This window comes from Cajanus cajan, chromosome 3 (assembly GCF_000230855.2).
Source record: "Cajanus cajan strain Asha chromosome 3, NIPB_CcT2T_4, whole genome shotgun sequence".
NCBI classification, from domain to species: Eukaryota; Viridiplantae; Streptophyta; class Magnoliopsida; order Fabales; family Fabaceae; genus Cajanus; species Cajanus cajan.
Window position 1 is genome coordinate 23549411 of NC_138519.1, and position 72089 is coordinate 23621499.

Here is a 72089-nt window from a genome sequence, read left to right on the forward strand (position 1 = left end):
AATAAAAGAAATTATAATAGATAAAAAAAATACACATATGTATTTATCTATTTATTTTAAATATGGTAATTAAAAATTTTAAAAATATAATTTTAAGAATAAGGCAATGATAAGGGAATTTATAATATTGTATGAAGAATTTCAGAATATTACAATGCAACCTTTGCCCTCCACTTGGGCCTAAGCCTTTCTAACACCAAAAATAGGTTCAATAGCCACAAAAAATACGTCTAGGTTTTTGTTCCCACCCTAATCAAATACCTTAGCCCAAAAATAAAAACCTATGATCTAAAGCACCCCATAATACAAGGGTAAAATGGGAAATACAAAGAAAATAAACCATATGGTTAAAATACCCCAAAATACAAGGGTAAAATTGGAAATACAAGTAAAATAGATCCTATGTCTAAGATACCCCAAAATACATGGGTAAAAATGGAAAATCAAAGACAAGGGCAAAATAGGCATAAAAATAAATTCTAGGCTACCAAAGTTTAGGAGAGTGATTAGTGTATTTAAGCATGTCTTCTAAGGTTTTGACTTTCCTAACATCTTCGAATCTCCTAGCCATTGGCCTAATGATGGATCCCACATGAAGCTCCATGGATGGTCCTCCATCAAAGTTGGACTTAGGTTAGGTCAATGTAAAACACCTATTTTGAACAAAAAGTGTAACTCAAGCCTTTAACCATTATACTAATTTATGGTATGAGAAAATATCCACACAACTCCCATTATTCTTAGTTTTTTTTTATCTCTCTCAAAACGACCATAATGGAATAAAAAAAGAGCAAATATTAAGGTAAAAAGGTTACATGAAGGTGAAAAAAATATTGAAATTTGTGAAATAATGTTAGAAGTAGCTAAAAGAAAAAGAAGTTTATGGTGGCTTCAATGAACAAGGTAAAGGATGGTGAGATTTTTAAAATTCAGTGGGGGCACGAAGAAGACAAAAGAGACTAGTCTTAATGGCCATTAATTTATATGAAGCATATGGGACTCAAAAGGTAGTTTAAGGGTGAAAATGATCCCTTAGAATTGCATTAAAATCACCATAATTATTCTTGAAATATAAAGCTCACATGCCATGATTGAGTATGAAACTCTAGAATTACTCTCTAGATAAAAAAAGACATATGTCTTGTTAGCTGTAACACATTACACAATGGGTAGGTGAAGAGGTTTGGTCAAATTGTTATCACGTGATCAAGGTGACTCTTTGTCTCTTAAAGGACATATGCAAGTTGACCTCTATCAATAACCTAACAAGCATGCTTCAAAAGCATGATAGGTTGAAGATGACAATTGTTTCATATTAAACTATACAAGACTAATCCACTAAATTAGTCCACTTTTACTTAAAACATTATTGGTGTAACTATCAATGAAATAATAATCATGTCAAAGTCCATAACAAGTGATCCAATTGTAAGGAGAATTCAATACTCCTTGAAACAAAGAACTCTACATCAACTAAAAGTAAACTAATACTAACATGTTACTTCTAAATTGGTAAGAACATTTCAATAAAAGGCCTTGGCCCTTTACAATTTACCTAAAACCACTCCAAAACACTTAAAAATAATTCATCATTTGTGGTGTCAAGTGCATATTTATAATATTTATTGACACTTTGCTAATATTCTTGTTACATTGCATCACCTATTTTAGTTGTGTTTGAAGAAGAAAACTACCATGATAACACTTTAAGAGTGTGTTTAGATGAAAAATTTAAATAGAATAATTCAATTTATTTTTGGAAGAATTTCAAATGTCTTGAAGTAAATTTTTTTAGATGAATAATTTATAAAAAAAATTAAAATTCAAACATATGTGAAATTTCTTAAAATAGTATAATTTCAAATTATTTTAAAAAAAGTAAGAATTTAAAATTTTCCTACTTCCATATTCTATTCAGGGGTGAGTATGAAATTGAGACTCAATCTGAACTCGAAAAATTCGACAAAAAATATTACTTTTGATTGGATTCGGACGAGTCTTATGGGTAAAACAAGTTAAAATTTTGATTTTATACTAATTATATTGGGCGAGTTCTGTTTTTAATTTTTAAACCCACTAAAAGTTGAACCCGACTGAAAATTAGATAAAGTTCAGATTTTTATTATTTTTGTTTAACTAAACAACAATGGTCCAAGTTCAAAAGTTTTTTATTTTAAATATAATACAATTATCAATTTGTAACTTATTTTTCCCATTTTTCTCAAAACCTAGATGCTTCTTTTGTCTTCTCCTTCTTCATTCAACTTCTCAACAAACACTAGTCCATTTTTAGAGTTTTTTTTGTTCCTTTCTTTATTTTTATTTGCCATCTTTCGGCATCCATTTTGATTATAACTTGTGCGACTATGATTTCTTATGGGTTTTTTTCTCTAACTTTAGATTTCTTTTGCATGTAATGACTATAAATTTTGTTATATTTTATTTTTGCTTCTCTATTTTGTGAGTTTTCATCTACGAATCTACTTATACCATCTATTGTCACCTTCGTCCTATTTTTGTACACTATTTTGAAAATGTTTTGTACCATTTTGAGCTTCACCTTTATTAAGACAACTTGATATATAAAAAGCCTTAAACCCGATTGTATCTATCTGTTCAAATTTGAATCTATTTCAACCTAAATTGCCACAAATTGAAAGCTCAATCGATCGAACATGGGTCACATTTTTTCAAAGTTGATTTACAATGAGTTGGACATTTAACACTTAAACCTGACCGTACCCACTCATTGCCCACCCCTACTTCTCTCTTTCAAAGTCAACAGAAAAGATATCAATAATTTTTTTAATTATTGAGTATTCAAAATTATTAACTATTATTTAAATATTTTTTTTAAATTATTAAATATTTAAAAATTGATTAATATTTAATTTTATAAAATTAAATCTTAAAATTTTAATATATATATATATATTTTAAATTAATTTTATCATTAGTGAAAATTAAATTGTCCTATCAAAATTAAAAATTAAAAATTTAAATATTTGAATTGATTTATTCAAATAAAAAATTTTAAAATATAAAATTAAAATTAAAATAATTTAAATTTAAAAAAATTCAAATTCTTTAAAATTTTAAAATTCTTCTCCAGAACACACCATAATATTCTTTGTATTTTGAATAATTATATACGTCTGGCCACATATAATTAATTTTCACAATGTTTATACATGTGATATTTTTTCATAACCTTATGTATGTTATTTATTTTATTAATTTCCTTACGACTATTTAATTTATTTTCAAAAAAATACTTCAATGTGCATTAAGCTTCGAATAATTACCGGTATAAAACAAATCCTTGTTTTAGTTTTTAATATTTAGCAAAAAATAATATATTTTTAATTCTTCACTAAAATATAAAAAATATATTATCTTTTTAATAATTTCTAGGAACTAAAAAACCCACAAACTAAAATAATTTTATAACATCTTGTCAATAAAATTTAAAACATATATTTTTCTTAAAATATAGAGAGGTACAAATTGTTTCTTTTTCTCCTAATATATATAAAAATTAACTAAAAAAATTAAAGACATAACTTTTATAATAAATCTCCATATTATTACAACATATCTTAAATAAATGATATAATTTTTACATTTTTGAATAATATTTATTTATTTTAATATTTTAATTAATGTTATTATAATTTATATTTCAAAGGTTATACTATATAAATAATATTAATTAATAAGGTAATAAATAATATTATAACCCATTTTATTTTATTTAACTTAAAAAAGATATTTATTGTCACACCACACCGTTCCTCTTCTCCTAACCTTAAACCTTGACCTTTGTTGCGTGCGGTAACTACACCTCGCTCGCTCAATCACTCTAAACTGAACTGAGAATAATGAAATGAAGAGGTTAAACTTAAACCCTATCTTATCCCCCATTTGTGGAAGAAGCAAGCGTGGAGCGATGGGAATCCTCGCCTTGCCCTTAGTCATCTCCGTTCTCAAACCCCACACCGCCACTCTCCTCCGCCCCTCACACTCCCTCCTCCGCCACCGCAACCGCCACTTCACCACCGCCGTCTCCGCCGCCACCGCTCCTTCTTCTCACTCTCCTTCTCTCTCGCGCCACTCTTCTTCCGCTTCAACACATTCCGACACTCCTTCGCTTAACTCCTCCACCCTCACCTTCCAGCAAGCCATTCAGCGCCTTCAGGTTTTCGCAACAATCGAATTGCATTGCATTGCCCTCACTCACTCTCTCTCTCTCTCTTTGAATTTAAGAAAAATGTTCGTTTCTTTCTATATATATTGGAAATTGCAGGAATATTGGGCTTCCGTTGGATGTTCCGTAATGCAATGCAGCAACACAGAGGTAATTAAATTTATATCAATTTGTTACGTTGTTGTTCATTAATTCGATTCAATCATCTTATAGACTCATTGCTGTTGTTGTTATATTATTATTATTATTATTATTATAGTTCCTATGAACTATAGTGTAGAAACTTTTATACTGAATGAATCAGAAATCATGTTAGGTACCACGCTTAAGCTAGTTAGCATTCAAGTCATCGAACTTAACATACATAGCAATTTGTGATTGGATAATAGTGTATAAACTCTTAAGACTATCAGTGACTCAGAATGAGGATTATTTTCTGTTACTTTTTATATTATTATTGATTATTGATTATTGATGTTGTTGTTCTTATTATTATTGTATGCTTTTATTGTTTGACTTGATGAGTCTACATTCGGTTTTGAGCTTTGGATTGTGTTATTGAATCTTCTTTGATATATGTTTCAATTCGGATATTTTGAACAGGTTGGAGCTGGGACTATGAATCCTCTTACATATTTACGGGTTCTTGGTCCAGAACCATGGAATGTTGCGTAAGTATGTTTTAGATGTAAGTTATTGGTTTATGCATCAAAAACATCCATTTTTTATCAATCAAAGGATTTTACAGAAATGTTTTATTGGTAATTAATGAATTTAAGTTTTACCTCACTGAGAAAAGATACTAAAGTGCACATGTCCTTACCCCTCTGTATCAGTGCGCTTAATAGTTAATGAGTTCCATTGTTTTTAGTTGTTGTATTTTCTATTAAAAGGCTGTTTGTTTTCTTAGTGTTTTTTTTCTTTCTTGTAAGCTTATTTGAGTTGAGTGGATGCTATTTGTTCTTAATATTTGTACTTATTAATTTTTGTTATATTTACTTGGTAATGGTGAAAAGGAGTGTGAGGAGGGTTTTGGACCTGAAATTCATAGTTTTTTTTTTTGGTGGTGATAGGTATGTGGAACCTAGCATTCGCCCTGATGATAGTCGATATGGAGAAAACCCAAATAGGCTCCAAAGACACACTCAATTTCAGGTTGAGTTTGATATTATAATCAAATTCAGAATTTAAAGTTATTAGATTTTTCCTTGAATAACATGTGTTCATTTCTACCATTGAAGTCTTGGTTGCTCTCTGATCTCAGGTGATATTGAAGCCTGATCCTGGAAATTCACAGGATTTATATATCCGCAGCCTTTCTGCTTTAGGTAGTAACTGGCTCTGATTTTTTTAATCAACTAAAATAGATTGTATTCTTCTGTTCAACTGCTATTTTTGTTTTGACTTACAAGCATTAAGCATACAGATAGTGAACTTATATGAAAATAGAAGATAAATCTTATGAAAGAAGTAAGAAAACTTTCTCTTAAGGAAACTAAAGAAGCTTTGATTGGAATAAGTGCATATTCCTTTGCAACTGCTATGATTTTGGGTTGATGATCTGCAAGTTTATTTCAATTTCTTAAGCTTGTAGAGTGCACAGGCTCTAATTGTTCTTATCTCTGATATGCGTTTGCCTCTTTGGCCTCTTCAATGTTCATGATAAGTACTACTAAAGTTGACCCCCTATTTGCTTTTAAGGATTTATGTTGTAAGAGTTAGGACTGTTATAAGGAATAATTGGTTTGGGAGTTAGGGTGACATTTAGTGCGTGATGCTTTGTGTTTGGGGTTGGGGGTGGTTATTTATTGAGTAGTCTTAAATTACTGAATACTGAAGTAGGATACACCCTCGATAAGGGAAAAACCTTTGTTGTCTATGTCTTGTGCTGTAATTCTGGCTTAAGAACCATATTTTTTCAAGTAACAAATACATAATTCAGTGTGCTTACTCATGAGTTTAACACCTCCACTCTCTCTGAACCCGCCTAATGACTGACCTCTACTAGAAATATTGCTTGCAACCTTTCATTAACAAGTGACTTTAACCACCAACCAACAATATAAACAAGAAAGGTGAAACTGCCTCACTTCTTACTCCCCTTGAAATCAAGTTACTGGTATACCTTAACCATGGCAAATAAGGTGAAAGAGGTTTAGTTTTATTAGCTACTCAACATGACAAAACTGTATGGAATTTGTATAGTTCTTATTATACATTATTTTATTTATTTTCCGATTTTAAAACTCTGAACCTGAACTTGTGAAGTGCATATCTTTGTTAGGTATTGATGTTACTGCACATGATATAAGATTTGTGGAAGACAACTGGGAGAGTCCGGTAATATTTGTCCGTTTTGGTTTATAGATCTTTTAAAGCTGCCTACTGAAATGCAATTTAAATTATTATTATTATTTTTTTTTGTCTTTAAAATCTTATAAAATTTTGATCGCATCCATATGCTAATTGAAAATGTATATAGGTTCTTGGTGCTTGGGGTTTGGGCTGGGAAATCTGGATGGATGGCATGGAGATTACTCAATTCACCTACTTTCAGCAGGTATGTTTTGTTTCTCAGGGAGAAAGAGAATTATTATTTTTTAATGGTGACTAAAAATTATTAGAGAGAAGACATATCTTGCTTAACAGACATAGGGACTTTTAGTGTAAAAAGGAATGAAAACAGTTTTTTGACTTTTTCCTATTTACTATTGTTTTTCATCATGCAACCTTTAAAATGCTGCTCTTTTATTTAAAAAAGATGTGCCATTTACTTTCATGTTCTCGTCTCTTTCTCCGTCCAGGCTGGAAGTCTTCAGTTATCACCTGTATCTGTAGAAATTACTTATGGCCTTGAGCGTATCCTCATGTTACTGCAGGTATGTTGGCTAATTTTCTTTTTCTTCACTCAATCTCTGATCACACATTAAATAACTTACAAAAGTTTATAAATTTTGTGACAGGGGGTTGATCACTTCAAGAATATAAAATATTCTGATGGAATTACATATGGGGAGCTGTTCTTGGAGAATGAGTACTTGACTACTCTTACTACTGGTTTTGAATTGCATTTCATTTCATTTTTTTGCAGTGAAGTTGTTTGGTGTTACAATCAAGAATGTAGAGCTTTTCCTTTTATTTGTTTTATTCTATTTTATATTTGCTTTTATAACACATCAAGAATCTTTTAATTAGGGAAAAATGCTTATGGTCTGATGGCCATTCTCTTTCTTTATTCTTTAAATGAGAGGGGAATACAGAAAAGGACAAGGAAAGTTAGAAAGATAACTGAAATTCTGTAATGCAAGCAATTAGTTTCTTTCAACTAAGAGTTCATTTTTTGAACGGAGAGTTCTGTGAAGGACAAGACGTCCTTGCAAGACAATTTAAGTACTGGAAAAAGTAAAACAAAATTGAGTGCATTACTTCAAGAGACCTATAGTATAGAAATGGGAGAAGAGAGGAATGAAAATTATAACTAGAGGCCAAAAGGGAAAAAGGGTGAATCCTGCACTAATGGCCTGGGATATCTATATCAATTTCAGTGAAGATTGTAAGACAGATTTTTTTTTCTTCATATTATACTGGGAAAGGCATGGGGCCAGGTAGATTGCACTGGGAGTCGTAGGGCCAGGTAGGTAGATATTTGGATAGTTGAGGATGACCCAATGTCAAATCTATAATAGACTTTGATACCACCTTGAATTTAGGCCAGGTCTAACCCAAACTCAAAAGCTAGATAGACTTTAATACCATCTTGAAATTAGTCTAGGTCTAACTAAATCTCAAAATCTAGCTCATGAGGTGAGGATTATGGATTACCAAGCCTTTATAATTTGTGTTTTAGTAATATTGACTTTGTTGTTGATTAATGTTGATAATATTAACTAAATCTCAAAATCTAGCTCATGAGGTGAGGATTATGGATTACCAAGCCTTTATAATTTGTGTTTTAGTAATATTGACTTTGTTGTTGATTAATGTTGATAATATTTTGTTTTTCTATTCTAGGAAGGAAATGAGTGCATATTATTTGGAGCATGCTAGTGTTGATCATGTTCAAAAACATTTTGATTTCTTTGAGGAGGAAGCTCGTTCCTTACTTTCTTCAGGCCTTGCAATCCCTGCGTATGTTTATGACATTTTAATAATCTATTTATTGGATTTCATCCTCTTATTTGCTATTCAATATGCTTTGTGTTTCTTCTCTATCCCTGCTTCTGATGTATGTTTTACCACTACATGCTAGGTATGATCAGCTTCTGAAAACATCTCATGCTTTTAATATCTTAGACTCCAGAGGCTTTGTTGGAGTAACAGAGCGTGCTCGATATTTTGGTCGCATGCGTAGGTAATGCTTGATGCCTGACTTGTGACTTGAATAAAAGAAGGAGCTTTTGATGTAATTGCATCACTTTGGTTGTTTGATAAAGTCATAATCACAATTGAAAATCAATTCTTTGTCATGATGTTGTCCTGTGCAAATCTCTCAAATCAAAAAATGGATACATGGTAATATTTTCTCTCAGCACTAAATATTCATAAGACCATCTGTGGAATTCTTGTGCAATTGCTGATGCTATGCAATTCTGTTCTTGACGTTTTCTTGTTCAGTTGACTGGTGCAACGGATTTGGAAATTTAGGATTTGTGAAAATTAAGGGAGCGTTTGTTTTACATTATTTTCTATTCCCGAGAATATGATGGTGGGGATATTTATTCTCATGTTTGTTATAACTTATAAGGTTATGCAACAAGATTCCTGTATATCTTTTATTCCTAAGAAAATTACATTCCCATGATTCAAGGAGTTTTTATTCCCATGATGAAGGGGTGGGAAAGAAGTATTCATGGGAATATTGGAAGTTATTTTCTATGACACTTGTAATTTCCTTTTTTATTCAAATTATTTTAAATTTTAAAAATTTTCATAGGAATATTAAAATGAAACCAAACACCTTTTTAAATATTCTCAGGAATAATATTCCTGAAAATACAAAATGATATCTTGAAACAAACACTCATTAAGGCTTTTGTCTTGTCTCCAAAATTAGAAGCTTTGATTGGAAGAGAGTAATATTTTATTTCAGTATTGCTGTGATTTTTGGTCAATATTCGATAGAGGCAGGATCAAAACACGCTGTTATGATGAATCTGCTGTGTTATTTCTTATTTGGTTACTTATGATTGCATGACCAGTACTGGTGGATTTAAAGATGGAGAACTGATCCCAATTCCAATATTATTTCGATGTTTTATCATCCCATCCCATATTGCTCCTGAAAGAATACTCATTGTTAAAAAGATAAAGCCTGGACTATAAAATAATCGGTAACCCTAACAATTCAATTGTTGAATAAATAGACTTGTAATAACTTCTAGAAGAAAAACAAGTTTTTTATAGAACATTTTTTCTTTCATTCTTATTCATGTATTTGATTTCAACAAAAGAATGAGTCATTTACAAAATGCAAATTATGGCTTCACTGAACTGGAACAGAAAATAGGTAACACTGTATTTGAGAGACCTTGCACTCTCCTACACTCCCCCATTTGTCATCTTTCTGCCCTGCTTTTATATTTGTTCCATGGTAGTAAGTATCGTACGATTCATGATACGATATATGTGATTCGATACAATTCAAACAGCTGGAGATACAAATTGATGAGCGTATCATTTTGGTACTTGAATTGCACCACAAATCACTTGAATCGGATTGGATTTGCAAGAATTCTGACCTGGAGAAGAATCTCATGATTCTTGCATAGTTAAGTTCTGTGAGGCTGAAGGAGTTGCAACACCCTGACCCTCCTCCAAGGGTCAATGCACCTGGAGTGGTGTATTTTGCAGCCAAAATCCCAGAAAATGGTCCCCGAAGTGGGTGAATTCCACATCACTATGGTTCTGTCTATTATAAAATAAAAAATATTTAATTGATGTCATACTTCATTGATATTTATATTTCACTTACTGTTTAATATCTTTTTAATTTTTTTATGATAAATCATTATAAAACATAGTAATAAAATCCGTTATAGTTTTTCAATTACAAATATTTAATTAATATATAATTATTTAATGGCACAATATTTATTATAAATTTAATATTATTCTATTATAACAAATTTTATCTGAACTCATGCATTTCATGCTCTGAAACTTATGTTTTTTAGTTGTTGATCATGAATATATGTTTTAATATGTCTTTGTTAATTGTATATGCTATGCTTTATTATTGATCATGAATCATAGGATTCAAGATATGATTTGATTTGTGATTTATAAAATAGACTTTCGATTACACAATTTGTATTTTGATTCAACTACCTTGATTTGTTCAACTTACATGGTTTAGAGAGAAAGGAGAGAAGAGAAAAAGATAATGACCTTGAATTATGAATATGTTTTGATACAATGATCTTATTCAAAAGACTAAGGCACCAACCCTTATTCATGCTGATTAATAGACTCCTAATTCTACTTAGGAAACAAATCATGTTAATTAAAAAATGTGGAAACTAATCCTAGGAGATATTCTAGGATAAGAAATTAATATTAGGAGGTAATTTAAGATATTCCACAATAAATTAAAGATATTTTCCTAATTTTTTAACAATGTTTGTCCAGGTCAAAGTGTCCCTTGATTTCCCTTGTTTGCCTAGCTCACCAAAATCTTTTACAATAACTTTTCCCTATCTTTATCTCAACTCCCCTTGATAGTCTTTCTTGCAATCTGTTATGCGAACCATTCCCTCACAAGGAGAAGTGAATCCTCTGCTCTCCTTCCACCCCTTCCTAATACAAAACTTAGTAATAAGTGTCTTCCTAACAGATTTCTGCTACATTTGTACAAGTTGTACTATACCCAACATACTAGTTTAATACACTAGATGGTAGTGTAGCATTCATCAAGTTAGGGTATCACAGTACACCATAACTCCAATCTAGTGTTCCTTTGAGGATGTTTGGATGTTTTAGGGTTTTAATATGTACTGTTGATTACATTAGCTTGTTAGTTATTTTGTTATCCCTTATGTTTTTGTCTTGATTTTATGCATTTCATGGTGTTTTCCTTCATCTTGATTTTCTCCAGTTTAGCTCGCCAGTGTGCACAACTTTGGTTGAAGACAAGGGAGATGCTTGGCTTCCCCCTTGGTTCTATCTCTGAACCCAATCATTTTGTATTGCCAAAAGAAGTTTTGGAGGCTGCACGTGAGAAGGTTAGTTTGCATATGTGGGTCAGTCCAGTCACCTTATCCTCTGGGAAATTTTGATATTGCTAGTTGTGAATATGGTACACAGAACTGTCTTATGAGTCTCTTGGGTGGTTAGGTTGTTATAAAGTTAGTTACTGAGTTAGTTGCACAGCTATCACGAGCAGCTGTAAAATTCAATTTTCAAGTATTATCAATAACATAGTTCCTTTTCTTTCTAAATTGTGTATCACTCTCTGAATACATCAAGACTAGGTTTTGATGATTTTTTTGCTTTGGAAAACTGTTACTGTTTTTCATTATTAGAGTATAGAATTGTACTCTTCCTTTTACACTGAGCATTGTTGTTTTTTCTGTTTTTTAATTGTAACTGAAAGTGACACCAATTACTGTCACTTTTAGTACGCTAGTTAGCTTGTTACTTAAGCTAGTAGTTTGGTAGCTTCTCTCAAACTCGTCAGCAACTATATATAGTTGATCACATCTTGTAATTCAATAACACAAATTTTCAATCAATGATATTTCCATTTTCTCTAAAACTTTTCTAATATGGTATCAAGAGCAAGATTTGATCTTTGAACCATGGCCTCATTTTTTCCCCCTCCATCCCGTCCACCAAGATTGCAAATGTTAGCGATTATATTCTCCCACTTTGTTTATTAGAAACATGATTCAAAAAATTATCTCCTATGGTGTCAGCAAGTTGAACATGTAATCAAGGGACACCGATTGCATCATTATCTTGTCAATCCAATCCACAAATTCTTCCAAAATATCTCACTCTTGAAGATCAAGATGAAGATCGTGTCTTTGAACATACCTTGCTTGGGAACAAGAAGATCGACTTCTATTATCGTGCCTGTAATGGTCAATTTTGCGAAAAATGCTTACGTGTGTTATCAGATGCAGATTATCGTCGCAACTTTGGGACAAAATTCATGTGTTCTTTCATTCTCACACTTGTGCAAAAGTGAGACAATTGCAAACATAACTTTGCAATACATTGCTAAAAAATCACACTATCTTTGACTATGTTTCCATATTCAGGTGCTCATTGACATGGATGTCAATCTCTAGTGATAACTCGGATGTAAACTCGTTTTTGAGTAATCTCGGAGTAATCTCGGTAATCTCGCGAGATCACTTCCGATATTAAGAGATCACTTTTTTTTTTTTCCCACTTACACAAAACGCACGTTTTGTGTTTTGTGTGTGTTAGAATAACTTATTAGGGAAGCTGTTGTATTTAATATTATCTTCTTTTTGTATGTCTGATTAGCAGTCCTAGGCTCTTAGCCTTTTCAGCCTATATTGTATGTTTTTATATACTCAATCAAGTAATGAAGAAAGTGTGAAAAACACTTTTCCAAAACCTTCTTAACATTCAAGTTGGTATCAGAGCGGGTCTGATCCCGCTCTGTTGCTCACCGTCGTCCGTCGCCTCCGGCCACCGTCCGCCGCCGTCGGCCGGCGACCAAATTCTTCGACGAACGTAGGGTTTGGTGCGCCTCGTTGAGCGCGACCCAACCCTGCTGGTTTCGAGCACATCCAAGCCTCCACGCGCTCCCACGCTCCGCCCCAAGTGTCTGTCCGTCAAGCGCGTGTGTCTCACGCGCCGCCTTCTGGTCGCCGGAAGTCCGCCACGCCACCACCGTTGTGCTCGCCTGAGCTTTCTGGGTCTATTTCAGACCTCAGTTTAGTGTTCCAGTTGGTCGTTTGGGTCTCGGTCACTGTTCATCTTCTTCTCTTCGTCTTTATTTCCGATTTTCTTCTTCTCCCATGGCTTCTTCAGGTCCTGCTCTTGCTATTGCTGGTACACCTACCATTACTGCATAAAAGTTAAATGGGAAGAACTATCTCTCATGGGTTGCATCTGTGGAACTTTGGTTCCTTGGTCAAGGACACCATGACCACCTAGAAAAGGAAGACATTGAGGGGACTGATGATTTTAAAGCTCAGTGGAAGAAAGTTAATTTTCAGTTATGTGCTGTTTTGTGGCAATCTGTGGAACCCAATATACTGGGAACACTTAGAGCCTTTAAAACTTGTTGCTCTTTTTGGAAGAAGGCTCAAAGTATCTATGCTAATGACATTCAAAGGCTATATGATGCTGCACAAAAACTAGCCTCCTTGAGACAAACTAGTCATGATATGGTTACTCATGTGGCTGAAGCTCAAGCTACCGTGGAAGAACTAAAATTATTTCTTGATGTTGAGTCATTGGAAAGAATGAAGAAAAAACTTGATAGGCTATATATGGTGATGATTTTACGAACATTGCATTCAGACTTTAATCATGTTCGTGATCAACTCCTGACCGGTCATGAAATTCCCTCAATGGACAACTTAGTTACTAGACTACTTCGAGTTCCAACCGAAGCCAAGAGTGAAAATTCTACCGCCATTGTTGAAGCTTTTGCTATGGTCTCGTCCAAGGGAAGAGGTGGTCGTGGAAACCGAGGAAGAGGGGGTAGAAGTGGTCGTCCTCAATGTTCCTACTGCAAAAGGATGGGTCATACTCAAGAGAATTGTTACTCTCTTCATGGTTTTCCAGAAAAGATAGCAAATATGTCCAAGTCTGAACAATCAAAAAAGGTTGATAGGAAGATTCCTGAAAATGATTACCAAGAATATCTTCAATGGAAAGCTATGAGTCAAGCTCAATCTTCCTCTACTCCTACTATTTCTACAGCCTGTATTTCTCAATTAACTGCAAGTCAAAGTCCATGGATCATTGATTCAGGTGCCTCTGATCACATAGCTGGTAATGATTCTCTATTCTTGTCCATGTCCTCTCTTAAATCACCCCATCTTATTACCTTAGCAGATGGATCCAAAATTGCTCCCAAAGGAATTGGTCAAGTTTCACTTTCTCCCATGTTAAATTTAAAATCTGTTTTATTTGTCCCTAATTGTCCTTTCAATTTAATCTCTTTAAGTCAATTAACTAAATCCCTAAACTGTTCAGTAACCTTTAATGCTGAATCTTGTGTCATTCAGGAACGTGGTACGGGCAAGATGATTGGCATAGGACATGAATTTGGTGGTCTTTACTATTTTGGAATGCAACCATCAGTATCTTGTGTTGCTGTTTTGCCACCCAAGCTTTTGCATGATCGTTTGGGTCATCCAAGTTTGGCCAAGTTGAAACTCTTAGTTCCTAGTCTCAAAACATTGGAAGAGTTAGGTTGTGAGTCATGTCAACTAGGCAAACATGTTAGATCATCCTTTCCCAAACAAATTGAAAAAAGGTGTAACTCAGTTTTTACCACCATTCACTCTGACATATGGGGTCCAAGCCGTGTAACATCTTTTGGTTTCAGATATTTTGTAACCTTTATTGATGAATTTTCTCGTTGTACTTGGGTGTACTTAATGAAAGATCGTTATGAACTTTTGTCTATATTTGTTTCTTTTTTTAATGAAATTCAGAACCAATTTGGAAAAACAATCAAAATTTTTAGAAGTGATAATGCCAAAGAATATTTCTCCCTTGAATTATCTTCCTTTTTATCCTCACAAGGTGTTTTACATCAGTCTACATGTCCACACACACCCCAACAAAATGGAATAGCAGAAAGGAAAAATAGACACCTTGTAGAGACTGCACGCACCCTGATGCTCAATGCAAATGTTCCTGTACACAATGTTGTTAGTCATGTGGTGCATAATTTTGGGCTGAAAAGGAGTGAAGCAGATCATTCAGTGTTCTATTGTCACACTTCACCTGGAAGATGTGTTTATTTGATTGTTTATGTTGATGACATAGTGATTACAGGGAATGATGCAACTACAATCTCTCAATTGAAGAAACATTTGTTTAGTCATTTCCAGACCAAAGACCTTGGGCATCTGAGATATTTTTTGGGTATTGAGGTTGCCCAAACAAAGGAAGGCATTGTGATTTCACAAAGAAAATATGCTATTGATATCTTGAAGGAAACTGGCATGTTGGATTGCAAGCCCATTGATAGTCCTATGGATCCTAACCAAAAGTTGATGGCTGATCAAGGTGAACCGTTCACAGACCCAGAGAGATATTGAAGATTGGTTGGGAAGCTTATTTATCTCACAATCACAAGACCTGATCTTTCTTTTGCAGTAGGGATTGTTAGTCAATTCATGCAGGCCCCTCATATTGATCATTGGAATGCTGTTTTACGTATCCTTAGATATATCAAAAAGGCACCAGGACAAGGATTATTGTATGAGGACAAAGGAGACAGCCAAATTTCTGGCTATTGTGATGCTGATTGGGCTGGTTGTCCTATAAACCGACGCTCCACTACTGGCTACTGTGTGTTTCTAGGTGGAAATCTCATATCTTGGAAGAGTAAGAAGCAAAATGTTGTTGCTCGATCCAGTGCTGAGGCTGAATATCGTGCTATGGCCTTAATTACTTGTGAACTTATGTGGATCAAGCAACTTCTTCAAGAGTTAAAGTTTTGTGAAGGTCATCCAATGAAGTTGTATTGTGATAATCAAGCTGCACTCCACATTGCCTCCAATCCAGTATTTCATGAGAGAACTAATCATATAGAAGTTGACTGTCATTTTGTCAGAGAGAAGTTGCTATCTAAGGAAATTGTTACCAAATTTGTCACATCCAATGAACAACTTGCAGATGTTTTGACTAAATCATTGAGGGGGCCTCGCATTCAGTTTTTATGTTCCAAGCTTGGTGCATACAATCTGTATGCTTCAGCTTGAGGGGGAGTGTTAGAATAGCTTATTAGAGAAGCTGTTGTATTTAATATTATCTTCTTTTTGTATGTCTGATTAGCAGTCCTAGGCTCTTAGCCTTTTCAGCCTATATTGTATGTTTTTATATACTCAATCAAGTAATGAAGAAAGTGTGAAAAACACTTTTCCAAAACCATCTTAACATTCAAGTGTGTGTTAGGGCACTCATTTAGCCTCGTCTCCTCTCCTCTCCGTTTCCTCTCCTGGTCTTCTCTTCCTCCGTGCCTCGTCTCCTCCGCGGCTCCTCCTCCGTGCGCCTCCTTTCCTCTGCGGCTCCTCCTCCGCGTTTCCTCCTCTCCTCCGCGCGCGCCTCGCCTCCTTCGTGCACCTCGCCTCCTCTGCGCGCCTCCTCCGCGTTTCCTCCTCCGCGTGTCTCTTTCTCCTCCGCCTTTCCTCCTCCGCGCGTCTCTTTTTATTTTTCTATTTTTAAGAACTTGTGCTTTGTCATTTGTGTGAACTTTTGTTAAGAACTTGTGTTAAGAACATTTATTATTGATGTAATTTGCTATTTTACTCTTTAATAGGGGGTTAAAATATTCAATTATTATGTTATTTTTAATTATTTATTTATTTATTAAGTAATCTCTTACGAGTTTACGATACGAGTTTACGGAGCCTTCACGAGATTACGTAAACTCTCGAGATTGACAACCTTGCTCATTGATGCTCTTACCGCATTTGGTGATACTATATTTGTCCGTGAACATGTTGATGTTATTATTGAAGTTCTTTCAGAAGAACATGAATCCTCCATTGCCCTCATCAACAATAAAATTGAACCTTTCTCCATTTATGAGGTTCAAACTCTCCTTCTCGTGCATGAATCTTGTATTGGGAAATTCAACAAGAAGACTATTGCTTTTGTAAATGTTGTAGAAGCATCTTCGATTTCATCTTGTCAACCTAATTTTGGTCAAGTGAATCTAGCTAAGACATCTACACCACATCAGGGAGATTATACCGGTTTTAATCGTACTATTACTTCTTGCGGTGGTCTTGGAGGCCGTGGAGGATACTCTGGTATTCAATGCCAAGTCTTCCATAAGTATGGTCATGAAGTTTCTGTTTTTAACCATCCTTTTGAACAAAGCTATGTACCTTAGGTTTCTATGGATTTTTCATATCAGCAACTTATGATGCAACCTCTAGTGCAACCTATGTTTCCAAATTGGTATTCTCAACCATGGAATATCAATTACTATCAGCCTCAGGGACTTCCTATATTGCATAATCAGTATATCAGGCGATCAAATACTACTGGTCCCCCTCCAACAGCTAATTCTTCTCAATCACTTCAAGCTATGGTGACTATAGCAAATCCTTTTAGCATTGGGAGTCAATATCCTGATTCAGTTGCTTCACACCACATTACCAATGTTTCTCATAACATTCAACAAGTCCCTTTTGAAGAACCTGATTAAATACTTAAGGAAATGGCCAGGGTCTTACCATTCAATCTACTAGTGTTACCAAATTCTTTTCCTCCCTTTCTAATGTTCCTCATATTCTTTAAAATCTTTTGTACGACTCTTAAATAACCAAAAATCCTATAAGTTTGAGTCTGTTTTCCAAAGATAACTATGTTTTCTTTGAGTTTCATTCAACTTTTTCTGTGATTAAATTTTAGGCCACTAAGGAAGTACTTCAAAGAGGAACTGTGGGATCAGATGGCTTGTACCAGTTTCCTTCTTTGCTACAAGGGACACAATTCAATAAAGCCTGTAGACAATCTTACTGTTGGTTCTAATCTCATTGTTAATATTGCTTCTATGTCAGCTGTAGCCACATGACATTTTAGACTTGGACATCCTAGCATAGATGTTCAACATATTATTTTCGGACATTGTAATTTTCCACCAATTAATAAAAATTCTTTTGAATTTTGTTCCTCTTGTCTTGGCAAAGCGCATAGGCTTCCCTCTAATCTATTGACAACTGTTTACAATAAACTGCTTAATTTACTCGCATCTATGGGGTCTTGCTCCATTTAATTCTTTTGGAGGTTATTCATACTATGCTGCCTTTGTTGATGCTTGCACAAGGTCTACTTGGATATATTTTCTAAAACAGAAATCTGAAACTGTCAATATATTCAAACAATAGTGTAGACTATTCAGTTATAAGATGATTTACTTACCTCTTCGATGGTTTGTTGAAAGAGGCAAAGAGCAATAGTGAATGTGGTTGTTTCAATTAAATTATAATTAGAATGAGGAATAAAGAAAGTTGTGATGATATTGTTGGATATATTGACTAATGACATGACTAAAATAGCGTATATAAGTGGAGAGAGAAATCCTCATTGCATAAGGTAGTTTTTAGGGTTGAGTTGGACCAAAACTGAAATTCTAAGATGGTACTGCCTATCATAGCATTTGTTGTTGGACCTATTGGGCCACTTGTTATTGAGATGTTATTTGACCACCCATAGATGTCCAATTTTGTAAAGTTTACGTTCGAGATGTGTAATTCTCAGGTTGAAAGGTGTGTTGGAGATCTTACATTCACTAATGATATGACTAAAACAATGTAAATAAGTGGGGGAAACTCATTACATGAATTTGCTTTTAAGGTTGAGATAGGCCTAAATCCAAACTCTAAGAGATATCATCTAGAGTATTGAAGCAACATAAAGCAAAATTGTTCTTACATTAAGCTATGTCCAGAATAATAAATTTTAAAAGATAAATAGAAATGGCCTGTACTCACAAGATTCATGTTGTGAGTTTGGGTCTTATCAGAAATGTAGAAATATTCAATTTCTGAAATATCCAATAGCAATATTGTTACCATTTACAGGTTTCCTGCTTAAAGAACATTCCCATCTTGTATTTGATTTTACACTTTCTATTGCTGGATGTAGTTTATTTAATTATTAATTCAATACGAACTTGTGGACAGGATTTATGAGCTGTGCCTCCCTTATGTAAATATTGGCTGTAAGAATGATATGATTTATGGAGAAACTAAATCATGTTAATGTTTAGCTTGAGTATGAGTTTCTTTGTTGATTATTATTGATGAATTTATATATAAATTAGTGTTAAATTTTAGCTTTTCTTTGGTTATAGGTGCATGATCATTCAAGGGCATTTGTTCTTGAAATTGGGACCGAAGAGATGCCACCTCAAGATGTTGTTGATGCAAGCAAGCAAGTATGACTTAATTTCATCTTATTAATAAACATGAAAATTTTCACCTCCAATTTATCATTTGTGTGACTTAATTAAATTTATTATTACTAGTAATTTAGCCTATACAATGCACAAACATGTTTATTATATATGATATAATTAAAATTTATAATAAATTATGTATAAATAAATGCTATGTTTGAATATATATATATATTATATTTAAAATTAGTATACATAAATATTTTAAAATATATTAATTATATTTTAGATTATGATAAATAATTTGTATTGTAACAAAAAAATTATTTTTAGTTATTGATAATTTGTTTTAAAATATTAATATTTAATTTATAAATAATTATGATAAATAGAAATTGAATTAGTTAAAAGTTAAAAAAATCCTTACAGACTCTATCGTTGGAGAAAAGTCCTTAAAAGTACTCTTTTACAAGATAGATGCCTGTGTTTAATATATAAGGAGTGATTTTTCTATTATGATTTTTTAATGAATTGTTATTAGTATTCTCCATCATTGTTCAATATTGATTCTACTATGCTGGTTATTGTAGCTGAAAGATTTAGTGCTGCAACTACTTGAACGGCAAAGGTTAAAGCATGGTGAAGTGCAAGCTTTTGGCACCCCACGTAGATTAGTGGTGCGGGAATAAACTTTATCTTTGATATACAATTATTGTTTCTTGGTGTATTGCATTTTTGTAATAATTGTTTTTGAGATGAAGCTGTTATTTTCTTCATTCTTGTGGATTCTTCTTAATAGTTTCATGTTGGATTTCCTTACTTATCACAGGAAAAAGCAAGTAAAGAGAATAAAAGAACAAAATAAATAAAAGTGATGGGTTACCATTTATTACTTACCTACAAGTCTGGCATTGTGTTTTGACGAGTAAAAACAATTTACACTTGAAAAATTATTAAAACGAGAGATTTTGTCTCTTGCAATACACTCTACAGTCTACATTAAGTTATATTGGCTCTAATAGGATAAATGACATTAGACTTGTCATTAGTGTGGTTTTTTTTCCTTGTGTAAATACCTATTCCAACTTTTATGTGCTAACTTATCCCCCAACTGTTAAAGGTTTCTTTTTAATAAATCTATTCTGGAATTCAAAGCTGGAGGTCTTCATTTGTTTGGACTACAGTACATAATAGAATTAATGCATATGACATTACAGAAACATAGGCTTCAAACTGATGCAATATACAAAACCCATTACTTAATGTCAATATTATATTGTAGAGCATTTTAGATAATCTCTCAGGATTAGTTTCCATATTTCTTTTTAGTAATCAATAGCATGTAATTGTGCTGCTATAGTGGCATCGTGTTACAATGCAACCCCTTTTTGCTTCTATTTGGCCTGTAGCAGAGTTCAGTGTTGCAGTTGTTGCTGTTTGAATCATGGATGCTTCCACATGGAATTGTGGCCATCTTAACCATTATTCTTTCCATCTTTCCATGTATGAAACCCCCCTTTTGGCCCCACAAATGATGTTGTTTGATGCTGTTTTAGGGGGACAATATTGGGATCCCCCCGTTGTTTAATCAGAACACCCCTATTTTCCCGCACCTTCCTTTCAAAAGCTAAATAAGGTACTACTCTCATTGGTCTCTTTTCTCTTTGACATAAACCGTCTTACGCAGAGTTCTGAGCTGCGTTTCTGGTCAACCCACAATCTGTGGAACTCTTATGCCGCTCTATGTTCTCATCCTCCAAGGACTATTCATTAGTGTTGAAGATTGGACTGGACTGCAAAACTCTTGAACTGGTCTAGTATCCATCCAAATAAACCATAGAACTAGCCTTGAAAAGTACTGGTTATAGAGCTGGAAAACGGGTCAAAAATCAGTAAAAACTGGCCAAAACCCACTTCACAGCGGATCAGTGAAAAATACATAAAACAACATTGTTTTGACTTTTTTAAAAAATGAAAAATCTACCTAGGTTATTTGTCATTTTCTTTTTTATTCTAGGTGTTAACTTGTTATTGTTAATGAATATTGTTGATTCTGAAATCTAAATCATATATTCTTGCACTTTTCTTTCTTTTCTATAATCTAATTTTTTTATCTCCAAGAGAAATACATTTGACTATAAGTGTTCACATTATTTTTATGAATAATGTCTATAGGGTGTCTCTTTTCCCCGAAATTTGCAACGGGCTTAGCATTGTGTTTATGGCTTTATTGTGTTCTGCTCAAATCGATTTTAGGTGAATGGTTATCTCTCATATGCAGAGATTATACAGCTTTCTTGCATTTTTGATATTCTATTTTTTTTTTTCTTCTGTTTCTTGTCTTTTGGAGAATGCATTATCCTTAATTCCTCATCCTTGTTGTTCCTACCCTCTTTAAGTCTTATGGTTTTCTGTAAAAAAAAAAGTGAAGAATTTGCATTTGTTTATATGCAGGATTAATGGATAGAATCATAAATTCAACAGTTAAAATTTATGAGTTGTTATTCCAATACATACATCATAAAATATTCAATATTCAGAATTATTCATATTTGAATTGACAGTAATCATATATTTTTCCTGTTGTGAATTCCACAGATTGCTGTTGAAAATCTTTGCACAAAACAAGCAGAAAAGGAGGTTGAAGTTCGAGGTCCTCCTGTTTCAAAAGCATTTGATCATGAAGGAAATCCAACGAAGGTTTTGCTATGCTCTAGACTTTTTATCCTTAGTTGAGATTCAAGAAATGCCTCCTAATTTTTATTTTACTTTTTTTGTGTCAGGCGATTGAAGGTTTTTCTCGTAGATACTCTGTTCCACTTGACCTGGTATACAGAAAGGTTGATGGTGAGTATCCAGATGCAAAACACTTGTTGACTGGGGTAGTGGTATAGGAGTATAGTTTTACTCTATTACTTTCTTCTAATATACAAAAGTAGTATAGTATTTATTTTCCTGTACAGTAGTAGCTTAGTTTGTAACTGACAGCTGTCGCTGTCATATCTAACTAATCTGTATTAGTTAGAGTCTGTTTGTAGCTTCTATTAGAAGCTTTGCACTTGATCAATAAATAGTTAAATACCTAGTGTAAATATGACATCGGTGGGTTGAATTCATTTTTAACAAACACAAATATCTTCTCTCTCTTTTTCACTGAACTTTAATATGATTTCTATCTGAGTCTATCCTAGTTCCACTAAAAGAAAGGGTTACTCATCATTTATCTATGCACCAAACTCAATAGTGTTGGGTGTGATGTGTATTGAGAAAAATCTAAGTTCCATATTGACTATAGATAAGGTCAAGATAGAGTATATAAGTGGGGGACAATTCTCACCTTACAAGCTGATTTTGTAAGGTTGAGTAAGGCCCAAACCCACATTGGCTTATTGTCCTTTTCATTAAATCTTTATACAGAAAAATTGACTTGACACATTTTCAGATGCTGCTTTGTAGAAAGGAAATTTAAACTTACACCATTTGAATGTTCAACTTGATTTTCAAGCACTGCAATTTAATTTGTGCAACTCTTCAGTTTTCCTGCAACTATGCCTCAGTACCATAAGCTCAATCCTTTAGTAGGCACTTAAATGCAGTTTCCTGATGTTGCAGGGAAAACAGAGTATGTTTATGCCCGTATAAAGGAGTCATCAAGACATGCTCTGGAGGTTCTCTATTCTTTAGTTTCACATCCTTTTTTATGCTTGTTTATATGTTTTGTTAAAAGCGAGTATAATATTGCAAATATGAGTGTCTGTTTCTTTAAGGTATATGTTTAAACCTTTTAATTCTAGACCAAATAAATATGTCAATATACTAAATTACTAATACATATTTTAATATGACTTATAAAAGCTCTAGAATCAACTCAGATCTTCCTCTAATGAAATGAGTCTAATCTATTATGCTACTCTGTATTCAGGGCGCATTTGTACAATATCCACATAATTGACTATGCCAATTCCATAATGGATTATGTGGCTTTGCTATACTTCTAACATGACCCAATGGATTATTTGCCAACCATAGTTAATCATGGTCATCTCACGTACACAAATAACACGTCAGATAATGGATTAGGATCCTATCATTGATGATTATGGTGGCCTCCAAGGCACAAAAATATCATATAACATGCCACCATAATGGATTATTGTCCTACCATAGTTGATTATGGTAATCTTCAGTACATAGATAACATGCCATATAATGGATTATAAATCCACCATAGTTGATTTTGGTCACCTCCAATACACAAACAGTTATGAGATGGGTTGAGGTGTGAAGAGAGATGGAGAGCTCGTTGGGATGAGAGGAAGCACAATAGTCACATGAGCAAATAGGTTGAGAAAGAGAGTCACAGGCAGCAAAGTAGTGCTTTGTCTCAATGGGGTTATTTGTCATAAAAATTTGAGGTGTGTTATTTCCCCTCAAATCCTCACAATTTAAAGGGTAAGAAGTTCGGTGTGGGACCCATGTAATAATCTCCTTAATTCCACCCAAATCCACTTTACTAATCAGGAATTTTTTTAGAGAATGACAGCTCAGCTGCTTTGATGAACAAGTGGTGCTTATGTCTAGTTAGTTACTTATATTAAACTTGGAAGCTTGATTTTGATAGAGTCCCCTTTATCAAAATACATTTTATGATATCTAATTTTTAGCAAAAAATACCTAATTTTGTGTACTTTTTTCTATAGTAGTTAGTATTAGATGCATTGTGCGATTCATATCTCGATACGCAACAGAAAACATCCCTCATGATATGAATCGCATGCTATATCATTTTGAAGCATGAAGCGGAGTATGTATCGCTTGAATCGGTTGATTCGCAATTCTGAAACTGTCTTGCACGGTTCAAAATGTGCAAGTCATAGTAAAATAATTGGTCAGGTTTGTGACACTTTTTTGTAAAATAGCATTTTTCCCTCTTTTATTTTTAATTTCTTTTTACAAAATAGGGGAAATCATCGAAAATCAGTTTTGCATTTGCATCTCTTTGATTTCAACCGCCCTCAATTTTTTAACTGCCCAATTTTTCCTTTATATTTGAAGAATAGAACATGGTGTATATGCATGGTCTCTTGTCTTCTCACTTAAATGTAACTTGAATCAGACCCAATAAGCAGTGTGCAATTTTAGCTTTTTCGGTGGACCTGGTATGTAAAGGAAATATTTAATTCAAATATTAAATTTTAAGCAGACCATGAGTTTTACTTTAAAAAATTAATATTCTCTTCTATCCTTTTTCCTATATCTTGCTTTTTCTTCTTCTTTTGTTTTCTTTCACTTCTAACCTTTAATCTTTTACAATTTTACGTGTTATTTGTTACTTCTTTTGTTGTGTCTTATTTTTTATTTATTAAAATACTAAATTTTTATTGATAGTGTATCTTACAATTCATATTACGATGCGATTCACGATTCAGAAATTAGTTCTTCCAATTCACGATTCGAATCTTGATTTGATAACCATGCTTTTTCCCCCCTTCATATTATATCATTTGTAGTATGGTTAATCATTACAAATGTTTCTCGCACATGCTAATTCACTTGATAGAGTTATAGACATAGGGACAAGTTCTGCCTATGGTTTCATTATATGATACAAGAGTTTTGGAATGTGAATTCTACACTCTGTCATTTAGGCTTTGTTTGGGGGAGAGGAAGGAGTAGAAGAGAATAAGTGAGAATTGATTTATAGGAATTAGGTAAGAAATTGAATGAAATAGAATGGAATTTGTAGTTGTTTGATAGAGTGGAATTAAGTAACAAATAGAGTGAATTTGGTATTTACAATTACTATTTTACCCTCACTTTATAATATAGTTAGAATTAATATTTTTTGTTTTATGTAATTTTACACATTTTCCAAAATCCACAAGAATCCCCTCAATAGAGAGGATAAAAAATGATGTGGGACTCACAATTCTACTTAAATACCCTCTACCAAACACAAATGTTTTTTTTCAAATGCAATCTAATCCATCCCCCTCCCTATTAAATCACTTCCACCAAACATAGGCTTAGGATTTATTTCTCTATGCTTCTTACACTCTAAGAAAGATGTTATTGCTACTGAGTATTGATTTGTTCTGCTCTTGTTAGGTTTTGTCTGAAGATTTACCTGCTACTATTGCTAAAATTTCATTTCCAAAGACAATGCGTTGGAATTCTCAGGTATGCTGGAATTTTAAGTGGGTTTCTGTAGGGAACATGACTTTATCAGCAGAGATTATAAACATTGAAACATAGATAGCTATTGTTGTTAACTAACTCTCCCAAGTTATTGGGTGAAGATATTTGAATAACATTTATTATTATTGTTAAGATATTCTAAGATATAGTTTAGATATATTAGTTTATCTTAATCCCTAAACTTTAGGGATTGTTTCTGATACTTGTCTATTTATTTGATTGTACCCATCAATTCAAAGTAATAAGAAATTATTCATATTCAAGTTGGTACTAGAGCACTCTGGTCCAGGAACCCTAATCCAGCCGCCAACATCTAGGTTTTTAGAGTTTTGTCCGTGGTTGCCGGAGTTGACACCGCCTGCACATTCAGAGGTTGCCGATCGGCCTCTCTGTTGCGAGCCACCGTCAGTCGCTGTCTCACGCGCTCTCACGCGCGGTTCTTGTTGAGGAAGCTCCCTGGCACGTGGGGTTCACGTGCCACCCTCCAGGCCTCCGTTTGCAACGCGGTTCACTCTGTTGGACTCGCCGACCCTCCCTCATCTCGTTTTGACCCTTTTCAGGTTGTGGGTCACACTCTAGGTGGTCTGTTGGTGGTCGTTTGGTTGCGGCTTCGGAGTTCCGTGGTCGTTTGGTTGTTGTCTCGAAGTTCCGTGGTTGTTTGGTTGCTTTCCCGGAGTTTCGTGGTCGTTTGGTTGTTACCTTGGAGTTCCGTGGTTGATTGTTTGCTGTTTCTGTGGTTTTTTGATTGAGTTTTTCTTTTGCTGTTTTTCTCCTTTTTCTCTTCATGGCAGAGATTCCCAAGGAGAATCCAAAAATTGAATCTTCCAAAAGGGGGTTGGTCTCCTTTGCCTTTTCTGGATCACCTACTATTACATTTGAAAAGCTTAATGGTAAAAATTATTTGGATTGGTCCAATGCGATTGAAATGTGGTTTTTAGGTCAGGGTCTCTATGATCATCTTACTAAAAGGGCATCCGAAGTTGATAAAGAGGTGAGAGATGAATGGAAACGGACAGATTATCAACTTGTATCTTTATTGTGGCAGTCCATTGAGCCTAAATTAATGGTGCACTTTCGTCCGTACAAGACATGCTATGATATTTGGAAGAGGGCTCGAAATGTCTATGCCAATGATATCCAAAGATTATGAGTCTGTTCATGGTCTAGCAACCCTTTGTATGGTTGATAATGATTTGTTGACGTATTTGAATCGTGCTCAATCCACTATTGATGAACTCAAGCTAATGTTGGTTAGTGATGATCCTCAACAAATATTAAACAAACTTGATAATATGTTTATGGTGTTTATCCTTCAAGGACTTGACAAAGATTACGGGTCTGTTCGAGATCAAATCTTGACAAATCCTTCCATTCCTACAGTAGAAGAACTCATAGATCGATTGATTCGGTCCCTTCATCAGAGTAGATCCTCACATAGAATCTAAGTCCTCTACTTTTATCTCTAGTACAACTGATCGTGGAAGTTAAGGGCGTGGTCGAGGTCGTGGTCGTGGTAAAGGGGGTAGAGGAAACCTCCATTGTACCTACTGTCAGAGAGATGGACATACACGAGACAGGTGTTATTCCTTGCATGGCTTTCCGAGCAAGACAACTAATGTGGCTCAATCTCCAACTTCGGCTCTAGAGCCCAAGATTGAATCTGAGGGCAATCATCCAATCTCATTCTCTACCGATGATTACAAAGAGTATCTTCAACTGAAGGCAGCGCAACAAGCCTCTTTCTCTGTCACTCTTGCTCACACTAGTAATTCAACCGTCTGTCTCTCTCATTCTACGTCTATTGGACCTTGGGTTTTGGACTCTGGTGCTTCTGATCACCTAACTGGTAATGTCTCCCTTTTTCCTAGCTTATCATCACCTAAAACTCCACATCATATCACTCTTGCAGATGGGTCAAAAGTCCAAGCCCCTAGTATTGGCCAAATATGACCTATCCCTTCACTACCATTAAAATTTGTTTTACTAGTTCCTGGATGTCCCTTTAATTTGATTTCTATAAGTAAGTTGACTTGGTCACTAAATTGTGCCATAACCTTCACTGCTGATTCTTTCTTGATACAGGACCGGAGTACGGGACAGACGATTGGAGTTGGATGTGAATCACATGGTCTCTACTACCTTCAGCCTTTTACCTTTACCATATGTGCATCTGTTGAGTCTCTTAGTTTAATTCATCGTCGCCTGGGTCATCCAAGCTTGAATAAATTAAAGAAAATGGTACCTCATCTCTCACGCTTGGAATTCTTAGAGTGAGTCATGTCAATTAGGGAAGCATGTTAGAACTTCTTTTCCTAATAGTATTAATAGTCGAGCTGTGTCTCCTTTTGATGTCATTCATTCTGATGTTTGGGGCCCTAGTCGGGTTCCTTCTCTTTTAGGGCATAGGTATTACGTCACCTTTATTGATGATTTTTCTAGATGTACTTGGATATTTTTAATGAAAAATCGTTATGAGTTATTCAATATTTTTCAAAGTTTCTATTCGGAGATCAAAACTTGATTTGGCAAAGTAATTCGGATTTTACGAAGTGACAATGCTAAAGAATATTTTTCAGATTGCTTCAAATCATTTATGACTTCCCATGACATTCTACATCAATCTAGTTGCCCTCATACACCTCAACAAAATGGTGTAGCTGAGCGAAAACATAGGCATATTATGGACACTGCTCGTACTCTTTTATTGAATGCCAATGCACCCCCAAAGTTATGGGGAGATGTTGTACTTACTGCAGGGTATTTAATAAATCGAATGCCATCCTTTGTCTTGAATGATCAAGTACCTCATTCCCTATTATCCTCGTGTCTTTGGTTGTACTTGTTTTGTCCATGATCTTTTGTTAGGACATGCTAAGTTGTCTGCTCGGGCTATCAAATGTGTGTTCTTAGGATACTCCCATGTTCAAAAGGGGTACCGCTATTACTCTCCTGCTACGCATCGGTTTTACACTAGTGCAAATGTCACTTTCTTTGAAAATACACCATATTTCGTTACTACAAATGTCTCTTTGGTTGACTCAGATCTCCTTTCTCTAGTATTGCCTATTCCTCATTTTGACCCCGGTGTGCCTTCTACACCTACTACTTTAGAGGCACCAGAGATTCCTCCCACACCACCAGGGTTTGATCGTCCTCTACACTGATTTGGGATAACCAATGAGCGTCCGTCACATACTGCTGTTCCTCTCGATACTTCTACAATTTAGCCATGTGATTCTGCCCCTGCTCTAGTCTCCTCACCTACTCTGGCCCTACCTACTTCAGTTGACTTGCCCATTGCTCTTTGTAAAGGTAGTCGTTCTATTGGTAATCCTTATCCTATTTATAACTTCCTTTCATATCATTGTTTGTCTCCTACCTATTATGCTTTTGTCTCTGCTATTTCTTCTATTACCATTCCCAAGACAGGGCAGGAAGCATTAAACCATCCAGGATGGCGACAAGCAATGATTGATGAGATGACAGCTTTAGACTCAAACCACACTTTGGTACTTGTCCCACCTCCGCTTGAAAAATATGTTGATGGTTGTCGGTGGGTCTTTAATGTTAAAGTGGGCCCTGATGGACAGGTGGATAGATTGAAAGCCCGTCTTGTGGCTAAGGGATACACGAAAGTATATGGTTTGGACTACAGTGACACTTTCTCTCCAGTTGCGAAAATGGCCTCGATTCGTCTCTTCTTAGCCATGGCTGCTATGAGGCATTGGCCTTTGTTTCAATTAGACATCAAGAATGCCTTCTTACATGGTGATCTAGAGGAAGAAATTTATAGGGAGCAACCTCCTGGGTTTGTTGCTAAAGGGGGATCTGGTCTTCTGTGTAAATTACAAAAGTCCTTGTATGGCCTCAAATAATCACCTCGCGCTTGGTTTGGTTAGTCTAGCAAAGTTATACAGGAATTTGGAATGATCCGCTGCGAGGCAGACCACTCTATCTTCTTTAAACGCTCACTGACACATGGATTTGTCTATCTTGTTTATGTAGATGATATTGTGATTTCAGGTGATGATCAGGAGGCATCAAGGCTCTGAAGCAGCACTTATTTAAACACTTTCAAACTAAATATTTAGGCCCCCTGCGTTATTTCCTAGGGATTGAGGTCGCTCAGTCAAAGTCCGGTATTGCGATTTCTCAGAGAAAATATGTCCTTGATATTCTAGAGGAAATCGGACTTACAGATTGTAAGCCAGTTGACACTCCCATGGATCCCAATGTGAAGCTTATGCCTAATCAAGGGGAGCCTTATCCTGACCCAGGAAGATATCGGAGATTAGTAGGAAAATTGAATTATCTCACCATGACCAGGCTTGATATATCCTTTCCTGTTAGTGTTGTAAGTCAGTTTCTTAACTCTCCCTGTGAGAGTCATTGGCATGCAGTTGTTCGGATCCTTAGATACATCAAGAGATCACTAGGAAAGGGACTTGTTTACAATAATAGAGGACATATAGACATTGTTGGATATTCAGATGCAGATTGGGCAGGCGATGCAAGTGATAGACGGTCAACATCAGGCTATTGTGTCTTCATGGGTGGTAATCTTGTCTCATGGAAGAGTAAAAAGCAAAGTGTTGTTGCACGATCAAGTACAGAAGCAGAATACCGTGCTATGGCTCACACCACATGTGAGCTCCTGTGGCTAAAATTTCTTAATTCAAGAGTTGCAGTTTTGCAAGGTTAGACATATGGAACTAGTTTGTGATAACCAGTCAGCTTTATACCTCTCCTCTAATCCAGTTTTTCATGAGAGAACAAAGCACATAGAGGTTGACTGTCATTTCATCAAAGAAAAGATCCTCTTCGATATCATCGGCCTCCTCAGTTTGTTCCAAGGATCAACTTGCAGATATCTTTACTAAATCTTTACGAGGTCCTAGGATAACATATATATGTAACAAGCTAGATGCATATGATGTATATGCTCCAACTTGAGGGGGAGTGTTAAGATATTCTAAGATATAGTTTAGATATATTAGTTTATCTTTTCCTAATTTATAGTTTATCTTAATCCCTAAACTTCAGGGATTGTTTCTGATACTTGTCTATTTATTTGATTGTACCCATCAATTCAGAATAATAAGAAATTATTCATATTCAAGTATTATATCTCACTCTCTCTCATGCAATAGCCCTTTGTGCTTGAAACATGGACATTGCACATGCCCACCATACCTGGTACTGAAATTTGACATATATACTAAGAAGAATGTGGAAACAAAGATCGCATGATTATAGAGGCTTTGATACCATATCACAAACCAACACTCCTAAAAGCCTAAGTAGTTAGGTGAAGAGACATAGGAATGTTTTTAATATTATATTTCTAACATAGTGATTTGTATTGCAATTACAGTACAGCTGTAGTATAGCTAAATAGTATACTAATAATAGGGTGTTGCTAATGAGTGCCCTAAGGGTATTGGTTAAAAAGCATTGAATGCTCTCAATTACTAAACAGAACAAGTACTGAATAATTTATGTGTTTTCAATATAATAAATGTTTTCTTTTTCATTAAATATTTTATATTTTTGTTTCCTTAACTTGTGTTTAATGTCATTCTTTAGTATGTGCCAGTTGACATAAAATAGTCGTACTAGAAGCAGGAAAAGATAGTGAATGTTCTGACCGTTTTTGAATGAAAGGAAGCTGAATACTGTCATTGTTTCTCAATTTTATTTGGAAGACTCCTTAAAGAAACATTGGAAAATGCAACTAGCTTTGCTGCATGAAGTTATAAATAAATGAAATGCTATCATGTGTCTTTATTTTGTAGTAAAGGAAATAGCTGGAAACATAAAATTAACATTTTTTCATACTTTTTAATATATAGGTGATGTTTAGCAGGCCTATCCGTTGGATTTTGGCCCTGCATGGAGATGTAGTAGTTCCATTTATGTTTGCTGGGGTGACGAGGTAATTTATTATATTCAGATATTATCTCTATTTTGCCCTCTCTTAAAGCATACGTTTATAGTTGACTTTGTGCTTTTTAGACACCATTTCAACAGAACTTCATGAGTAGTATGCTTACCTTAACTGTTTCCATGTTTCTTGAAGAGATTTTACAAGTTAAATACTGCTGGCAGATCCCTAATTGAAAAGGTGGTTAGTGTGAGTTAGCTGGTTTGAACAGTTGGTTAGAGAGGAAGATAGATGATTGAATATAAAATAATATGAAGAAAAGTAATAAAGATCGGTTGTGGATTTTGGAGTGCAAATTGAGAGGCAGAGTTCAGGTCTTTTGGATGCCCGGGGGGATGGGGAGAGAAGCATACTTTTGTATCATTCTTGATTTCTATGCCATATCTCCTTGGTATTGATCAGAAGCTATTAATTGCAATAAAGATTGTTCTTATTTCTGTTTTTGACTGAGCTACTTAACGAGTACTGTATACTTTTCTATAGAAATTGCAGGAATTGTGTCTGCTTCCTCACACAAACTGGTTCATTTATAGCCAAGAGGGATACGATAATTAGGGAAACTAGGGAAATAACAAAAAGATAAAAATCCCTTAATATCAACCCTAAAGATAAGCTATACATAGTTACTCTATTTACAGATATCTAATCATATTTTTTTACATTTTCTTTGAACTTATCCTCCCTCAGTATTTTTATTTTATAAAAGAAGGCTTATCAGAAGCAGGAATATCATAGGGATTACGGAGTGAGGCATAAGATTTCTTACTAAACAGCCAAAAGTAAAAAAAAAAACATATCAAAGAATAAAACTAGGGAAATAATATCTTGGCCACTTATTCCAAGGCCTAGCTGACTCCCAATTATATAAGTTCTTTTTGGTTTATAGGTTTCCTTTTTATTACCTGATGAGTGAGAATAAAATTACCATGTTTGTTTATATTATGCAGTGGAAACTTGTCTTGTGGTCTCCGAAATACTTCTTCAGCTGTCGTCCAGGTATGTGCCTGAAGCTATTTATTTTGACAACAGCAAATTAGGCTTGTTTTCTTTAGCATTCTCATTTTTATATTATGGTTTTTAATTTGATATGCACTAGAAACAACATATATCTTTGAAAAATCTGTCCATGCCTGCCTGTCTGTCTGTCTGTCTGTCTGTCAATTTTTTTTTGTTTTTTTTTTTTGGTGTAGATTATTAAAATGTATCTGTAGATTATTAATTTACAACGGAAAATCTTCAATAGACCCAAGGCATAAAAAGGTATACTCAACCTTGTTAGAAAAATGACTGATGTATAATCGTGCCTATCACATGCAAGAAACATGTTGCTTCAGATAATTAATCATTTTCAGAAAATTGAGTTCTTAATAACGGATTATAGGGAGATGTAAATCACAAGATTTAAGCTTTGGGGTATGAAATTTTAGAGTACATCAGGTGTTATTTGTGCTAGAATCTGCCCCTAAATCTAAAGCTACATGGATTTTTTTTCCATATGGCCATAAGACCATTATCCAGTGATTATGGTACAGAATAAAGTGTTAAAAAGAGCATAAGTGCTATAGAGATGACAATTGTGTTGGATGAGTGATATTACAAGAAAAGTTAGGGTGGTACTTCCTAAGGTTATAATAGATATATAGAGAGGAGTTGTGTGTGTGTGTGTGAGAGAGAGAGAGAGAGAGAATATTTCTGAAATGGAAAATATGTATTCAAACCGACTGAATAGACAGAGTACATGTAGTTTATATAGAGAGACAACAGCTTCTAACAGAAGCTGTTGGTGTATGACATTAACAGCTATTGGGCCTTTAACAGGAATAATGAAAGTGACTAACAGCACTAACGGACTAGGAATGCAACAGAAAATAATAAAACAGAAAAATGTAAGGTCCTACACTACTGCTGTACATATAAGTAAAGAGTAAAATGAATACTCAAATAGGTTAAGATGCTAGAATCATGCTTGAGATGATTTGGACTTGTGAGAAGACCAATAGAAGCTATAGATAGAAGGGTTGAACAAATGGAGGATAGCCTAATCATTTGAGTAGAGTAAGACCAAAAAAAGCTCCAAGTGAAACCATATAAAAAGATTTTGATTTAAGTAGCCTCTCTGAAGAATTGGCTTTTGATAGAACAAAATGGCACCTTTTGATTCATGTAATTTGGTTGTTGTGGTAGTTCGTTTTTTGCAGTTCTTGGTTTACAATTTGCTTTAACCAAACTATTTCCTCTTTGCAAATTAGTTTTCGGTGATTCTAGTCATGCTTATTGGTGCCTGTGATTTTTTTTTGTACCTTGTGTTGGACTGTTGGGATGATCTGCATATGCTTGAGAAACAAAAGTTTATTTACATTAGTGTCTCTTGGTTTTCATTTTCTGATATAACAGACGCCATACTTTCATTTTTCTTTAATCTGTATTGTTTCCTTGTCCTTTTCTTTGTTAAGAAGGATCTCTTGTCGTCATTTCTTCTTGCACCAAAAAAATAAAGTGCTATTTTTAATTGCAGGTTGATGGTGCAGAATCTTATTCAGTTGCAATGAAAGACGTGGGAATCAATGTTTCAGTCGAGGTACAAATGGATAAGTCATTGATATAAAAAATACATACTTACATATAATTAGTATATCTAAATAATTAGATCCGTACTTTTGGCAGGATCGTAAGAAAATTATTTTTGAGCAATCTAATGCATTAGCAGAAAGTGTAAATGGCCAAATTCTTATTCCAAAAGGTTTGCTTGATGAGGTAAGATTTGTTTGTTCCTTTTGTTCTACATTGTTATATATGTACATTTCTAATAATTTCCTTTTATATTTAATTTTAGGTTGTAAATCTTGTTGAGGCACCTTTTCCTGTGCTTGGAAAGTTTAAAGAAACCTTCTTAGATCTTCCAAAAGATCTTTTGACTATGGTGAGCACTTCACTTAAGTTGCTTTTGCCTTTTCACTTTTGCTGGGTATCCTTGTCACTTTTGATTATTAAGCTAGTTTAAATGATAATTTCATCTCGGATAGTGTTTTCATGAATTTGTTCAAGTTGATGCTGTCTGCATTTTTATTTTTTTTATTTTTTGAACTGATGTTGCAGTATACAAAATTTGCTTGTCTTTTTAATATTTAAATTGTGCGAGTGCCCTCTTTTTTTTTTTTTTTTATAGAAATAAATCCATTAAGAAAGTAAAGTGAAGTCAAATAATATAAGACATCCTCTCAAGAAAATACAATATAAACACTCAAACTAATATTAAATCATGTAACAAGGCATGCCAGTCTCCCTGCATATTTAACACAGAAGGACCTCTAAACAGTCCATTAGGTTGGGACAAGCCAAGAAAGTAACGTTGTCCCAAATGTTTTCTAGAGATGACGAAGTGCCCATTCTAGCACCTATTTCTAGCTCAAGACTACAGAGATGAGAGAACACCAATGATAGCACTGCCACTGAATTTTAGCTTTTTTACAAAAGCCGGGAACCTCTAAGGGAGAGTTTGGTGCATGGAAGTTTTTTTTTCCATGTTTGGAAATCATGATTTATGGAATTATATTTCTTAGGAATGATTAAAAGTTAAAACCCATTTGGTTGGTCATAAATTTTTTGAGAATATTTATAGATGTTACCTAAGAATCAATTTTTTTTACTGTATTAAATAAACAAATAAAGTTAATGTGATATTTTTTACTGCAATGAAACTTTCTTTTTGATTTGGGAATGTTAGATTCCCATGTACCCTCATTGGAACAATTTTGCTGGAAACCTATGTAAAAACATTCCTAGTAAACAATGCTTCTTAGGAATGCTATTTTTTAAATAAAAAATCAAATATGGGAAACTAACATTCTTAACTTTTGATTACTGAGAAAGTTAAAGCTTTTTGTGTACCAAATGCCTTCTAAATGTAATAAGGAGATTTGGGGAAATTGGATATGTCCTTGGGGAAGACCCAATTCTCTTCGAAAATCTCAAACAGCTTGTTTCAGAGAAAATTTGCTACAGAAAAGAATGATTACAGAACAAGGCCATTACAGACCTGTTAGGAGGATGGCAGTTAGGGCTTGCAATTTTGTAGAATGTGATTATTGTCAATCCTATTTTTAGTAGTCCAGACAAAAGATTTGACTTAAGGAGGGATTTGGCTTTACAAATGTGTTAATTTGTATGGAAACTATGTTAGAGAACATTCAGGAACTGAAAACACTACTGCTTTTAAAACCAGGCCAATCATTGAACCTGTGAAGGTACGATTCACAATTTATTGGTCTAATCATTGTTGAAATAGTGATAATTAGATATATTTTTCAAGTTACCTAGATACACGGTATAGCCAGGTTCGATGCATCATAGAAACTAGTAGTATTGTAATTATTCTCTTGTAATTTGTGTTGGCTTAATTATCTTTGTAATACTATTTAAAGGAGAATTGCAGGAATTGTGTTAATATCCACACATATTCTATTTTATTTATAGATTGCAATCAAGGAAATCAGGAAAGACAATCAAGAAAAGGATCTGTAATCCCTAATTTTTAGCTTTGCATATTTTTCATATCTTCAACACTATTGAATATAAATAAATCCATTCTTCTGGGTGGAATACTCACTGAAGCATGTTCAAAAAATAGTTGTTTCTCTCTTCTAACATAATATATTTAGTAATGTAATAATATAAAATCATAAACCAATTTAGGTAAAACATAAATTAAATAAAAGGATAGTTTAATTGAAAATTAACTAAATATTATTAAAAATGTAATTAACTTTAATACAATGTAGGATGTAATAAAGAATATGCATGAAATTAGTCAAATTACCAAGGAAAGTGGGCAGCGTGGTGATTACTGATGAAGGCTAAATGCAACATTCTGAGGAGCATGGTTTAACTCATGGGGGATGAGGTTTTGAATTTTGTGATATAATTTGAACCCATCATTAGTAAAACCATGACTAGTCCAGTAGTCCCAGTTGCACCAATTTAGTGGTTTATTGCACCAGTTTTCAGATGACTACTGTGATATATATGGGTTGATAGATCAATATAATTGGGTCATATTAGATTGAAAAAATAAAAGTAACCAGAAGCTTTAATGTGCCTGATGATTAGTCTTTTGTCTTTGGAATAGTTTTTTCCATCACTGTTGTGTTATTTTGGTAGCTGCTAGTTACTTCACTTGTGTACTAGTAGCCCAATGCGAGAATTGAGTAGTCCACAAGTTAATAATCAGCCTCTGGTTAACATAAATGAAAACCTAAAGGATAATATTAACTTCAGAAATGCTGGCCAAGCTGAAGGCCTACATAGACAGCTAAATTCCTGGTGTTAAGACCCTAATCAAAATACCTGTGACTGAAAGCCAAACTAGTGACATTTGTGAGTCTTCTTGACTTAATTTCCTCTTGATTGTACTGGTTGGATGGGTCATTATGAATTGAAAAGAATAGAAATGCCTCCAGGTTCTGAATATTGAAAATAGAAGCTAACCATTGTGCACCATACCTGCAGGTTATGCAAAAGCACCAAAAGTATTTTGCTGTATGTGATGCTAATGGGCAATTGTTGCCTTATTTTGTTGCCGTAAGTACTTTCCATTAGTCTTCTAGAATAACTACATGTTTTGAAATTTTATTTGTTAAATGATGAGATTTTTTCAGGTTGCAAATGGAACAATTGATGAGACTACAGTGAGGAAAGGAAATGAAGCTGTGCTCAGGTATTCTTATCTCAACTTTTTATCATGTTATATATAGTTTATTGAAAGAGAGGTGCTATGATACCTAGGCTCTCTTCTTGGGTATTAATGAGTTGTCAAACATTTTTTTAGTTTTTGGTTATATTTAATGACTTCTGTCAAAAAAAAAAAAAAAAAACTCTCCATAATGTTTAGGCTACATGTGAAGATACATTACTTTAAATGGTTTATCTTTCTAACACAATGCGCGTTAAGCTTAAGCTTGATGCTCAGAAATACACAATCCTCACTCTAATTTGGGCTGAAATTAAGCTTCATTTAGAAGAACGAGAACAAGAAGGATCAATTCTATCCCATTTTAAGGACCAACCAACCCAAAAGCTTAAGCTAATAAGCTGACCTTTGAATTGTTTTATATATTTAGTTAACTCAAAATATATATTGTGAGAACAAACAAACACAAAATAATTGAAACAAGGTATTACCTGGGTAAAATGGGTATTGGAGTAAGCCTTTATTAAAAGTTACACAATTTTGCTTTTTTACTTTGTTTATTTGAAATGTGTTATTGATGAAATATAAAATCATTCATTTTTCCCTCTCCTAACAGCTTAATTTTTTAGGATAGTTGGTTTATGACATGATATTGGAGCCTCTATAGTTCAGTTCTTCCCACCTTGCGTTCTTACTGCTAATAAGTTAACTTTCAGCACAAGGTAGGTTGGCCTGTGCATTATCTACATTCTATGCCCCAGGCCCAAAGGCTATTGTGATAGGGCACACTAGAGATGTAACATAAAACCTTTCATGTGTTCTCAACTAACAATTTAAGCTTCTGGTGTGACACCCTCTACCCCAACATTAATACACAATAAATGTAAACAATAATTTTTTTTTTCTTTCTTTTTGAGTAAATAAAATCTTTCATAGTTGACAACTTCTTTCATGGATAAAATAATTGTCTCAATTATCATAAGGTAGAAGATTCACATTCGTAACTCATAAATCATAAAAAGGTCAACACGTAAGTATCAAAACTCAAGAAATCATATAAAGGAAAATATAGATTAATTCCAGCAAAGGTGGCAGTGCCTCCTAGTTAGGAATTAATTTATAACTTTTAAATCATGTAATAAAATAGTATGACAAAGATGTATTTTGGTCTTTTCTCAAGAACGTTCAAAATTACAAAAGAAGAGAAAATTAAAGCTTTTAAAAACAATAACATCCCAAAAATAAGCCTAGCTATGCCCGATGTCACATCCTATCAGAGCATGCCCAACTGAAGCCTTAAGCCTCTTCACCAACATCCTCATGATGCTGATCTCCTGCAACATAATTTAAACATATACAAGAACAAGGGAGTGAGAAACAACTCACTCAGTTTTAGGTGAAGAAATAAAGGTTAGATAGCACACACACGCACAACAAATATAAGTCACATGTAAATAATACACATAAATAATCAATATCACATATATACTCATTTATCATGTAATGATATCATGGACTCGACTCATAAATGCATGCATGTGGCGCCATAAGGAAGTTTCACATATCATCACTGGTGACCCTAAGGTACACCTGGTTACATCATTGGTGACCCTAAGGTACACCTGGTTACATCACTAGTGACCCTAAGGTACACCTTGTTAGCATCACTGGTGATCCTAAGGTACACCTTGTTAGCATCACTGGCGACCCTAAGGTACACCTTGTTAGCATGTTACATCACTAGTGACCTTAAGGTACACCTTGTTAGCATCACTGGTGACCCTAAGGTACACCTTGTTAGCATCACTGGTGACCCTAAGGTACACCTTGTTAGCATGTTACATCACTGGTGACCCTAAGGTACACCTTGTTAGCATGTTACATCACTGGTGACCCTAAGGTACACCTTATTAGCATCACTGGTATGCGGCCTCAGCGGCACACCTGGAGTAATATATGCATATGATGCATGTCATACAGTCATTATTTCATTGACTCAACATTTGACTTATTACAGAATTTCATTTAATACATCATATCATCATTTTTCATATTCTTATAATCACAGCTTGTATCAATAGTCCATTCTTAGGTCTCATGTCATTTGTCCATATTTCACATGGTCATGTCATAAATACTCCTCATAAGGTACGCATAGGAATTCACAGAGATCCACAGAAAGCATTCTTATTCATATTAAAACTCAATTATTTTTTTAACATTAATTTCATATTCATTATTACTTTCAACAAGGAACAAAGTAGAGCAAACAGAAAGTAAACAGAACAACAAGCAAGGGATTGGGGGCCAATCCGACAATCAAACTATCCAACAATTATCCTCACACCCCCGAGCGAGGTTTCTCACTCCTCCCCTTACCTGGATAAGCGGAGTTGAAACTAGAGCAGAACCTCCTCTTCTGGATTTCCTCTTCCTTTCTCTCTCTCTTTCTTTCTCTTTCTCTTTCTTTCTCTCTCTTTCTTTCTCTTTCTCTCTCTTTCTTTCTTTCTCTCTCTAAGATTTTACCTTCTTAGTCAGTATAAATTCTTCACCCCTCCTGCCTCCTATTTATAGGCAACCAGGGGTTCCCGGAACGGCCCGTAGTGAATCTAGAACGGCCCGTTCCGGAGCCTTCAAATATACGTAAATTTTTTAACTTGAACGTCCCGTTCTAAAAGCAGAACGGCCCGTTTCCAAAATGCATAACGGCCCGTTCCAAAATCAGAACGGCCCGTTCTGAAGTTCATTTTACACACATTGACCTTTATTGGAACGGCCCGTTTCTAACTAAACTTTTTAGGCACTTTTAGAATCTCGGAATGGCCCGTTTCCCTTTGGGAACGTCCCGTTCTGGGAAAACCAAAATGGGTCTTTTTACATATTTGGAACGGCCCGTTCTGCCACTTCAAAAGCAGTTTATTTCCATTGTTTGGAATGGCCCGTTCCACTTTTGGAATAGCCCGTTCCAGCCTAAAAAAATGAATTTTATATAAAAATTTTCATAAATAATTTTAAATTATTAAAAACCTTTACAATATTCTATAAAACCCTTTAACTAACTAAAATAACTATAAGAAAAGTAATCTTCATAAATAGATAATAATTGATATTGTAATAGTAAAAATTCCGGGGTGTTACAATTCTCCCCTCCTTTTAAAATTTTCGTCCCCGAAATTTACCTGAAAACAGAAATGGATAAGCTTCTCGCATCTTGCTTTCTAATTCCCATGTAGCACTCACTACCTTATTGATGTACAACTCTATCAATCTCTCCAAGAAATGTGTAATGTTTATAAGTACAAGGTGAGCAAACTCGGTAAGCCTATCCATAAAATCAAATTTCTTAAGAATATCATACATAACTACAACTAAGTCCATAGATACAAAATCTTATTTTCAAATTAGGACGTCTAAAGGTTGCAATAAATTTGAAAGTTCTTGGTGTTCTGCCCTAGTTTTCTAACATACTAAGCAAGCATACACAAATTCCTCCACTTCCCTCTTCATCTTAGGCCACCAAAACATTTTCTTAAGGTCTTGGTACATCTTAGTGGCTCCTGGATGGATACTAAGGATACTCTTATGACCTTCTAGGATTCCTCTCTTAAGCTCTGGCACACTAGGAATGCACAACCTATCCTTAAATTTCAACACTCCATCCACTCCAATTATAAACTCACTTTTCACACCTTGATTCAACTTTTCTACTTGACTCAATAAGAAAAGGATCTACCTTTTGACCTTCTTTAATCTCATCTATCAAGCTATTAGGCACTCTCAAAGCTCCCAACTTAATACTCTTAAGGTCAACTTACACCTTAAGTTCATATCCCTAAACTCCTCAATCATATGCAATTCCCTAATCATCAAAGAAGACATTCTCAAAGATTTTCTACTTAAAGGTTTAGCTACAACATTAGCCTTACCGAGGTGATAATTCAATTGGAAGTCATAATCTTTAAGAAATTCTAACCATCTCCTCTACTTCTCTTTTCACCTTAGACCATCACGCTTCCGCTGTGCCACTCTGATACATTTTAGTAACTCTTACATAAATGCTAAGAGTACTCTTTATGTCCTTTCTCTAAGATCATCTTCCTTAATTCGAGTTTACTAGGCACATAGATTCTATCCTTGAACCCCAAAACACCATCAACTTCCACTTGAAAAAGGCTATTTATATTCCTACCAATCTTTTTTTCACTTGGGTCACTAAAAAAAAAGATCTAACTCCTGGGTCCTCTAATCTCATCCATTAATCTATTAGTCCTTTAAACATATTCAATTCAATGTTTCTAAGGGTGAGCTCACACATCACGCTTAAGTTTCTAACATCCTCAATCGAATCCAACCTTTATATCATCAAAAATGATAGATGAATGCTCATCCTACTCAGGGCATTTGTCACTATATTAATTTTACTTTTATAACCCTCTCCACGGATTAGACGCCTAAGTGTAAGTTCACTATGTACTCATACTCGGTCTTCAAGTCTTACCACTTCATTTATACCCCGGGCAACCTCTTATTCACTACCTTGTCCTATAGCCTCATGCCTTGCCACCAAAATAAATCGACTAATTATGCTTATCCAATCCCCTTCAACAATCTACTCGTTACTCGAGTCATACCTAGTTTCCCACTACTAGGAGTAATTTCACAAGTCAAACTTAATTTTCTAATTTGAGCCAAAAGATACATCTCTTTAACCATAAAGAAAGATAAATATAGAGGTTTCTTATTCAAAGCATCGACCACTATTTTAGATTTACCTAGATAACAACTAAGATTAAAATCCTAATCCTTACAATTTCCAACTATCTCTTCTGTTTCATATTCAACTCCTTCGGATCAAACAGATATTTACGATCCTTATGATCACTAAATACCTCAAACTTAGAATTATACTAGTAATGTCTCCAAAATCTCAAGCGTAACTATTACAACCTCTAATTCAAGGTCACGGGTAAGGTAATTTCTCTCATGAATTTTCCATTACCTAGATGCTTAAAAACATAACTTACTACCTTTTTCTTGCATCAATAATCCACTCAAACCTGTCTTCAAAGCATTACTATATACCACATAAGACTTACTAGAATCTGATAATATTAACATTAGTCAATTTTTTTCCTTAAGAGTTTGGAAAATACTCTCACACTTACTATTCCTTAAAAGCAACTATCTCTTCCTGATCAATCCAGTCAAAGGTAAGGTTATCTAAGAAATTTCCTCAATAAATCTCCTATAATAATAAGTTAATTCAAGAAAACTCATATCCCCACTAACTGACTTTGGTATCTCTCACTTAAACACAACTTCTACCACAGATAGATCTACATTATATCTCCACTAGAAATTACAAGACCTAGAAAGTTCACCTCATACAATAGAAATTCATACTTAGATAACTTGGCGTAAGGCTGTCTTGGATATATCTTCACCCTTAATTCTAATATGATGATATCAGATCCTAAGGTCAATCTCACTAAACACACAACCTTCATTAATTCATCCCTAAAGTCATCTATCCACATATCAACATACATGCATATCAAGTCATATTAGAATGCCTACTTTAAACCTTCATATATACCATCCATAAGCATGTACATGAACAACCTTTACCACATAGCATCATACAACCTTAAACAACCTCTCAATCCACATGAAAACATCCCAAAACATCTTAACAAAGTCAATTATTATCCTTGCATTGCCTACTAACCCGAAAACATTATTATACAGCCTAACTTCTCCTCGCAACAACTATCAAAGAAAACAACACATAGAGTTCTACTCATCCACGTGATCTCAACCTATCACCAAAGAAAGCTAAATGAATAAGCTACAACCATGGTAGTAAGTATCGGATGTATCGCGATTCGTATTGTACGATACGATACGATTTCGAGCTTCCGTGATACGAATCGCAAGTTGTCTCGTTTTTAATTAAGAATCGCATGTGAATCGTGCGTATCGTTGCGTGAATCGGAAAAATCGCGATTCTGGACAAAATCGCACGATTTCGAAACAGCGGGTCACGCCTCGAAACTAGATCGAGTCACGCGCGACCTGATTCTGGAAACCCTAAAAAAAATGCAGAAAAGAGAGGGAAAGTGCCGATCCTTCACCGATCTGTCTTCTTCTCCGACGAATCTCCGTCGATCTGTCTTCTCTGACAGCGACTGTGTCTCCTCCGGCGGTGACTCTGTCATCTCCGGCATATGCAACCTGTCTTCTTCAAAGAAAAGTTGGGCCAAATGGGCCCAAATTTTATTTTATCTTTTGATTTGGCCTTCACTATTTTGTTTTAAGAAGGTAACTTCTCTTTATTATTAATTATTATTATAATTCAGATAATATTTAAAGTAATAAAAAATTTAATATAAAACCTTAAATATTTTGTTTTCTTAATTTTTTTATTATTTTGTTTAACTACTATAAATTTTAATTATTGAAATTATTTAATGTATAAATTAAGTTATATTTCTATTTTTCTATGTATATTATTAATTATATGTATTATAAATTATTTAATATTTATATATATATGTAAAAATAAATAAATTAGAACATGTTTATTATTATTAACTATATATTAATGTATGATTTTATTTTTTATATTTGTTTATATATATATATATATATATATATTTTTTTTTTTTTATTGATCATGAATCTTACGATTCACGATACGATTCGATTCACGATTCAAAATATAAGCTTTCCGATACACTATTTGTATCCCGATTCAACTACCATGGCTACAACTCTTAGGGAGACATGGGATTTTAAAAGGATCATCTTCTTAGCTAAAAATTCAAAAATCACCACAAATATATTCAACGCTTACAACTAGACCTTTGATCACCAAAGTAGCTATAACTGGGGTGCAAACATCCCCTACACAATAACGCATCAACATCTAGGCCACAAAATACCTCAATCCTTCCAAACTTACTCCTTTCCACAAATTCATATCAAAGTTTCCCACTACAAACCAAACAACTCACATATTCAGTACAAAAGACTAAGAAAATAAAATTCACATGCAACCATCAAACTCTAGAAATCATCAACACTTCAATCTCTCCTTAAGAATACTAAAACTCCAATTCTCAACATACATCATCCTTGGATTCAATCGCGACAACTGTAGCTTTCAAAAATTTCACCAATCGTAAACTCTTAATACACTAAAAAAAAATCAATGTCTTACCAAAATCTAAGGCCTCATAGTCCCTACAATATTAGCACAATATCTCGTCTACTACTCGCACATATGCTTGCAACACAAGCGATATCACTCAGCCACTACTTCTTACATAAGCAAGAAGTATCAAACAAATAAGCAATCATAATAATGAAGAAGAGCGGTCATAATGGTATTAGCTACAACTATCATGACTATCATTCCTCTAATTACAAAATAACTTAACAATATCAAACTCTACAATATCAGCACAAGGAGAACATCATCATCATTATCAAAGCAAAGCGTCATCAAAGTATACAACAAACAAAATACTGTCAGAGTACACAACAGAATCACGATAAGTACATAACTCACGGCCGATTGGATCGACCTGCTCTGATACCACTAAATGTGACACCCTCTACCCCAACATTAATACACAATAAATGTAAACAATAATTTTTTTTCTTTTTCTTTTTGAGTAAATAAAATCTTTCATAGTTGACAACCTCTTTCATGGATAAAATAATTGTCTCAATTATCATAAGGTAGAAGATTCACATTCGTAACTCAAATCATAAAAAAGTCAACATGTGAGTATCAAAACTGAAGAAATCATATAAAGGAAAATATAGATTAATTCTAGCAAAGGTGGCAGTGCCTCCTAGTTAGGAATTAATTTATCACTTTTAAATCATGTAATAAAATAGTATGACAAAGATGTACATTTTGGTCTTTTGTCAAGAACGTTCAAAATTACAAAAAAAGAGAAAATTAAAGCTTTTAAAAACAATAACATCCCAAAAATAAGCCTAGCTATGCCCGATGTCACATCCTATCAGAACATGCCCAACTGAAGCCTTAAGCCTCATCACCAACATCTTCATGATGCTGATCTCCTACAACATAATTTAAACATATACAAGAACAACAAGGGAGTGAGAAACATCTCACTCAGTTTTAGGTGAAGAAATAAAGGTTAGATAGCACACACACGCACAAGGGAGTGAGAAACATCTCGACTCATAAATGCATGCATGTAGCGCCATAAGGAAGTTTCACATATCATCACTGGTGACCCTAAGGTACACCTGGTTACATCACTGGTGACCCTAAGGTACACCTTGTTAGCAGGTTACATCACTGGTGACCCTAAGGTACACCTTGTTAGCATCATTGGTGACCCTAAGGTACACCTTGTTAGCATGTTACATCACTGGTGACCCTAAGGTACACCTTGTTAGCATCACTGGCGACCCTAAGGTACACCTTGTTAGCATGTTACATCACTGGTGACCCTAAGGTACATCTTGGTAGCATGTTACATCACTAGTGACCCTAAGGTACACCTTGTTAACATCACTGGTATGCGGTCTCAGCGGCACACCTGGAGTAATATATGCATATGATGCATGTCATACAGTCATTATTTCATTGACTCAACATTTGACTTATTACAGAATTTCATTTAATACATCATATCATCATTTTTCATATTCTTATAATCATAGCTTGTCTCAATAGTCCATTCTTAGGTCTCATGTCATTTGTCCATATTTCACATGGTCATGTCATAAATACTCCTCATAAGGTACGCACAGGAATTCACAGAGATCCACAGAAAGCATTCTTATTCATATTAAAACTCATTTATTTTTTTAACATTAATTTCATATTCATTATTACTTCCAACAAGGAACAAAGTAGAGCAAACAGAAAGTAAAACAGAACAACAAGCAAGGGATTGGGGGCCAATCCGACAATCAAATTATCCAACAATTATTCTCACACCCCCGAGCGAGGTTTCTCACTCCCCCCTTACCTGGATAAGCGGAATTGAAACTAGAGCAGAACCTCCTCCTCTGGATTTCCTCTTCCTTTCTCTCTCTCTTTCTCTTTCTCTCTCTTTCTCTCTCTTTCTTTCTCTCTCTTTCTTTCTCTTTCCCTCTCGTTCTTTCTCTTTCTCTCTCTAAGATTTTACCTTCTTAGTCAGTATAAATTTTTCACCCCTCCTGCCTCCTATTTATAGGCAACCAGGGGTTCCCGGAATGGCCCGTACTGAATCCAGAACGGCCCGTTCCGGAGCCTTCAAATATACGTAAATTTTTTAACTGGAACGTCCCGTTCTGAAGTTCATTTTACACACATTGACCTTTATTGGAACGGCCCGTTTCTAACTAAACTTTTTAGGCACTTTTAGAATCTCGGAACGGTCCGTTTCCCTTTGGAACGTCCCGTTCTGGGAAAACAAAAATGGGTCTTTTTACATATTTGGAACGGCCCGTTCCACTTTTGGAACGGCCCGTTCTGCCACTTCAAAAGCAGTTTATTTCCATTGTTTGGAACGGCCCGTTCCACTTTTGGAACAGCCCGTTCCAGCCTAAAAAAATGAATTTTATATAAAATTTTTCATAAATAATTTTAAATTATTAAAAACCTTTACAATATTCTATAAAACCCTTTAACTAACTAAAATAACTATAAGAAAAATAATCTTCATAAATAGATAATAATTGATATTGTAATAGTAAAAATTCTGGGGTGTTACATCTGGAATAGTTGGTTTATGACAAAGTGAATCTTCAGAGATAATGGGATATAACCTAACTGTCATGCCCATTGGATCCAGTGCTCTTTTAAAATGGATGGAGGAAAGGAGAGTGCTATTGTTTCTTAAATTCTCAAGAATAAAATTAACATATTTGCACAATTTAATGTGTTCATTTCATGTTTGTAATTTTATGATTCTAATTGCAGGGCTCGCTATGAAGATGCTAAGTTCTTTTATGAGATGGACACTCGTAAAAGGTTTTCAGAATTCCGAAAGCAACTGAAAAATATTCTCTTTCATGTAAGTTGCAAATTAAACTTTTAGTTTAGCTAGGTACTTGCATGAAAAACACCTACCAACCAGAATATATATTTTAAAAAAGTATTTTGAATAGTTGAATGAATGGCCTTTTAGTTTACTAGTTTATTTTCTTCTAAATCAGGTTAAATAATTTCTCAAAATTTCATTATGGATGTTGAGAAGAGAATAAGGGAAAAGTTAGAGACTTATGGTACCTTGTTTATTTTGATAACATGGAATGGAACAGGAGAAGCTTGGAACCATGCTGGATAAGATGACTCGTGTTGAAAACATGGTTACTAAGCTAAGTTGCACCCTAGATATCAATGAAGATGTGCAACAAATTATTCAGGATGCTGCCTCCCTAGCTATGTCTGATCTTGCAACTGCAGTTGTCACTGAATTTACCTCACTTTCAGGAATTATGGGGCGTCACTATGCCCTTAGAGATGGATACTCAGAGCAGGTTGTTTAATTTTTGGTTGGCTATTATTTGGTGATCTAAAAAATCATTTGTTGCCCTTGCAATCTTTAATACTTCAATGCATCTATTTGGTTACTGGCTAGTCGCTACTTAATTTGTGTACATAATTTTTCTTTTCTTTGTCACTTTTTATCTTGCAGATTGCAGAGGCCTTGCATGAGATTACACTTCCTAGATTTTCTGGGGACATGCTTCCCGAAAGTGATGCTGGCATAGTTTTGGCAATTGCTGATAGGTTAAACTGATGCCAGAATATAAATATCTATCCTGTTTATTTTAGTGATAATTCAGATTTACAGTGATTGAGATTTGCAGGGAGAGTTGGTTAGATGTGTTCTCCTTCTAACCAATCTGATTACAATTTAAATTCAAAAATAAAAAAGATAAGATAGGAAAGATAAAATATTAAGTATAAAAAGATAAGATCGGTAAAAAAAAAAATCTATCTTAAAGGTTATAAAATTAATTTATTCTAAAATATACTGACAACTTTGACTATAGTAGTTTCCTTCATCATGATCCTGTAATTAGCAAAAGAATCACCTATGCTATATTGCTATTGCATCCCTCCCAGAGTCCCCTTTTGTCTAATTCCTTGGTTTTCTTATTTCTACTAAAGAACTTTCTTTCATTGCAATGTGAAATGAGTTTATAGTACAACTTGTTATAAAAGTAGCATATCTTCTGACTGATTTTGACAACACAGCTTACAAGATATGATATTTGTCTGCAGATTAGATAGCCTGGTTGGTTTATTTTCTGCTGGTTGTCAACCTAGTTCGACAAATGATCCATTTGGTCTGCGAAGAATCTCATATGGTCTTGTAAGTATAATTCTTTGTCTAATTTTCATTCATTTTCTTTTCTATTTTTCCCCTAGAAACATAATTACAAATTCTGGAAAGAATTGCTTGCACTCAAAGAGATGCACTATATACTCCAGGTGCAACTATTGGTGGAAAAGAATAAAAATCTAAATTTTAGGAAGGCCCTGGAACTAGCTGCAGATGTCCAGCCCATTAAAGTAGATCCTCATGTAATAGATGATGTAAGATGAAAGTCTTTCATAAATTTCAATGTCTGCTTGCTTCTGGTGATTGAAATCTGATGATCAGATTTTTCCCTTTAGGTACATCAATTTGTTACTCGAAGATTAGAGCAATTTTTGGTATGTATTATGTTCGTGATATTTAGTTCTTCTCTTGATTACAATTATACTTTTCATAGTCATCTTTTTAGTCAAAGAATTTTCTTTGTTTCTTTAAAGCCAACTTTTTAGCCAAATTAACTTTTAAAAACATAAGGTCAATGGCTTGAAGATATACTTCAACTATTTTACACATTGTTCTTCGTTAGCAAAATAGGGTATGGTTGGGAGGGGGGGTTAATGTTTGATTTTGATTATTTTTTGGGGAAAATCTTTTTTTTTCCAAAATATAGACCATATTTACCTCTTGAATTGTTTCTCATTTAGAAAACGAATGACTTTACACTTATACTAATTACCAGATTAAGAATGTGTATTTGGGTCTAACTCAACTTTACCAAATTGGCTTGTAAGGGCAGGGTTATTCCCACTTATGTTACAGATGAGTAATTGCTCTTGATACTGTGTTGAAGATAAAGATGAGAGAAAAATCAATATTATTGATGTCTTTTGCCACTTCGCATGATGTAAGCAACTTATTTTATATAGTTGCTTTAAGTGTACAAGACACACTACTTTCAATAGAAAGAGTACAATGTACGCTACACACTACAAGAGTACAGAGCAAGCCAAATAACATCCCAATAGAGATCTATGCTAAACTCCTTGATTGTGAGAGTGACTTGGACATATGTCACTGACTGTAATCAACAAAAAAAAGAGTAAAAACAATGCTCCAATATAATCTATCTTGATTTTATCTCTAGTTGATCTTAAAAAGTGGGTTGGAGCCTAACTCAACTCTACAAAACTGACTTGTAAAGTGAGAGTTGTGTTCTACTTATAAATACTTAATTTGTCTTATCTTTAGTCGATGTGGGACTTGAGTGAGTTTTTTTTCCAGTACACCTCACATCCAGTACTATTAGACTTGGTATGTGGATAAATGGTGGATGAACCCTTTTAATGATCTAGGATAAGTGAGACTTAGATTTTTCCTAATACACTCCCTTGTGTTTAGCATTATGGGACTTGGTATGTGGATTAATAGTGGGTGATCCTTTTAAAATGGGTCTAGATGGCTCTGATACCATCTTAAATAGTGGGTTAGGGTTTAACTTAACATTACAAAATCGTCTTGTAAGGTGAGAATTGTCACCTACTTGTATACTCATCAATTGTCTTATCTTGATGTAGAACTTAAATTTTTCCTAATAGTCAATAGCGGTTGTTGCGGCCGCAATCGCGGCGCGTCGGAGCGGAGCGGCTCTGTGCCACTTCAAAAAGTTTGTTGCGGAGCGCTTTGAAGGAGCGGTCGGAGCGGCCGCGAAAGCGGCAGAGCGTGGCGGCGCGATCGTGGGTGGGCGACGAAACTTCTCTTCTTTTTCCGGCGGATCTCCGTCGATCTGTCTTCTCCGACAGCGGCGCTGTCTTCTCCAACAGCGGCTCTGTCTTCTCTGACAGCAACTGTCTTCTCCGATGGTGGCTCTGTCTTCTCCAGCATCTACAGTCTTGTATTCTTCTAAGAGGGAAGCAGTGGCGATGGTTGCTTGAGTCTCATGATTAGAAGGTGGAAAAATAATTAGGGTTGGGCCAAATGGGCCAAATGGGCCAAGTTTTATTTTATCTTTTGATTTGATTAAGGGCCTTTTACTTCACTATTTTATTTAGAAAGTAACTTCTCTTTATTATTAATTCAGATAATATTTTAAGTAATAAAAAATTTAATATAAGACCTTAAATATTTTGTTTTCTTAATTTTTTTTATTTTGTTTAACTATTATAAGTTTTTATTATTAAAAATATTTAATGTATAAATTAAGTTATGTTTCTATTTTTATATGTATATTATTAATTATTTGTATTATTAATTATTTAATATATATATATATATATAAATTAAAAAAAAAAAATAGAATAATGGTATCCCACTATTTATTATTTGAGGGAGAGGAAGACTTTAATCTTGATGAGGAAGAAAATTAAACTATAATGTTTAATTTTTTATTTAGAGCTTTAACACTTTGTTTTGAAAACATTTTATATTATGTATTGTTTGAGTACTATGAACTTTTAATTATTAAAAATGTTTAATGCATGAATTTAGAGTTATTTTTTGTTTTTTTAGCTTATATATATATGTTAGATATAATTTTATCTTATAGTTTTTATCTTATGGGCCTAGGCCCACTACTTTGTATTTAAACACATCTTGTGTTTTGCAATACAAAAGGAATATGTTCTCTCCATTCACCATTACTCTCAACATGGTATCAGAGCCATTTAGATCCACTTTAAAAATGGGCCACCCACCATTGATGCATGCCTCATAGGTATGAGGGGGTGTATTGGGAAAAACTCAAGTCCCGCCTATCCTAGATCATTAAAAAAGGGTCACCCACCATTTATTCACGTACCAAGCCCAATAGTGCTGGACGTGAGGGGGTGTATTGGGAAAAACCCAAGTCCCACATCGACTAGAGATTAGGCAATTGAATAGTATATAAGTGGAAAGCAACCCTCACCTTAAAAGCTGGTTTTGTAGGGTTGAGTTAAGCTTAAATCCACTATTCTAACATGGTATCTTAGCCATGGCTGCTCTTCGCCGTTGGCCTCTCTATCAACTGGATGTTAAAAATGCCTTTCTTCATGGGGATTTGCTTGAGGAAATTTATATGGAGCAACCTCCTGGGTTTGTTGCTCAGGGGGAGTCTTCCGGTTTGGTATGTCGTCTCCGCAAATCACTTTATGGTCTTAAGCAGTCTCCAAGGGCATGGTTTGGTAGATTCAGTACTGTAGTCCAACAGTTTGGTATGACTCGAAGCGAAGCTGATCATTCGGTATTTTATCAACATTCCCCTGCTGGGTGTATCTACTTGATAGTCTATGTTGATGATATTGTTCTTACCGGTAGTGATCATCATGGCATTTCTCAGATAAAACAACATCTTTGCCATCACTTTCAGACAAAAGACCTTGGTAAACTTCGGTATTTCTTGGGGATTGAGGTAGCGCAATCTACAGATGGAATTGTAATATCTCAAAGAAAGTATGCATTGGATATTTTAGAGGAAACTGGGCTAATGAATTCCAAGCCCGTTGATACACCTATGGATCCTAATACCAAACTTCTACCGAGTCAAGGGGAGCCTTTCTCAGATCCCGAGAGATACAGAAGACTGGTTGGGAAATTGAATTATCTCACAGTAACTCGTCCTGACATCTCTTTTGCGGTTAGTGTGGTGAGTCAATTTCTCAAATCTCCATGTGCAGGACATTGGAATGCAGTCATCCGCATTCTGAAGTATATCAAAGGTGCTCCAGGAAAAGGTTTATTATATGGCTACAACAATCATACTCAAGTTGTGGGATACTCAGATGCAGATTGGGCAGGCTCTCCCTTTGACAGGAGATCCACCTCAGGTTATTGTGTCTTTATTGGCAATAACTTGATTTCGTGGAAAAGTAAGAAGCAGAATGTAGTGGCAAGATCTAGTGCAGAAGCAGAATACCGTGCCATGGCCTCTGCTATGTGTGAGCTTATTTGGCTCAAACAGTTGCTTAAAGAACTGAGATTTGGCGAAGTTACACAGATGACTCTCATATGTGATAACCAAGCTGCCCTTCATTTGCCTCAAATCCAGTATTTCACGAGAGGACCAAATACATTGAGATAGATTGTCACTTCATTCGTGAGAAGATTTTATCTAGGGACATTACTACTCAGTTTGTTAACTCTACTGATCAGTTGGCAGATGTCTTCACCAAATCATTACGGGGTCCTAGGATTGATTATATTTGTAACAAGCTTGGTGCATATGATCTATATACACCAGCTTGAGGTGGAGTGTTAGATATAATTTTATCTTATAGTTTTTATCTTATAGTTTTTATCTTATGGGCCTAGGCCCACTACTTTGTATTTAAACACATCTTGTGCTTTGCAATACAAAAGGAATATGTTCTCTCCATTCACCATTACTCTCAACAATATATATTATTCATTATTTAATATATATAAATTAATATTAAAATAGCGGTTATCCCGCTCCGCGTCATCCCGCTATCCCATTTTTAGGGTCGACCGCTCTGCTCCGCTATCCGGGATTGACTATTATGGTTAGTATACTTTTTTAGCATACTACTGCTAGGAACCAATAATTAGGAAAGAGAAAGAAAAGAAAGATTTTATTGAATATGTTGAAAAGAACACAAAATAGGAGAGAAATATCTCCTCCAAGGGTTTCCCCTTCACAAAGGATTTCTCCTTTCACAAAGAGCTAATGCTCAATTTACAAATGTGGACAAATCTAAATGTCTCACCTCTACCAAATAACCTCCCATTTATAGATGTGATGGGCCTAGCCCATGATGTCTTTCTAGCTAATAACTATTTTAATTCCCTTTATTCTATATCCTAACAACTACAGTAGGGTGCACAAGCTCTTATGCTGAGCTTGCTGTATTCTATTCTTTTCTTTATTTTGTTAGGTTTGTTACTTTCTCTGTTATAAAGCTTCTTTAGTACACTATCCTAAGGAGTGTCATGTATGCAACAGCAACTACCTATATATAATTTCTCTCCTATTGTAAACAGAACACACAATTTATATTTCTCAATAATAAAGAATATTCAGTCAATTCTTCTCTCTCTCTCTCTCTCTGTTTTCTAATGTGGCATCAGAGCCAGGTTTGGGGCATATAGCGGACAACACTTTTATCTCTCTCTTTTACTCCATATTTCCTGCAATTAGATCCTAACATCCTGCCATACACTACATTTGTGCTGCTTGTTTGTAGATGAGAGTCATGGTGAAAAGCTATTATACCATTTGATAAGAACCTTAGGGTCATACCACAAAATCTAACCCCAAATCAGAATCTGATAATTTCAATGTGGGACTCAAGTATATCTTACAGTTATATACTCTTTAATTGCCTTATCTTTACTCCATATTTCCTCCAATTAGATCCTAACATCCTGCCATAGACCACATATGTGCTGCTTCTTTGTAGATGAGAGTCATGGTGAATAGGTATTATACCAATTGATAAGAACCATGGAAGAATCATACCACATATTAGACCTTGCAGTTGGATCCTAATTGCTAAATGTTTCATTAGTTCAATACTATAGTTGGATAACTGATGGTTTTACACACCAACTATTTCATCACTGATATATTTTCTATAGAACATGTGCCGTAAATATGTTTTGATGTATTTGTTCATAATGATTTGTAATGATTTTTATGACATGCTCTGATCCTGAGGATGGTCAGGTGAGTTTTACCATGCTGCTTCATTTTGTTAACAGGTTGACAAGGGGGTGAGTGCAGAATTTGTTCGTTCAATCCTTATAGAAAGAGCAAATTTTCCCTGTCTCGCCGCAAAATCGGCTCATAAAGTAAGTATCCTTCTTTCATTTTACTCCGTATTCCTTTGATGTAGAATTGATATATTCTCTCAATTGTTTTTCTTGATTAGCTAACTTATGATGGTTCTTTGATGAATGGTAATTTGCATTTTGAGTAATAAAATATGTTATCTCTTAGCTACATTTTATTCTAGGATAAATAGAAGGGAAAATAGTATTTTCAGAGATCAATTTTGATATTTAACTGACCGATTGAGAAGATGACAAAAATTTGGTTAAAGTGGTTTGGGCACACACAAAGAAGGTCATTGGAAGCAGCAATGCTGAGAGTAGATTGTATGGCTTTTAGCCCTATGAAAAGGGGGAAATGAAAAACAAGGACATTGTAAGAAGTTGTAAGAGAGATCTCATAGTGAATAATAATATCTTTTAAGATTTGGTTTTGTACCAAGTCAAATGGTGTCATGTGATCCATGTAAATAAGTCTTTTATTGTTGCAGTTATTGCACTAGGGGCCCAGTAGATTTTTCACCGCGAAACCTGTAGGGTTTAGGTAGGTTCTAGACAGTTAAAGGTGGTCTAATATCAAATCCAGTGGCCTTTGCATGTGTCCAAATTACCTTAATTTTTTTTAATCTCTTTTTCTCAATTGGTGCCATACCAATATCTCTTCATATGCAATCGTTGCCAATATTTCCCTTTAAGCTTGGTAGGTAATTTGCGATGACAGATAATTCCTGATGTCTATTTTAACCTTTGAGCTTGTATCCTATCGATGGCATCTTCATTAATTTTCCACTATTTAGTAATATTGATCCCAGATATTTAAACCTAGAAACTTGGGGTATGTCATCTCCCATTGTTAGTACTACTTCCAAGTCCTCTTCCTCATATTTCTTGTTAAAATTGCAATGTATATACTACACTATTTATTACTCCTATTAAGAATATAAACGTTTTGATTCCAAAGTATACTTCCAAAGATCAAGTTTAGAGTTAACCGATTTGTATTCCAAAGTACTACTCTTATTCACGATTTGTATCTTACTATCGATAGAATTCAGCTATCTACTGATTCATATCATAAGATGAATCTTAAATGACTTTGTATCTTACTATACATGAATGAATCTATGCAATTTCGTATCGATAATTCAACATTATTTTTTTCTTCTTTTTTTACTTTTTTTTCACTCATGAAAAAAATTGAAATGTCATGTAAGCTTAAATTGTTAAATGAAAAGGAATTAAATGAAAACTTCTGTAATTATCCTATTTGATTATTCTATTACTCAATTTTTCACTCACTCATTCATTGTGTATATTCTATTAGCTATTTACTTGTTTCATTTTCATTCTTCTAAAATAAAGGTTTCATAAACTCATATAACTATATATAACTAATAATTTTGTTATACAAGATTCCTGCTTGAGTTGTTTTTATCTATTTCTAGTTAAAAAAATTTACATTGAACACTATATATCATCTATATGATATATTTGAAGTAATTTTCATTACCTCTGAATCTTACAATTTGATACAAATTATGATTCATGATTCAAAAATTAGCTCAGCGATCTGAATCCTGATTTGATAACCTTGCTTTCGAAAGGTGTTTATAAATGTTATATATTCCTGATTGTTTACAATGGTTGATTTAGATGGAAGAATTATCAAGAGGGAGCCTTTTTCCTAAAGTAATTGAAGCATACTCCCGGCCGACAAGAATTGTCCGTGGAAAGGAAGATGAACTCCATTTGGAGGTAATTTTTTTGTAATTAATTGTAAATACGTGGAGATAACCAAATTACAGTTAAATCTTGTACGAACAAGTTGTAGGAGTTATGCATAACATAAAAGCCACAATAGTTAGGAATAAATTTAAGAATGGGTCTTCACTCATTCTAAAGCATAAAGTAGACCAAAGCAATAATTTGGGTGGTAATGCTAACTCGAGTTCTAGTCAACTATCTTGTGGATTTCATGAACATATCGAAAATTTATAATAAATTTGTGCATATAGTCTCATTTTCCCATTTGGTTTGACAATTTTGCTCCCGGTTAAGGTTTAAAATTGACATATCAGTATTACTGAACTGAAACATGAGCAACAGGGGAAGATGACCTAAACTAAATCCTAGAAGTATAGGAATGTTACTCTGTTTTTGGAGCTGAAGTTTGTAGGTTGAATGACAATGATGAGAACATAGCTAATAGTTTGTTTGAATTTTTATATTTGATCTAATTATGATCATTTATTTATATGAATGACTTCTGCCTTTCCCTTCTACTACGTGTATTATTTTTGTCATTTCTCTTCTCTTAATGCTTAAACTTACATGATTAGGTGGATGAAGCTTCTTTTGTGACAAATGAAGAGAGAGTTTTATGGAGCACATTTTTGTCAGTTAAAAAGAGTATCAACCCTGGTACTTTTTATATATCTTCGCTTTTTTGCATATTGGTGGTATTATCTACTAATCATTGGCCTTTTATAATTAGGAAATATGATGTTTTTCTAACTTGGCACTATATTTAATATGATTAATTACCATTTACACTTGAATTTCTTTTTCATTTTTCGTATTTATTATGATATATAATTTTCTTTGTACAGGTCTTGACATTGATGAATTTGTTGAAATTTCATGTCAACTAATACAGCCGCTCGAGGATTTCTTTAATAATGTCTTCGTAATGGTGGTATGTTAATCCTACTGCTCTTATATGATTAATTATTGGGTGTTAAATTAATATTTTTGTGCTGACTCTGAATACAATCACTTTTGAAGTAGTGTTCCATGGTAATTGAATTGATCGATGACTGGTTACAAACCTAGCATAAAGTCCAGGAAAAAATTGGCTCAGAAATACTGGTCCTTTAAAGGACTTGATATTGTAGAGCTTTTCTTCCAAACTTAGTTTTATAAGGAATTCTTGTTATAAAATTATGTTTTTATTCTTATTGTATAGTTGTGTTTTTGACTGTAAAGTTTGTCTTATATATTCTCTGTAGTTTGAGTTGTATAACCAAAATAGAAATATTTTTAACGGGGTAAGTACTCTATTTTTCTTTCTGGTGTAACATAGGACGATGACAGGATCAGAGTAAACAGGTTAACTCTGCTAAAAGGAATTGCTGAACTCCCTAAAGGAATAGCAGACCTTACTGTTCTACCAGGATTTTAAGGATTGGTAAGATTATTTATTCCCCACAGGGTATACCATATTTTTTTGAGGTTTCAAAGATCTTTAGCTTAGGCCATATTAATTTTTTTTTTGCCCTCTTGTTTTTTTCTTATTGTGGTCGAATTTTGTTCTCTTGGTTTAACAAGAGGTTCTATCTATGGCGTTTTGGTTATTCTTTGCCCAGTTGAGCCTGTAAATTTCTGTAGCAGTGTGTTATATGATCCATTTGTAATATTATTCATTCATCTAATAAAATTTTAGTGCAGTGTTTTTTTAATCGCGGAAATATATCTTTTCAATTTGTTATTTTCGCACATTTCAGTGTTATTTAAAAGATCTATAATATTTTTAATCGTCTGAGCTACTAATTCGATCGGAATTGCTATTGACCTGGTATTAACCGACCAGTTTTTCGATTTAACCAGTGAACCGGTAAGTAGCAACTCAGACCAGTTCACTATTATTTTTAAAGGCGTCCCTTCTCTTTTCAACACGTGCCACACCACTTTGTGCTCTTGTATGGCTTGCATTTTACTAATGTAATATGTACCATTAAAAGTAGCCAACAATACAGATTTCATAAAAATATTAAAATTTTCCTTTTAGGCTGTGCATGTGTCCTCACGCCAACTTGTAGTTTCTCGTGTGTTTCATTTTTGTTGTTTTACATCTCGATCTTCTGAAAATTTAGAGTCTGCATCTTCTGATGTAATGTTTGTTTGTAATATCTAATGTTAATGTAGTGTGTTGTTGTGGAGTTTATGCCTTCCTAATTAATGTGATGTTTGATGTTGTATGTATTTATCAAATGTAGTTCAACTACACATTTTATAAAAAATATTAAATAATGTAATGTGTGGCTTCATATCACGATCTTCTCAAATTATAAAATCTACATGTTTTGATGTAATGTGTATTGTTATGTGACTTGTTACATTTCAATTAATGTGATATTTGATATCGTATATTCCATCAAATACAATCTGACAACACATTTTAGAAAAGTACCAAAATTTCTGTTTTCCGTTGGGATGTGTCTCATATCACCTTATATTTTCCCATCTAACTAGTGACGGATCTAGAAATTTTAGATAGTGGGGACAATACTTATTTATATATTTATAATATTAAAAATTTTATATATAATTTTTAAAAGTATAAATATATATTATAATTATTTTTTTTATAAGTTTTTATATCTATAATCACGATTAAGGATGAAAATAAATTAGGTCAGACTATGTTATATTATAATTTAATATATTTGAGCCTAACTTTCTTTAAAAATACATGTTCTAAATATGACATATTTATCTGCATAAACATTTTTTAAATATTTAGTTAGAACTACAATCTTAAATACCTACTTTATAATAATTTAAAACTAATAAAAATATAAAAATATAAAAATAAATATGATAAATTTTATAAAAATCAAGTTTAATTTACTTATGTTGTAAACATGTTTTTAATATATGATATAAATTTTTAGATGATAATTTATTTTAAAACATATTTTATAATAAAAATTATAAATAGATCTTCCAATCTTTCCTATTTTGATTTTTTAAATCAACATATACAATTTTACAAATTTTACTATTTTGATTTTTTTATCAACATATACAATAAATAGAAAGCACAAAAGGTAAAAATGCATGTTGTAAATTTTATTTTATCAAAAAATAATATATTATATTATACATGTGAACATTAATATATATATATATATATTATAATTAAATTTTTTTAAAAATATTAGTTCGTTATTAAGAAATATTCTTTATCACATATAAAAATTAATATTATTCAAAAGTTTGACAAATATCAAATAAATGAATAACTCTGAATTTATATTTTATATATACAATGATTTAAATATATATATATATATATATATTAAAATATAAATTTTATATTTTAAAATATATTATTTTTTAAATAAAAAAATTATATATATGTAAAATGGTAGTGGGGGCAAGTGCCCCCACTACCTTGTAAGTAAATTCGTCCCTGCATCTAACTTTTGTTGCTTTACACTTTGATCTTATAAAATTTTAGGAAACATGTGTATCTTCTAATGTAATATGTTGTGTGGCTTGCATCTTTTCAATTATTGTTATGTTTAATGTTACATGTACAATCAAATGCAGTCCAAGAAAGAATTAAAAAAATATAAAAACTTCCTACTTTTGAATAATACATGTTCATACGCCACTTTGCAATTTCATGCACGTATTATTTGGGTCACATTACACGTTGATTTTTTTTAATTTTATAAACTATGCGCATATGTTAATGTAATGTGTTATCTGGTTTGCATCTTTTTTATTAATGTAATAATTGACGTTGCATATTCCATTAAATGTAGTTCAATCACACATTTTAGAAAAAAAAATAATTTGTTTTCTGTTGGACATGTGTCCCAACTTGCAATTTCTAATGTGTTTTGTTTCTATTACTTTACATCTTAATCTTTCAAAACTCTAGAAATCATGTCCATCCAATGTAATGTGTAATGTGTTGTTGTGTGACTTACGCCTTTCTAATTAATGTAATGATTGATTTTGCATGTGTCATCAAATATAGTCTAATTATACATATTTCAAAAAAAGTTAAAATTTACATTTTTTTTCTTGAGCACGTTCTGAGGCTGTGTAGTTTCTCATTCATCCCACTACCTTTGTTTTACGTTTCGATCTTCTAAAATTTTAGAAACTGCATCTTCTAATGTAATGTGTATTTTTTTATGCGTCTTTCTTTTATTATTTATATAATTTTAGGAATTATGTGCATTTTCTAATGTAATGTGTTGTGTGATTTGTATCTTTTTAATTAATGTTATGTTTGATGTTGCACCTATTATCAAATGCAATACAATAAAAACTTCAAAAGATATTAAATTTTACTTCTGTGGGACAGATGTTCATGTGCCACTTTGTAAATTTACTTTTGATGTCGGTTATTTTTTAAAATTTTATACACCATGCTCATCTGTTAATGTAATGTGTTGTCTGGTTTGCACCGTTCTGATTAATGTAATGTTTGATATTGCATATTCTATCAAATGTAGATCTAACCACTAGTGGGAAAAAGACTTTTAAAATTGGTTATTTAACTAATCTTAAAAGAGTTAATTTTAAAAGTTAGATTTTTAAAATCGGTTATGGCATAATCAATCTTAAAGTGGTATTCTTTTTAAAAAAGGTCTGGTTTGTTTTAGGAGTGTTCCAAAACAAGATATGCAAATTAACAAAAATTAGACAATTTATATGTTTTTAATGGGTCAAAATATTTATATTTTCTATGTTACTTCTTAATGGATCAAATTAGATATGTCAATGATATATATAATCAAAATAGTTTTAAATACATGCAATACATAAATGTGACGAATTGCTCAATGAAACATAAGTCTTAACTAGTAAATACTATAAAACATAAGTCATAGCTAGTCAATACAATACTATAAAACATAAGTTCTAGCTAGTCAATGTAATGGTTAATGAAAAATGTGGCCCATTGCTCTCTAGTGGTGTTTTTGTCTTATACTGACAATGGTAATAATTCATAAAAACATATAAAATAGAATTTAAAATAATAATTTTTAAAATTGTAAAACTTATTTTAGTCCACCCAGATACTATTTGTGGATAAACAATAGTATGCATTATCTTCATTACATAGTATCCGCACTCATAGTTTCCTTTTTGTTTATGAGACTATAAAAATAATTTCAATTGTAATGGTAATTCAAAACAAAATACCTTCAAAAAAATCATTGTAGGAATTAAAATATCTTACTTTAAGAGAGATCCAACTCATCTTTTTCTTCAACTTTGAATCCTTAAGTTTATGGTATCCTTCCATGGCCTTGATGATAAGATAACATTATGATTATAGTTTAAAACTAAATGTAATGATAATCAATAAAAGAAAGTGATTTTTTGTAAACAACTTACTTATCTAATAATTGTCTGAAGTCCATAAGAGAAGGTTTGTGCATCGAATAAAGTCATATAGTTATATTGTCCATAGGATAAATAACTAAAAGTTGTCAATGAGCACTACATTGAGAAATTATTAGTAACAGATAATACTATTTTAAAAAATTATAATTAATTATATAAAAGTAGACTTACTCAGAAAAGTAAGGGGCTAAGTAAACTTTTTTATTTAAGTCAATCATCCAATTTTGAACGTAAGCTTGTGTTTCTTCTATCTCGTTCCTACTTTTTTGGATTAACTTAGGTTCCAAAAATTCATATATGTGATCATTTCCCTTATCCACACTCAATTTGTGGATAAATATAAAAGGTTAGAAACAAAGTTAGAAAAAAATCAACAAAACAAAATTAAAAATAATTCAAATACTTACAATAACCATAATTGCAAAATTGATATGTTCAACATACAATAACCATTAGTAATCTTTGATATGTCGCTCTAACTTTTATAGAGGTAATTTACTAGGTCTATCAAACATTTCTAGAGCCCAAGGGACTTGTTTGGGATGATCGTCATCTTCCATATTTGCAACTAATTTCCATAGTATCTTTATCGGAGGTAGATTTCTTGAAGGGGTAACCATGGCCTTCCCCTTATACCCTTTGGTGGGGCAACAACATCCTATTCAACAAAGTACAAAATTAATATTATACTACATTTTATATAACAATACCAAGTTAGAATTAAATATTAGTTAAATAACATACCTCTGCAGATATCACTTTCACCAACCTATGAGGCCATTGAAGGAAGGTGTTTAAGGCTTGTTCCATCATTTGAACCTCTTGTGTGGGCACAGGAATTCTAGCCTCTAGGTGTCTAACATCCAACACTAAAACCCTAATCGCATCATCTCCCATGGCTTGATGGTGTACAATGGATCCCAACATGTGAATCCTCCCTATGCCCACAGGATCAAGTGATCCATCAACGAACAACTCACACTGATTAGATGTACCAATGTCAATGGTAGTAGTTGAGCAATTAGGAGCTACACATGATCCCTTTGTACTCACACGTGCAACAACTAGTTCAATCAATGGAGTACTTTGTTGAAGTTGTTGGCTAAGCGATTGCATATGCTCTTGCAATTGCCTTTGCATGTCTTCTTGCAACTACCTATGAATCTCCTCTTACATCCAACTAAATGTGTCTTCATTAGTTGCTATAAACTTAGAGACTTTCAATTCCACCAATTGGTCCACCGTGCCAGATGATTATGGTCTAAAGTAAGTTTGTAGGCTATGACCTCCACCAGTAGCCCAAACTCGGCCTAGGTGCTCGGGTTTCCCAATGGCAACAGTGAGTATATCCTATCGTCCATGGGAAACAAAAGATCCCTCTATGTACTGTTGTTTCAGTATATCCTACAATACAAGACACATAAAGAATTTAATAAACCCCTGTTGATCCAAATGTTAATTAATATCATGTGTACAACAAAATTATACTTACTATCTTGCTAACAATCTCTTTTGTTGCCTCAGTTGTAAACCCACTTATTCTTTTTATGCGGTTAAACTTCCATAATTCATGACACGTGGGTAGAGAAGGAGGATCACTAACTATAGTCTCATTTTGGCTAGCTTGACGCTTCATAGGCTTCTCCTTCATTATCTTCTTCTTAAGCCATGGATAACCCGTATGAGACATAACAACAAAGGTGTCATTCTTTGCCTGAGTCTCTTGTGTTTTCTTTCTTTTCTCTTATAAAAGTATCATATAATGAGATTAAGGGTAAAAAATAATATTCACAACTACACAAATTGTAATGCATATTATCCTAACTTACCAAAAACTCTTTAGTCATTCTAGACTTTATAAATGCGTTCCATGTCTCTTGGGCAATAGTGGGATTTTTATGATAAGGAAATCCACCTTTCTTTTACCCAAAAATGTACTTGTCCATGAGGATGGTCTTATATGTCCTCCACCTCTCAGCCACAATAAAAAGGGTCTTCCTTCTCATCATCTTTGTCCTAGGAATGTCCCAAGTTTTCTATATTTATGATAATAATGAGTTCATACATGTTGATATCCTAATCAAGTTTAATAATGAAAATGTTGAGTGTAAATGAAATTTTATCGTAACATTTGCCCAAATATGGTTTTTGACAACCTCATCTACATGATCCCAACTGGGCAATAAAATAGAAACCTTGGTTCTGGCATGAACTCCCATGGTACTCATAAACTAGGTAGTTGAATCCCCTATAGGTTTCCTAATGGTCTCATCAATATCAACATGTAACCTCTCCTCATAAAGGTGTTTGGTTGTAACATTCTTCATTCTAGTAAGATCTCTAAATTTCTTCTTGGTTGTTGACTGTGTAGAGCCCAAAGGAGATTCTTGATGTTCATCCATATTTATGTGTTAACACACAAAAAATTACAATTCATTAGTATAAATTAAATTTATAACACAATACTTAAATGATAACAAAAATATTAGTATAAATAGAATTTAATAATAATAAAAAAACTATAATAACCTATTTTGGAAATATGATTAAGTTGGAATGTTTTCCCATATTCCTTCCTGGTGATCATCAGGAGTGGCATGTACATCATTTTCTTCATTAAAAGTTGGCACATGTGTTGACAAGGAAGGAGTATCTATAATATTAGTTGAATCTCCAAATTCATCACCTACATTGTTACTCCTACCTTGTAGAACAATTGACCACCTATTGTTAGATGGATTAGTGACATAAAATACTTGTTTCACTTGGATAACCATGATGAAAGGCTCTTCTTTATGACCAATTTTATTAAGGTCAACCAATGTAAATCCAAGTTCATCAATTTTGACATCACTGTTATTATCAACCCACTTGCATTTAAATACTAGTACATAGAATGGACCATATTTAACTTCCCATATGTCTTTAATAACTCCGAAATAGCACATGGATGTTGTGACGAGGTTCTTATCATTTTTGGTTGAGAAATGCATAGATTGAGAAACTATCATAACCCCACTATTTTGCATGGTACTCTTGCCATCTTGTGCCTTTGTATAAAATGAGTAATTCTTAATGTCATATCCACAAAAAGTAAACACATCAAAGTTAGGTCATTAAGCTAGGCATTGTAAAGTTTTAGAGACATTTAAATCTGACCCAATATTCTTTTTGAACAACTCCATTAAAATCTTGTTATGCTCGTTCAACACCCATTTTTCAAGCATTCGAGAGTTGTTTCTTTTCACTAAGTCTTTGTGGGCATTTAAATAAGGAAAAACCTCGTCAGTGTTGTTCAATATATACAAATGCGCTTGAAGTACCTCTTCTCACATCATGCTCTTCAATTTTGTACCTATCGTACCCTTCCCAACACTTCATCCCTGATGATGTGTCTTAAGAATGCCTATTGATGCAGCTTGAGACATGTATTCAGTACAAAAACTCAATTGCTTCCTCTACAATGTACCTTTCTATAATGGTGCTTCCGGACGGTGTTGGTTCTTCACATACCTTTTCAATATCCTTATGTATCGCTCAACTAGGAACATTCACCTCAAAAAGATAGGACCACACAACCTAACCTCCCTAACCAAGTGAATGATTAAGTGAACCATAATTTCAAAAAATGAAGGAGGAAAATACATCTCCAATTGACACAATATTAGAATAGCTTTATTTTCCAGCTCATCCAACTTTTGAGGATCAATTACTTTGTTGCATATGCCATTAAAAAACAAGCAAAGCCTAGTTATGAATTGTCACACATTTTTAGGTAAAACATCACATATAGCGACTGGAAGAAATTGTTGCATCAGTACATGACAATTGTGAGACTTCAAGCAAACTAATTTCAAATCTTTCATTGATACTAGACTATTTACATTGTAAGAGTAACCGTGTGGCACTTTGACACTATGTAAGCGCTCACATAAACTTGTTTTCTCCTTTATTGACAATGTGTGACATGTTAGGGGCAAATATATTCGCTTACCCTTAGATTGTTGATACAATTGTTATGGTATTTCCATGAGTTGCAAATCTAGACGGGAGTTGAGTCCATCTTTTGCCTTGCCATGAATATTGAGAAGCGTACCGATTACACTATCACATACATTTTTCTCAATATGCATGACATCAATGCAATGTCTAACATCAAGAACTTTCTAATATGGAAGATCAAATAATATCGACCTCTTCTTCCATATGTTTCTCTCTTTAGGCTATTTTTCTGTCTTTCCAAATATCACATTTAAATTCTTCACCCGTTCATAAACTTGCTCACTAGTTAATGTAGTAGGAGTAATGTCATATTCTTTACATCCATTAAAAACTTTCTTTAACCTTCGATATGGGTGGTTAGGTTTAAGAAATCTTCAATGACTAAGGTAAACTATCTTTGATGGCAAAAACTAGGAGAAGTGGTAGGTGTTCTTCTCCTCGGATTCACCAAAGCTTGGACCTCTTCAATGGAGCTTGGAACCAAATGAAATGATACTTGAATGGATGATGTTCACGGATGGAAATAGCCTAAACTATGGATGGAAGCATCCAAGCTTAAGCAACAAGAGATTGCTCACTTCAAAAGGTAGGAAACTAGGTGAGTTTCTAGGGTTTTGAAGGCAATCTCTCTCAAGGTGACTCTTGAAGAATTTAGCTGAATAATGGTTCGGAAAATTCAATATATCAAAAGTGTTTTCAAAAAGTGAAGGAACAAGCACTTATAGGTCCTAGAAGCAAGCTAGGTGGCGCCAAATTCACTAGCCAATTTTGGAGCCAAAAATTCAAATTTCAAATGGAAATTTGAATTCAAATTCAAGGATCCATGTGCTTAGTCCGTGAATATGGGGCTGCCATGCATCTAAATGTCATTTAGGGGACATTTGAAGTGTATTTGGAGCTGCACATGTTCAGCCATGCTTGGCAAGAAACATGTGATCCAAATGCATCTCAAATGACTACTAAATGAAACCTAGATTTTAGCTTCTTGGTCTATTTTAGTATTCCTTCAATATTCCTATGCTAATGGCCTAAATACAATGGCCAAACACATACAAACATTAGGAAATAATAAAAGAAACAAAATGAGCCCAATATTGGGTACCAAAAGCCCAAAGGCCCATGAAGCCCAAAACTAGGCCCAATAAGCCTATGGCCCAAAAATGCTACTCTATGTGGTCCAAAATACAAGACCAAAATATGTGAAACCTATACTAATATAATATGTACAAAATATAAGAAAATGGATTTATCAAGAAATGGCCCATGTGAAGCTCAAATTGGGCCTTCCAGGCCCTTCGGGCCCATTGGGCCTTGACTGGCCCAAACCTTCATGTCTAGCCCACTCCTCTTGGATCTTTTTGGTTGTCACCTCTTGCCTTCCTTAGCATGATTCCATCAATCTTCTTCCAATTATGTAGTTGATGCTAACAAGTGCCTTCTTCACATATAGGGTAAGCTTTATGCCCCTTAAAACTATACTCAGACAAGTTTCCATATGTTGGAAAGTCATTGATTGTACAGAACAATATAGCATGCAACCTAAATGATTCACCTGAATATCCGTCAAACACATCAATTTCCTCTTCCCATAACATCTTTAAGTCTTCAACTAATGGTCTTAAATAGGCATCAATGTCGTTTCCTGGTTGCCTTGGACAAAAAATCATCATAGATAACATCACATATTTTCGCTTCATGCATCACCATAAGGGTAAGTTGTAAATTACCAACAAAGCAAGCCATGAACTAAGCTTAGTGCTTAAGTTACCAAATGGATTCATTCCATCTATAGCCAGTCCAAGCTTAACATTTCTTGGCTCCTTGCCAAAACCCTGAAACATAAAATCAATTTTATTCCATTGCAAGCAATTTGTCGAATGCCTAAGTTGTCCATCACACTTCCTCTCATCTCCATGCCCTTTCATCAGCTTTGCATCATTCGCATTAGCAAATAAATGCTTCAATCTCAAAACAATTGGCAAATACTATAAAACCTGCGCTGGAGGACCCTTAGTGCTCACATCATAATCAAATCATCTTGCTTCTTTTTATATCGTGACAACCCACACCTTGGACACTAATGCAACCCTTCAAACTCACCATGATACAACATACAGTCACTTGGGCACGCATGTATCTTCTTATACTCTAAACCCATGGGACGCGACACCTTTTTTGCATCATAGTTATGACCAGGCAATGTGCTACCCTCTAGAAGCATTTTTTTTAGCAACTCTAACAATTCTATGAAACTTTTAGCACTTCATCCATTTCTCGCCTTTAGATTAAACAATCTTAATACCGTTGACAATCTTGTGAATTTTGAGAAGTTTGGATGCAATGGCTTCTCTAAATCATTACACAGATTTTCATACATATGTGCTCACTTGAATGATTCTAGACCCACATCATGAATCATCTTCTCAAGTTGATCGTCCATATCTACCTCTTGTGTAAAATTTTGGGTTTGAGTTTCAACCGACACGCTTGAAATGTCAACATTTTCACCATTTCATATCTAACGTGTATAATTCTTGATAAATCCATCACACAAGAGATATTCCCTTCTAGCATCAAGTTCTAGATGACTTCCATTACAATAATTAACACAAGGACATAAAAACTTTCCATTCATATCATCATTAGCATTATGTATTACATATTCAATAAAATATTTCACTTCAGTCTCATACTGCTCACTTATACATGACGCACATATCCAACTTTGATCCAATATCCAACTTCAATCCATAACTTCTGTTCTCCATAAAAAAGTAGATCATGCATGTCAATCTCACTATTTTATTCAAGGTGTGACCTTATCCCATTTAGGATGATTTTTTTTATACCTGATCAATACATACAAGTATAATCCCTTTTCTTAAATTTGACTTAACTTATATGTATTAAACAAGTATAAAAAAAATTACTCATCTCAAACTATCCAACAGGACAATTCAAGATTCAATACAAATGATTAAATAAATTTAATTATTTTTATTGAATCTCAAACGAAAATCTAAGGAAAACAAAGGTTCACTCAATGTGTCCATAAATTTAATATCATATTAATTTATAAAAAAAAATAAAGTACCTAATTTTTCTAAACACCAAGCTACTAATTAATATCATATAATTTTTTTTAAAAAATATTTCCAGACATTAATTATATCACAAATTATTCATATATATATATATATATATATATATATATATATAGAGGGGGTTATAATTACGCCGGTGTAACTTTTACTAATTATTACACTGCTCAATAACTTTATATTAATTATGAATTTTGTAAATTCAACCGTTATATTGAAAATTCATATCACTTTATACGTGTATATCAAATTTTGTTAAAATTGAACAACAACTTGAAGGTAATCAAAATGTTCATATTTTAGTGTATTTTGAAATGAATATATTACGTCAATTTTGTTTTATAAAAATAAAGTATCAAATCATCTTGGATTAATATAAAATTTTGTATATATGATCTAAGAAATATGAACTTTCAATCTAATGGTTGGATTTACAAAATTCATAATTAATATAAAGTTATTGAGTGGTGTAATATTTAGTAAAAGTTACACCAGTGTAATTATAACTCCCTCATATATATATATATATACAAGGTACCTAATTATCTAAGTTGGGTACCTAATTATCTAAGTTGGGTACCTAATTTGTCTATGTAAAAGGTACTTAATTAATTATAAGGAAATTAATTATTTTGTTGGAAAGAATAAAAAACTTAATATAAGCAAACAAAAGCCCGATATATAAGAATTAAAGTGACATAAATCAAATTATGGGTTATACCACGAGCAACAAAAACACTACCAATTGTATATTTTAATATCAAGGCCCAACGAATCAACTAAGCAACACTAAAAATAAAAGGAATCATTTTGTTGACCTATTCCAATCAAGAAACACATCAATTTATCTTATATAAGATAATGCAAATTAACTAACTTCACATAGATCACATGATGTAAATTAAATTCACCAAAAATCAAGCTTCCATAAGGAAATACTATCCTCTTCCCCTCCCAGTTTAAAAGAAAAAAATTCAAATATTTTAACAGGGACTAGATATATCTTTCATTGACCAACAATTATCTAAACTCCAAAGAAATCACAGAGAATTTATTTTCTTCTCTCCCAATATATAGACCTAGAGCTAGCTTAATTAAGTAGCATAATAAAATTTTCGCTTTTAAATTCCCTTAAGCTAAAAAATAAAAACTTAAATTAAATGCATGAAATACATATACCATCACATTCAATTCAGCAACAAACCTTATAATATAAAGATGAAAAAGAAAAATGCATAAAGAAGTAAGTTACATAACTATATTTTCTTTTCAATCATTAATCATTTTAAAATTACTTCACAGAAGAATGTGACAAACAATATATATATATGAAGCATAATAGTCTCACTAAACATGTTCTTAGAAAGCAATATTATATAGAATCCCAATTATGATTTGAAATTATACTGCAACTGTTGAGATGATGAAGATGATGGGACATCTTGAAGACTCCTCAAGATTGTTTTAATTTTGATAATGCATTATATAGATGTTGCTCAAACCTATACAAAAGGATATTGTATTGATTGTAATAGATATAGGCTTGTGTGTGTTTGTTTATGTTTGATGATGATGATAAATGTTTAATTCAAGAACTAATCAAGTTTTATAAGAAACCAAGAATTTAATTTTTTAGTATTTCCATGTGTAAACATAAAGTAATAGATTATCATGAAAAATGTAATTTACTACCAAGTGTTTAAACATAGAAATGACTTGATTCAAACAAGAGTTTTCAAGGTATCATTGTTAATCAATTACCATTCAGGGTAATAGATTACCAAGTATGTTACTAGAAAATCATATTCAAATGTCCTTTGTGTTAGTAGATTACCAAGTTTGTTAGTGAAAAATGACTTTCAAGTGCATCCAGAGGTAATAGATTACCAAAGTTGGTAATAGATTAAAACAGACTCTCTTACTTGAAACAAGGCTGAAGAATCAAAGTTTTCATCGGGATAATCGATTACAACTTGAGATAATCGATTACCACAAAATGAAACTCAATTATGGGTCTTAGAAAGCTCGGGATAATCGATTACCATATCCCATAATCGATTACCCTGGTAGTTTTATGTTCCTAGTTCAATTTTGAAGAGTTGGTAACAGATTACCATGTTAGGTAATATATTACTTCTGTTATTACTCTTTATAACTGAATCACGTCTTGCACTTTAAATAACTATATTTTATGAACTTAAAAGAGAAGAATTAGAAAATCTTTTGAAAAAAGAACATTAGAAAAAAAGATTACTTTCAGAAACAAGAATCAAGGTTGATCAAAGAATTTTTCTGAAAATCAAGAAGTGCAAAGATTGAACATGAGTTCTTGAAGAAAGAAATTCAAGAAGTGTTTTCAATTGTGAAAATCAATATATACACGAAATTAGGTGATATTTTTCTATTCTTTAAACTTGTATTTTCAGTTTCAATGATGTATCTCTTGAGATAGGGTGTCTCAATAAGAGATTTTGAAATCTTGAGTGGGATTTCTCAAGTAATTTTTGTGGGATACAGAAATTTTGTGTGTTTTCAATCTTGTGGTGTCAAGATTGATGTTTGTTTGAATTCTTGTAATATTGTGTGTGCAAGGTGTTTGTAAACAATATTATAGTGAATGATCTTTGATTTAGTGGGGTGCTAAATCAGAGAAAACTGGATGTAGGCCAAATGGATGGCTGAACTAGTATAAATTTCTGTTTTTAATCTTTTTACTCTTATCTCTTTAAGAATCTTGATAATTTCTTGATTAAAGAACTCAAAGATATGTGAGATATGATATTTCAATTACTGTATATACTTTGAATATTATTCTTGTAATTGAAACTGATTAAGAATTTGGTAATATAAAATCAACCTTGATTACAAGTGAATGTTTCGCTGCATTAACTTTGATATTCTGATACTTTGATAATAAACCTTGTAATCTAATGTTATTTGTTAAATCAAATTGAGTAAAGGTTGAATTTTAGATATCATGATAGGTTTTGATAAAGAAATTTCAAAATTAGAGTCATCTTAGGACATAATTTATTCAACCCCCCTTCTAGATTCTGATAAACTAGGACCAACAATTGGTATCAAGAGAGTAGAACTTGTGAGTTAGTCAAGTTAGATCCACTTACTCCCTAAGATGGCTAGTAATCAATTACCATTTATCGAATGTGCCTTTATAAACACACCTTCTCTCTTTTGTGGGGATAATTACCCCTTTTGGAAAGTTAGAATGAAAATCTTTATGGAATCTGTTTATAGAAGCATATGGCAGGCTGTGATTACCGAATACAAAACTCCTACTAAAACCAAAAATGGAAAAGAAATAGAGAAACCTTTTGATAGTTGGGATCAAAATGAGATTAAAAGAGTTGAGAATGATGCAAAGGCATTAAATATAATACATTCTGCATTAAATTCTAATGAATTTTTTAGAATTTTAGCTTGTACAACAACTAAAGAAGCATGGGACTTGCTTCAAGTGACGCATGAAGGAACTCCTGAAGTTAGACATGCTAAAAAGAATACTCTCATCCATGAATATGAGACGTTGAGAATGACACAACGAGAAATCATAATGGACATGCAAAAGAGGTTCACTCACATCATCAACCACTTGAAAGGCGTAGGAAAGATCTTTGATAAAGAAGAAGTAAATGTCAAGGT

At 33.5% G+C, this 72089-nt stretch overlaps 2 protein-coding genes across 5 annotated transcripts; both read left to right on the forward strand.

Annotated features, from left to right (window-relative positions):
• The first annotated feature begins 3814 nt into the window (after nt 1–3814).
• On the forward strand, nt 3815–57632 carry EDD1 (glycine-tRNA ligase). 4 transcript variants are annotated; one of them, XM_083070687.1, is made up of 36 exons: nt 3815–4198; nt 4307–4357; nt 4811–4878; nt 5281–5362; nt 5472–5535; nt 6492–6547; nt 6690–6767; nt 7012–7086; nt 7171–7241; nt 8219–8335; nt 8457–8558; nt 11301–11445; nt 19236–19319; nt 19871–19957; nt 21879–21980; nt 22064–22127; nt 22893–22948; nt 25389–25460; nt 31331–31413; nt 32370–32418; nt 33938–34000; nt 34087–34176; nt 34256–34342; nt 36928–36999; nt 37077–37135; nt 47064–47157; nt 47405–47623; nt 47782–47876; nt 48375–48465; nt 48585–48689; nt 48771–48809; nt 54106–54195; nt 55828–55929; nt 56514–56595; nt 56784–56869; nt 57257–57632. In XM_083070687.1, the coding sequence occupies exons 1-36, from the start codon at nt 3887–3889 to the stop codon at nt 57353–57355; spliced, it is 3291 nt and encodes a 1096-aa protein (XP_082926813.1). In that variant the 5' UTR covers nt 3815–3886; the 3' UTR covers nt 57356–57632. The 4 variants fall into 4 exon arrangements, with proteins under 4 accessions (XP_082926813.1, XP_082926814.1, XP_082926815.1 ...); XM_083070688.1 differs by having other exon boundaries at nt 11301–11427; XM_083070689.1 differs by having other exon boundaries at nt 4179–4198; nt 4811–4882.
• Nucleotides 11455–17785, forward strand: LOC145955682 (uncharacterized). The gene is made up of 2 exons (XM_083070691.1): nt 11455–14185; nt 14422–17785. The coding sequence occupies exons 1-2, from the start codon at nt 13573–13575 to the stop codon at nt 14457–14459; spliced, it is 651 nt and encodes a 216-aa protein (XP_082926817.1). The 5' UTR covers nt 11455–13572; the 3' UTR covers nt 14460–17785.
• Nucleotides 57633–72089: the final 14457 nt, after the last annotated feature.

Coding starts and splice junctions, on each gene's coding strand:
- EDD1 (XM_083070687.1), top strand. CDS start 3,887: ATGAAGAGGTTAAACTTAAACCCTATCTTATCCCCCATTTGTGGAAGA. Junction 4,199..4,306: donor AAGCCATTCAGCGCCTTCAG/GTTTTCGCAACA, acceptor TGGAAATTGCAG/GAATATTGGGCTTCCGTTGG. Junction 54,196..55,827: donor CCGCAAAATCGGCTCATAAA/GTAAGTATCCTT, acceptor TGGTTGATTTAG/ATGGAAGAATTATCAAGAGG.
- LOC145955682 (XM_083070691.1), top strand. CDS start 13,573: ATGGTTACTCATGTGGCTGAAGCTCAAGCTACCGTGGAAGAACTAAAA. Junction 14,186..14,421: donor TGCCTCTGATCACATAGCTG/GTAATGATTCTC, acceptor TGTGTCATTCAG/GAACGTGGTACGGGCAAGAT.